General features: G+C 47.1%; 2 long non-coding RNA genes and 1 pseudogene across 3 annotated transcripts; all 3 read left to right on the plus strand.

Moving 5' to 3' along the window:
* Positions 1 to 26155: 26155 nt before the first annotated feature.
* LOC121833998 lies at positions 26156 to 46085 on the plus strand. Its single transcript, XR_006076972.1, has 3 exons — positions 26156 to 26547; positions 43571 to 43775; positions 45871 to 46085. It is a non-coding gene; the product is annotated as an uncharacterized LOC121833998 (long non-coding RNA).
* An 820-nt stretch (positions 46086 to 46905) lies between these two features.
* Positions 46906 to 53154, plus strand: LOC121834000. 2 transcript variants are annotated; one of them, XR_006076974.1, is made up of 3 exons: positions 46906 to 47108; positions 47194 to 47295; positions 52924 to 53154. It is a non-coding gene; the product is annotated as an uncharacterized LOC121834000 (long non-coding RNA). The 2 variants fall into 2 exon arrangements; XR_006076973.1 differs by having other exon boundaries at positions 46906 to 47295.
* Positions 53155 to 54918: 1764 nt separating this feature from the next.
* Positions 54919 to 56770, plus strand: LOC121833999 (annotated as a pseudogene).
* The last annotated feature ends 15319 nt before the right edge of the window (positions 56771 to 72089 follow it).

A 72089-nucleotide genomic window follows, 5' to 3' on the forward strand; every position in this document is an offset into this window, starting at 1 on the left:
TCTACGATATACCACTATTCTGTGGGAGCTCGTATGTAAAGCCAACAGGCCGCTGCATTAATGATTGTGCAAGGGAGCACGCGGCAACTATCTAACAGACGCCGTGCATTGTGATCGACGCCCGTGCACCTCAAAGTTGTCAAACACAATCATCCTGGGGCTGGAAGTGACAATGTTGTATTTTAGGTATTTAGGCATCTGTGTTTTCTAATAAACGTTCTGTTGCGAGCGCGCCCCGTGTTGTCGTCCACTTCTTCACCTGTCCCCGTTCCTTTGGCGCTCATTTCCAACCTAACACCTTTGAGGACTGGGTGATCCCACAGGACAAGCCACCGCCTACGGTGCGGCTCCAATGGAATCAGCTCTGCAGCATTTACGAGGACGGCGGACCAGCGGGGCTCTTGTCCCGATGGCCATCGGTGACTGCGAACTCCCTTCAGTAATTGCTACAAAACGCTTTGCAACGTTTTGTAGCACTGCATTGTGAAACAGCCGTCAGCCACTCTCAGGTGCAACTTTGTGTATTTTTTTTTTTTTGCCACTGAAGATGCTTTAAAGCAAGAACAGTCATGTATGACATTAAATAAAGAAGTTTTCTCAGCTCAACTTTGTTCCCTTTCACTGGAGCAACACCAGATGCCTTGATTAAGTACAACTGCTGCAGAGTCAGTATTTCGGAGATTAAATGTCCTTGCGACGTCAGAACTTCACTAAAAAAGAAATGGACAATGGAGTATGAAACAGCAAATTCTTTGTACAAGTGTAAAGGCAGATGGGTGTAACAAAGGTGTCTTCAGCTTCACTCCATGTTTACAGTGACGTTTCTCCAGTTGAGCTTTCGGATCCCTCTGACCCCGCTTACTTTACAGATCTAGTGAGTGGTCTGAAATTTTTTTTCAGCTACTTTTATATTCTAGAACTGCAGAGATGTCCTTCCGTGAAAAGCTCTGGACCAAACCAAATCATCATGATTAATCATGAAACTGGCACGGAATTTAACAAGGAAGCATGTCTACCCCACAAAACTAGAAAAGATGAATGTGCTTCATGCTGTGCAAATATTATCCCCACAAGTATTTTCAGCCTTAGAACACCTTCAAAAAAAATCAAACAGTGATCCTGCTCTTTATGTTTTCAAAGAAAAAATAAAGAGCAGGATCACCGCCCTACCACACGTTTCATGAAGACAATGAAGGAATGGTTTGACATTCATGACACGACCTACACAGGGAGTGCACAAAAAAGACCCATCTCAATGAAGGACGACCCTCGACTGGTGTGGCTTGAAAACGAGCTTTCATGCTATGTGTGAAGAGCATCCAGGAAACACTCGTGGCTTCAGGAATGAATGCTTTCACAAATGAGACCTTCCAAGCCTTGCTTTTTAGCACGAAGTCAGCTGTCGAGACAACAAAGTTCCTTTTAGCAAAAGGTGCCAACTTCGTCCCGACAAGGAAGTCAAACAGCAACCACCTCAAAGCACTTTTTGGGAGAATAAGATTTATGTGTGGTGGCTGTGACAAGTTAGTGGCGCCCCCTCCAGTCCGCCCGTCTGCGGCCGCCTGGCTCGGCGGGCAACATTGTTCACCGCGCCAATGAACGCCGTTGAGCGCACGTGCTCCGGCCAATCATCGTCCACCCTCACAACCAGGCTGCGTGTCGTCTCTCCTCGGCGGGTGCTTCGGCCCCCTTTGTCCACGTTCGAGAAAGATCGTGACACTGGCGACGAGGAACCGTGGCACTGGAGGCCACCAACGTGCACGGTTCGGCCCACGCCGCCGAGAGAGTCGCAACACCGCGCCCCGCTCCTGTCGCCATGCCGCTCTACGGGAGGCTCGAGCCGTTCGAGGGAGATGGGTCCGCCTGGCCAGTCTACGAAGAACAGGTCCAAGTGTTCTTCCGGGCGAACGACACGCTTGAGGCGAAACAGCGGGACATCTTCTTGGCCAGCTGCGGGACCCGTGTCTTTAGCCTCCTGCTCGACCTCCTCAAGCCGGCCACGCCGCACGTCAAAACGCTGGGTGAGCTGCTCGCTACGCTGCGCTCGCACTTCAGCCCGGCGCCGTCCACGCTCATGGAGCGGTTCCGCTTCAACAACCGGAGCCGCCCGGACGGGGAGACCCTCAGACAGTTCGTCGCTGCGCTACGAGGGTTAGCGAGCACCTGCGCTTTCGGCGACCAGTTGGACTCGCTACTCCGGGACCGGTTCGTCTGCGGCATCAACAACCCTGCCATGCAGACGCGACTCCTGGAGCTCCCCGACCCCTCGCTGGACGACGCGGTGAAGGCAGCGCTGGCGATGGATGGATGGATGGATGGATGAATACGGCTGAGCCCTTTGGATCGGGCGGTAGCTTACGCCACCTAGCCATTTTGTTTTACCATTTAAGCTTAGAATATTTAAATGTGAAATCTATATTCACTCCGCAGTGCAAAGAAAGTGAGGCTATGAAACCCCCTTGCCATCAGTGAATAAGTAAATACCTAGTTTTCTCTCGATTTCTGCCACCATTCACTTAATCTTTGCTTGGTAATCTCTACAGTCTTGAAATCCACTCTCCCTTCGCTGTCTCTAAAACCCAATGACTTTATTAAATCTATGTTGTCTTCGGTAGGCATAGGGTGAAGCCCTTTACAGTAGAGTATCAAGTGCTCAGCCGTCTCGTCCTCCTCTCCACAAGCAGTGCACACTGTATCAATTTCCTGGTACTTCACTCTGTATGTTCTGGTTCGCAGAACACCCGTTCTTGCCTCAGCATGGAAGCAGCAGCGAAGAACGCCAGCGAGATAGCGCGTGCGGCCGGCTCACCGTCGACGGAAGCGGCGGTGAACAAGATGGCGACAAGGAGCGGTGCCTGCAGCCGCTGCGGTGCTGCCCACTCCCCCTCACAGTGCCAGTTCGTCCAAGCACAACGCTTCACGTGCGGGATAACTGGGCACCTCGCACGTGTCTGCCGAGGGGGGAGGACGAGCGGTGGCCAGCAGCAGCAGCAGCAGCAGCAGCCTGGTTCAAGCCCGGGTTCCAGCCAAGCCCGCGGCCAGGGTGGTCGTCGCAAAAGAACGCGGCGGGGACGAGCGGCACAAGGTCCGGGTACCTCCTCAGCCAGGGTCCACGTCGTGGCCGAGGACCCGCAGATTTTCGACGTGTGGCAGACGAGTAAGCCTCCATCGTCTGTGCCACCTTACTTGGTGTCAGTCGAAATCTGCAGCCACCCCATCACCATGGAGCTGAACACAGGGGCCAGCGTGTCGGTCATGCCCGGGAAGCTGTTCAAGCGGACCTTCCCCGGCGTGTCCATCGAGGCGTCTGACGTCATGCTGCGCAGCTACTCCGGTCAGCTTTCCCAGGTCCAGGGTCGGGCCCAAGTCAGCGTTCGCCTTGGCGACAGGGAGGCAATCCTTCCCCTTTACTTAACCAAGGGGTCGTCGCCAACGCTGCTGGGCCGGAACTGGATTCACTCGCTGGGTGTTCGGCTGCCGGAGCACCAAGAAGCTGCGCTGCACGTGGTGGAGGACGTCCCGAGCCTCCTGACCGACTTCCAGTCCCTGTTCCAGCCGGGGGTGGGCACTTTCGCCGGCACGACGGTCGGCATCCACGTACCTGAGAGAGCCCGGCCTCGGTTTTTCAAGCCGCGTCCGATGCCGTTTGCCCTGAAGGACGGGGTCACCCAGGAGCTGCAACTGCTGCAGCGAGAGGGAATCCTGGTGCCTGTCAAGTCTTCCGAGTGGGCTGCACCGATCGTTCCAGTCGTCAAGCAAGACGGCCGCGTCAGGATCTGCGGGGACTTCAAGGTCACCATGAACCCCGTCGCTACCGTCGAGAAGTGCCCGCTGCCTCGGGTAGAAGATCTCTGGTCGGCTCTGTCCGGGGGACAGAAGTTCTCCAAGCTCGACCTTCGAGATGCCTACCAGCAGCTGGTGCTAAAGGATGCCGCCCGGAAGTATGTCACCATTTCAACAACCATGGGACTCTGCCAGTACACGCGCCTACCGTTCGGCGTGGCCTCAGCCCCAGCCATCTTCCAGAGAGAGATGGACAACCTCTTCAGGGGCATGAGGCACGTGGCGGTGTACTTGGACGACATCCTGGTTACCGGTACCGACGACGAGGACCACCTGCAGAACCTGCGCAAAGTCCTGACACTACTACAGGACGCCGGTCTCAAGCTGAGGCTGGACAAGTGCGTGTTCCTGACCCCCAGCGTGGAGTACCTGGGACACATCATCTCCCAGGCTGGCCTGGCCCCGGCACCCCGCAAGATTGAGGCCGTGCTCAAGGCGCCGAAGCCCAAGAGCAAGAAGGAGCTTCAGAGCTACCTCGGCCTCATCAACTTCTACAGGAGGTTCCTGCCCAACCTGTCGACGCATCTGGAGCCGCTGCATTGCATGCTTCGTGATGGGCAGCAGTGGGCCTGGAAGAAGGAGCAGGACTTGGCCTTCCAGCGCAGCAAGGAGCTGGTCGTTAAGGCTCCAGTGCTGGTGCACTTCGATCCGGCCAAGCCTGTTGTCCTCACCGTAGATGCGTCACCGTACGGGGTAGGAGCCGTCCTGTCGCACCGGGGTCAGGATGGGCAGGAACGCCCTGTGGCGTTTGCTTCTCGTCGTCTCCATGCGGAGACGACGAGAAGCAAACGCTCATTCACACTGGAAGCGGATCCGCGTTCGCAAAAGGGTTGCGAACGCGGTTGTATAAAGATCCAGTACAATTACACGCGCACTTCATGTCATTGAGTGCGCGTGCAATTGTACTGGATCTTTATACAACCGCAATCGCAACCGCTTTGCAACCGCGGATCCGCTTCCAGTGTGAATGAGCGGTAAGAGCTGCGCTCCAAAAAAAAGACTGGAGCATTAACGAGGAAAGAAAAAGGTAAACAAAGATAAGGCGTTCAAAGAGTGATTGCTCAACCCCTGTTGTTAACATACTCGACTTTACGAAATTCTTTTTCCTTTTTTTTTTTTTGTTCACTTTATTTTGGGGCTAGTCATGCACCGACAGCGGTGTCTGGTGAAAAGAGCGCACGCGACCGTTCCAACAGTGGGCACTCCCTGCCCTCCCCACGCGCACGGGTGCCCTTCCCCTTTCTTTTGCCAGCCTCCATTTTTTTTGTTTTAATTGGTCCTTCTTTTTTATCTTTTATACAATTACTTTTTCACTGCGTATCCCTTGCGTGTATGCAGGCTTGGCGGCCTGCCAGTCCCGCAACCCCAGCTATGTGCTCCTTGCCGGCGCAATCCGACCCAGAGAGAAGCGAAGGACAGCCGCGCTTGGCCGTTCTTCGTCTTCGTTCGCTACATCGAGTGTCCCCGCCATGGGAGTTATGGACGTTCGATACAGAAAAACAATGATTTTCTAGGGGTTGTTTGGACTGTTTCATTTAAACAATACGAAGTTCACGGGCGTGATATAACCGGGCTCGACTGTACGTTTGGTCCACTCCATTGATATCTGAAGAATTTTGGACTGTGAGAGTCAATCTATAACACTTCTAAGAATAAAAAAATATATAAAAAATAAAAAAAATTTGCGGATAAAAGAACAAGTTCCCCGAGTTTTCCCTGACTATTCAAAATCCCTGAGAATTCCCGGTTGGTAGACACACCAGCATACTTGTGTACTGCCAACGCTACGCTTCCATTTGCTCACTGCAAAAGTTTGATCGAATGGGAGGATTGTCCGCTGCAGCCGCTGTGGACAACGAAAGTGATGGCGTTGTCTATCGCAACCCAATCTGGAAATATTTCTTAAAAATCCCACCGGTGACTAATGCACGATGCATGAAGCACAGGGCAATCCTCAAAACTTTAACGGGCACAACGACCACCTTAGCATTCCATCTAAAGAATCACCCAGATGCACTTCAGGCCTACAAGAAAGAGCGTCTAGCAAGCGGAACTACCATCAAGCTCAAGTGCGGGAGTATGCCGAGTCAGCTGTCGGTAGCCGATACCTTGAAGCCAAAAATGAAACCAACCCCGCAGGGGGCACCTGTGAGAACAGGTGTTTGGAGAGTAGCGTGGTGAGTAGCACCACGCTACTCTCCAAGTGCTACTCACTTGGTGAGTAGCACCAAGTGAGTAGCACCACCACAGACCCCAGCCACTTTGGCGACACCACAGACCCTGAGTAAAAAGTGGCTAAGACCCACCCACGTCTGGCTGTGCGTGGCGAGCCCATGTCCAGGGAAAAGGGCATCCTGGTGGTTGAGCTGTGCCCGGGGTAGGTTTGGACCCTTCGGGGCCCCGCGGGCGAGGCAACACACGACTTTGGCCCCTGCTTCCTGTAGACGGGTGTCCTGGCTTGGCCAGACCAGGATGATTCAGTCAGTCGCCACATCGTCTACTATCCCCTCTTATCTTTCTCTTTTTTCTGCTCTTCTTTCTTTCATATTCACCATCTTTGGCGGCAAGGGCTAACCTTGGGTGGCGATAGACCCCTTGTCTGGACCCGCACTAGGTTATAGTGTCTTGACCTAGTAAAAAAAATTATATGAATTTTTTTCTGATATGTTTATTGGACACCTTTTTCATATCAGAACTTATTATTTCATATCAGTTTCCTATGCCGCATATCAGTTACACTAGGCTAGGTGGCGCTAGGTACCGCCCAATTCATGTGCTGCAAAAATATATTTATTTACACACGCCACCATGTAGATACATTACGCATACCACTAGCATCAGTTGAACAAATACATTGAGGGCATATACACATACACGGCACAACAAACATGAATACAACAGCACACCCAATAACTACTTCGGAGCTCTGCGTTTCCGCCTTTTATACAGGTCGTTTTGTAAGTACGGAGTTTTTCGGTGACCTCCTACGCAATAAATAATATTTTCAGCGTGTTGGATTTTTTTCAGTAATGTCGTACCTCTGAGAGTATTTAGAACGGCTCAGGGGACGAATCTCCTAATAAAAAGTAAACGCTCATGCCGTAATTATTTGAAAGCCAGTAAATCAAGCCGCTCCACTGCGGTTCCAAGTCACGTGTTTGCTTTCCCGCGCGGCACGTCGTATACTGAAGAAACTTATATGAATTTATTTCTTATATGTTTATTGGACACATTCATATCAGTTGGCAAATGTTGCATATCAGCTCTTATATGTCGCATATCAGTTTTTGGGTATTTCATATCAGTTCTTATATCGCATATCAGTTTTTGAATATTTCATATCAGTTGGCATATGTTGCATATCAGTTCTTATATGTCGCATATCAGTTTTTGGGTATTTCATATTAGTTCTTATATCGCATATCAGTTTTTGGATATTTCATATCAGTTTCATATGTCGCATATCAGTTTTGAGATATTTCATATCAGTTCTTATATAGATTCATATACTTTTTTTCAGTAGGGATGGTAGCACTGATAGCGTAATGTCGTCAGCAAATCCTTTATTGCTATGGCGCATTACCTATCCCCATGTTGGGCTCCGTGGTGGGTGGTGTGCTACAGACGCCGAACGCCTCCCCATTTCTCATGGGTTCCAAACGAAACCAAAAACCTGATCGGGCCCTGAAAAGGGTCCGGACCGAAGTACACGTTATGAAAGCATTTACACCTGTGGAGAAGTTTCCTTGATTTCTTGTTATGCATTCTGAAATGGAAAAACCCTTATCCAAGCTATCCCCTTTCCTGGTTTCGAAGACTCTTGAATCTGTGATCGGAAAGAATTTTAAAGCAAACAAAATGCCATCTGGAGATCTCGTTGAAGTTGTGACCTCTCAACAATGCGCAGACCTGCTGGCACTCAACTTGGTTTCTGACTACAGGGTTACTGTATCACCCCACCGCACTTTGAACACTATTAAAGGCGTAATATCAGAAGATGACCTTCTAGAATCCCCCGAAGAGGAAATTGTCGATGGCCTTCGTGACCAAGGAGTCATAGCTACAAAGCGAATTTCTTTTCGCCGGGACGGTCAGGAGATTAAGACAAAGCATGTCATTCTGATTTTTGAGCTGAGAGCGCTCCCAGAATCGATCAAAGCTGTAAAGTACGGCCGTATGTGCCAAACCCTCAGCGTTGCTTTCACTGCCAGAGGTATGGCCATAGTGCACTGAGCTTCCGTGGAAAGACAACATGTGCCAAGTGTGGCAAAAATTATCACCCTTCAGAGAATTGCTCAAATCTACCTTGCTGCATCAACTGTGGTGAACCTCACCCTGCTTATTCCCGTTCTTGCAGAAAATGGAAACAAGAAAAAGAAATTATAACACTCAAAGTGAAAGAGAACATCTCATTCCCCGAAGCCAGGAAGAGATTCTCCTTCCTGCAAAAGGGGCCATACTCTTTGATGGCACGTGCAGGGGTGTGCCATCAAAGTCTCTCTGTAGAAACCCAGGTCTGTCCTAATGACCTGGTAATTCCACCACCTCCCCCTGCCTCACAAAGATTCGGTCCACGACTCACGTTTGTCGTTGGAACCGAAGACACCACAGGGGCCTCCAGATGGTGCAGAGGCGAGGGATGCCTCTGTGCTAATGGAGGGGAGACAAGAGGAGAGACGGCAACAGCAGCCTCAGAGAGAAGGCATTGGTGCCTCCTCCATTCCAAAGGACGGGCCATCGAACGATGTGCCTGCCTTGGTTACTCGGACCCCTCCCAGGAAGAAGGAGGGTGTGTTTTGTTTTAAGACGCCAGGAGAGGCCTCAACATCTAAGGAGGTCCCCGTACCAGCTGCTCCCTCAGCCGTTCAGCCTGAGGAGGAGCGGATGGAACTTAGTGAACCTCCTCCCCCTCGTTCAGTCCCACCTGATGACACCAGGCTTAAAAAGTCTTCCGAGAAAAAGCTCAATCCGCGAGCAACCGCACCCAAACCGCCCCAGGGCACCTAGAGCAGGTTTCTTTTTTTTGTTTTGTTGTTACTTTAAATCATTTTTAACATGAACACATATAGTTTTATACAGTGGAACTGTAGAAGTCTCCTGCAAAATATTGATGACATTCATTTCTTTCTAGATGGGCTAAAGCCCATTGCTGTGTGCTTGCAGGAGGCATATGTTAACAACACCCATACAAATGTTTTTAATCGTCACCGCATTTTTAGAAAGGATCGGGACTCAGACCACTCTTCTGGTGGTGTTGCCATTGTTGTACGGAGTGGCATAGCATGTGTGGAAGTTCCTCCCGTACATCACTAAAAGCAGTTGCGGTGCGTGTTCTTACCGATCGTCTCATTACGGTTGTGTCCTTGTATTTACCACCTCATTGTCAACTGCATCTTCATGAACTTCAAGGATTCGTTCAGCAACTCCCAACGCCTTTTTTAATTTGTGGTGATTGTAATGCTCACAGTCCCATGTGGGGCAGTAAGCACCTTGACTCTCGTGGCGCTGTTGTAGAAAGATTTCTACTCTCGTCAGACATATGTCTTTTAAATAAGAAAGAACCAACATTTTATAGTTCCACTCATAATTGCTTCACATCCATTGACCTCTCCATTTCATCACCATCAATACTTCCCTGTTTTTTTTGGAAGGTTTTAGACAACCCTTTTGGGAGTGATCATTTCCCGGTTGTAATCGAAAGCCTCGTTCCTCTGCCGACTATCTTAAAACAAACCCCTAGGTGGAAACTGGACAAAGCCGACTGGACACTCTTTAAACTTGATGCCGTGCTTGATCCGTCAGTTCTAGCAAATTCGTCACCTGAAGAAGCGACAGTGTATGTTACGGGGCAAATCGTAAGTGCCGCCCAAGACGCCATTCCTCGCACCTCTGAAAATTTACCCAAGAGGTGTAGGCCTTGGTGGAATGAAGACTGTGCTACCACAAGGGAAAAGCAGCATAGGGCATGGGATCCCTTTCGGAGGTACCCTACTTCTTCAAATAGGAAAGCATTTAAAAGACTAAAAGCGAAGGCCCGATGGACTAGGAGGAAAGCTAAGTGGAAGTCCTGGACCAAGTACATTTCCTCCCTTAATAGTTTTGTCTCGGAGAAGGAAGTTTGGGATAGGTACAAAAAAATCAAAGGGGACTACCGTTGCTTTGTTATTCCTCTATTTAGCTCCCCTGCTAATTCGCTGAAAGATGTTGCTAATGTGCTTGGAGAGCACTTTGAGAATGTTTCCAGCTCCCGAAATTATCGCATGGAATTTAAACGTTTTAAAGCAAGTGCTGAGTGTCACCGTATACCCATGTCCGGTTGTAGCTCTGAGCCATACAACACTCCTTTCACAATGCAAGAACTAGAGGTTGCTCTGGGCTCCAAGAAGAGGTCGGCTCCAGGCCCTGATGGAATCCACCATGAAATGCTTCGTCAGTTGTCTTGTGAATCGCTGGTTTTTTCAACTATCTGTGGGAAGCAGCTTACTTTCCTCAAATCTGGAAACAGGCGCATGTAATTCCTTTGCTGAAAGCTGGGAAGGACCCTTCGGACCCACGTAGTTACCGTCCAATCGCGTAAACGAGTTGCCTTGGCAAAACCTTCGAACGCCTCATTAATAGGCGGTTAATATATATTTTGGAGCATAACCACTTCTTTGCTAATAACCAATGTGGCTTTCGAGAAGGGCGGTCTACTTTGGACCACATACTTTGTCTGGAAACGACCATACGTGAAGCTTTCGTAAATAGGCAACATTGTGTATCTGTTTTCTTCGACCTGGAGAAAGCATATGATACGACATGGCGGTATGGTATCCTTCATGATTTATATGCCTCTGGTGTGCGTGGTCGCATGTTGCGGTGTACAAGCAGTTTTCTCACAGGTCGCTCCTTTCAAGTTCGACTTGGCACCACCCAGCATATCCAGGAAATTGGTGTTCCGCAAGGAGGTGTACTGAGTGTATCCTTGTTTGCCGTAAAGATAAACTCGTTGTCAAAGGTAATTCCACCTTCCGTTTCATACTCCCTCTACGTGGATGATATTCACATCTCGGCCTCTTCTTGTAATTTGTCTAGCTGTGAGCGGCAACTGCAGCTTACCATCAACAGAATTAGTCAGTGGGCTGACGAAATGGGTTTAAGTTTTCAGCTGATAAGACTCTCTGCGTGCCATTTTCTCTGCGTCGGGGGCTGTTTCTAGATCCAGAACTGACGCTAAACAGGGTTCCTATTAGTGTAAAAACAGAGCATAAATTTTTGGGCATAACGTTTGATAAAAAGTTAAACTTTGTTTCCCACCTGAAGGACCTGAAGAAGAAGTGCTTTAAATCAGCTACTATTCTTAAAGTCTTAGCGCACAAGTCATGGGGATCCGACAGAATATGTCTGCTACGCCTGTACAACTCCCTTATCCGGTCACGTCTGGACTATGGTGCTATAGTTTACGACTCAGCGAGGCCTTCTGCACTGAAAATGTTAGATCCTGTGCATCATCTCGGTTTAAGGCTCACTACAGGTGCCTTCCGCCCATCGCCAATTCCTAGCTTGTACGCTGAATTTAATCAGATGTCACTTAGGCACAGACAATGTTATCTTGCTGTGACTTATGCTTCCAGAATTTTGTCCTATCCAAATCACCCAACTTATGGTGCCTTGCAACATTCTCGGTTTGGTTGTCTTTTCGAACATAAGCCCACGGTTGTACCGCCTTTAAGTCTTCACCTTGAGGACATTTGTACATCTCTTGACCTCACCCTTGACGAGACCGACCTTTTGCAGAAGGGTGAAAATAAAGCTCCGTGGAGTATGTTGCCCGTCTTTTGCGATTGGTATTTTACTAGATTTGATAAACATAACGTCCCCCCAGTGGTGATTCAGCAAGAATTTCTTGGGGTGCAGAAGAAGTATGGTAACTACTCCCAATTTTATACCGATGGTGCCAAATCATTGCATTTTGTAGGATCAGCAGTTTACTCTGAAGGATTCAGTAAACTTCAGCGTCTCAAGGAATGTGCAAGTATTTACACGGCAGAGCTCTATGCAGTGTTGATGGCCTTGGAATATACCCTCATCAGCAAGACGATAAAATCTATTTCATTCGCGGACTCTCAAAGTGTGCTCACCACACTTTGCTCAATAAAGGGAAGTAAAAATAGACTGGCACAACTTGTCCGATCTAAGGTACAATGTGGTCTGCGGCTTGGCCGAGTCATAACATTCTGCTGGGTGTCTAGCCATGTGGGGATCCTAGGTAATGAAAGAGCAGACGAATTGGCCACGAGCTCTAAACACCTACTGCCAACCACCTCACGGATTCCATTTCAAGACATGAAGCCCTCGGTAAAATCATCAGTTTTCCAGCTATGGCAATCGGAGTGGAGTCTGGAATGCGAAAATAAACTTCACAGGATTAAACCAGCTCTTGGTATGTGGGAGAGTGCATCCCACAAAACCCGCCGCCTTGAAGTTCTTTTGTGTCGTCTTAGAATTGGACATTCCTTCCTCACCCACAAACATCTGCTCAGGGGGAAGCCCCACCCCTGTGTGATGAATGTGGGGAGCGTTTAACAATTTTACACATTTTGTGGCTGTGCCCAGGGCTTGAGCAAGAACGACGTACACATTTCCCAGAGTTTTTTTCACACCAGATTCTTTTCACCCTAGCGCTGCTAATTGGGGGGACTCCTATAGTACCAATTGATTGTGTCATAAATTACTTAAGAAAGACCGGCTTCCTACTGGAGTTGTAATTTTAACTCTATGACTTTTAACCTTGTCAATGAACCTCTTTTCGATAATTCCAGGGTGTCGAACCGGAACCGAATCGAACCGAAAACCAGAATCGAACCGGTATTTTTTCCGGAACTGAACCCGAACCGTTATATTGTTATTGCGATGAACCCGAACCGGAACTGAACCGGAAAAAAAATAACGGTTACCGGCTCATGTCAAAACGGTTCGGCCACGCGCTGTTGACAATGAATGTGCTATCAATGCCATTTGTTTTTTAAGTGCCGTCAACTGACACACACCTCGCTTACATATTTTTCTTCTCCACTCAGTCTTAGGAATATAAACGCTGCATCCATGAATCTTGACATAGGAACCAGTATTGCGCTGGTCGCGGCTTGCACAGAAGAAAAAGAATTGGAAGGCTGTGCAAAAAAAAAAAATCGCGTCACGGGATTTCATTTTCCTACAATCTCGTAAATCCTAAATGCTGCTGTGTGCTCATTTCATAACACGTTTCTAGAACGCGCGAGTTCTTGAAGCTTGCTTTCATCGGCATGAGAAAAGAAATGGCTGTGGAGTTTGATAATAATGCATCCGGTTTCGTATAGGCACTTAGAAGCTAACATATTTGTGAGACAGCGAACTCTTCTATTTTAATATTTATCCTATTACGTCCTTCTGGCGTTGCGTTCGGTGAAGTGTTTTTCATATTCCGTATCTTGTTTAATGAAAACTTCTTTAAGGGTCTAATTTGAGTTACCGAAGGCTAGTTCAAATAAAGAAAGCTGTATTTTCTCCCCACTGTTCCTTCAATTGCTTACACGCCGAGGTGGCGGGATAGTTAGCGAGTTCTACTTGTCAGTGGGTTTGTAAGGAGGTCGCGAATTTTACAGCTACTGCGTCGAACCCAATTAGATGAAGTCCGAATGCGTAAACGTCGGTGAGGTAACCTTTGAGCGCACATAAAGAAACCATTCCTGGTAGAAATCCCTGAGCCTTACACTGCGATGTATCCCGTTTCGTATGTGCTGATTTCAGATGTTTTATTTGTAATTTATTTTGATGTTGCAATTTGTCATTTATAATTTTCGAACCGGTTCGCGAACCGGTTTAGCACCCCGAACCGGTTCGCGAACCGGTTGGCGGATCGAATTAATCGAACCGGAACAAAATAAATTTACCTGAACCTGAACCGTAACCGAACCCGTATTTTTTTCGGTTCGACACACTGGATAATTCGTATAAAAAAGTCCTGAGTATGTCCCAACTAAACAAGCTTGGCGCAGTATGGCCATAGTAACTTTGCGCCATAAAGCCCGTAATCAACAACAACAAAAATGAAACTAAAGGCACCAAGAGCAGAGCACATGACGAAGATGATTGGTAACTTCACCGGTCACGGAATGCACCCATACACTGTCGGTGAAGAGGGAGGTTTCATAGACATGGTAGCATTTGCAATGCCAGACTACAGCGTGCCGTCGCGGATGACTTTCTCACGAGCAGTTATACCGGACCTCTACGAGTCAGAAAACGGGAAGCGAAGAGAAAGTTGCAGGAAATTTTCAGCAGAGGTGCGGAGTGTTATTCCATTACAACGGATGGCTGGATATCGTGCGCCAAAGACAGATACGTCTGTGTGACTGTTTACATGATGGACTAAGACTTCTTACAACGTGTGCGTTTTGGCGTGTACGAAAATTATCAATTTTCACACGGCCAACAGCCTGGTACCGTTGATTGAGAGCGTCATCGAGGAGTGGGAGCTTCCAGCATCAGGTGCCTCGCCGGTGCTGCTATATTTTTTACACAAGTGAATCCGAACCACAGCAAAACTCCCCTTCGCCCAGGGTACCGTCCTAGGTCATACTGTTCTGCTGCGGCCGTGGATCCATTGTAATCATGGCTTTACTTGTACGGGGACCACGATCGCCAATGCTAGGCTCTGGTGCTTACCCTGTCTCCGCCTTGTCGGATGTCATCTTTTCGTGCACCGTGTATTTTTAGCTTTCAACAGATACCTCTAAAGAAGTCTTGAGTACTATCGCAATACTTGTATCATCACAATACTTTAACTTGCCCTTTTTTTGTAACTTTCAACGGTAAAGTCGTACATTTCTTTTAAGTACCGTATTTTCCGGTCTATAAGTCGCACTGTTGTATAAGTCGCACTTCCGTATATCGAGCCATTTTTACAAAAAAGTTTATATATCAGCCACACCTTTGTATAAGTCGCACCTCTTTGCATGGTTTGCGCTTTTCTTTTTAAGCTGATTGGTACAGCCTGACCGGAATTTCGCACTGGTAATCAGCTGGTTCATACGTACTGTAACGTTTGACGCCTGGTGATGTTCAGATTAGCGAGAAATGCCTAGAGCAGGGCACTCTCTGGCAGCGGCAGTCAGGACATTCGGAACTGAAGGACGCAAAATGAGCTGGCCAGCTTTACTCAAGCATACGCATGCCGAGCGAACGAAAGTTTAACGTGCCAGAAACCTGCCAACAAAGCTTGGGCGGCCCACTAAGCCTAGCCACGGAGACAATACGAACGTATTACCACTTACCTTGAAGTGTTATTGGAGTGAGGCAAAATACAAAACCATGACTGAATTAGGCTAAGTCAACCAAACTTTTATTATCACTGCCACACTGTCTACTCAGTAAAGCCATTGAATTCCTTGCTTTCCGAGTCACTTTGGAAGAGTGCGGCGATCACTGGATCTTACGCGATGGGCTCTTAGTCGTCGTCAGGCCCGCTGCTGTAGTCGCTTTCAGCGGCACCACTCTCAGGTGCAGATTCAATGAGACCGGCTTTTCTGAAACTGGTGGCTACAGTTCCTACGGAGACGGAGTTCCACGCTTCACTGACCCACTCAGCCACTTCGCCCAATGATGCGTGCCTCATGCGCCCAGTTTTCGTGAAACTTTGGTCGCTGCTTGTCATCCAGGTTTCCCACAAACGCCGCAGGATAGCTTTGAAGCAGCAGTTCACGGAAATGTTTAGTGTCTGCAGCATCTTCGTCATGCCGCCAGGATTTATGACCGGGATGCAGTTCTTCGCTTTGATGTTGGTCTGGACCAAATCGGTCATGTGCGCCCTCATGCTGTCCATAACTAGAAGGCCCTCATTCGTGTGAAAGAATCCGTCCGGTCGCCGTGATTTCTCCAGCCAGAGCCCCATCATCTCTATCCATCCAGCCTTTCTCGTTGCATTGGATGACGACTCCAGGCGGAAAACTATCTTTAGGCATAGTCTTTCTCTTAAAAACAATCATGGCCGGCAATTTGGTGCCATCAGCGCAGAAGCCAACACGACGGTAAAATCCGATTTCTCGTGGCCGATTGTTCTTACACTGACCGTCTTTTCGCTCTTCTTGGCCACGGTCCTGCCCATCAGGATATCAAAAGTCAGAGGGACTTCGTCTATGTTGACAATGTGGTTAGGCCTAACATCATGGGCTTGAATTTGTTCCTTGACGAATGCCTGGAAACTCGCCATCTTTTCCTTGAAATCATCTGGAAGTTTCTGGCAGACTGTTGTGCGGGCTCTGATGGCTAGCTGGTGCCATCTCATGAAGCGGAAGCACCAAGACGGCCCGCCGACAAAGTCAGCCACGTTCATATCTTTTGCCAATGTTTGTGCCTTCAGCCGTAGCAGTGTATGACCACGTGGAAAAAAATTTATCTCAAACACTTATTTGTGTCATGGTATTGTAATTTATCTTGAGGGTGCAGCCAAATTTTGGATTGCTTTTGCAACAATATTGGGGAAAACATTTATTTATTGAAAGATTGACAGACGAAGACTAATATTTGTAGGGACCCAGATTATGTTTCTTCACATCTTTCCGGTGTTTTGACGGTTGTTTCAAACAAAAATGAGAAGGAAGGCAAGATAATCACTGCGTCGACTTTATTGCTCTTTTTGTTCATTCAGTTTTGTTCAGCCCATGAGAAAGTTTTGCCTCGGTTGTATGGAAAAGGTTGAACTCCATTTGTGTCCGCAGACAATCAATCACCAATTTTAATTGTAACTTTTGATTAAGCCAAGCATTTCTTTTCAAATATTTCACGAAACAAAATGAAAAATTAAAGTACCATACCGCCCGAAACAAACATATATTATTCTTGTTCTATAGATTTGTTACAATCGGCCCACAAAGCCTACATAGCATCTCACACATAGCAGATTTTAGTGAGATCCGTATTAAAAGTCTGTACTTGAATCATTGCCAAGCTGACAGGCAGTGAAAGCTATGTACCCTCTGTCTCTAGATCAGTCAGTCACCTGCCGCTCAGTGCCTGATCCATTCTATGCCCGTAACTACCTGGAGAGTATGACAACGTTGTATGCGTGCGACCTTTTATTCATTGTTCCTACAAGCATGTAGCTTCTACTGCCCTGTCAGCCTAGCAGTGAACATACTACAGTCATTTGCTTGAGAGCTTGGCACTTCATTTTTAAGGGTGGGACTAAATTAGTTGTACCAGTGCTTTGGACGTGCATTTTGTGCATGCTGTTCGTTGCCCACGAAGCTTTACTATTACCTATGGAATTTTTGTAATCTCATTCACATTTTGGCATGAGTATATCATGTCTGTCAAGAGTGTCCCGCCACTAGAATCAACATATTCCTCTCAAGACGATGCATCTGAAAGGCAAAGTGGAAGTACCTGAGGGATAACTAAGCCAAGGAGGTAGCCAAGGCGGCAGGAACAGAGTGCAGTGGTTGTGGAACCTCAGACATCTACAAGTTAAAGTGGTACACTTTTCATATTTCCCATTGGTTACCGTATCTCGCATAGTCATGCAGTTTACTTAGTATGCAACTACAACATTCTTTCTGTCAATTATGCGGGTGAGAGGCTACAGGAACGTAAGCAAAGCCAGTCCAGCACTCAAATTGGATGTAAGATAGCACGGAGTGTATTTCAACGTCTCCTCGTCACTATGTTAGTGGGTTTATAGTCACGTTTCCAGGTGTCTTTCATAAGTGGTCATGTCCGATGAAACTTCTAATGAATTCTAGGCGTGCCTCCATCACACAGCCAGGCATCTGGATGCACCACAGGTGCAACCAAGCCAACTGATGACCAAGATCCTGTGGTGACTATTTGCCCGTCTTTACTTTCTTTTTGGTCTTTCAGATTAATGAGCATAGGCTGTAGCTTACAAAAGCTGTTTGTTTTCGTTTTTGTGTGTGTTCCTCTATGCAGCGCTTCCACCTTGTGGCACTTCCTTTGGCTTCAGAGCTGCATCATTTCATAATGCCAACAGCACCACCTTGCTTCCCCCCTTTCCCCCTTGATGCATTTTTAATGACCCTTATCTCTTAAATACTGAGCACACTGGCTAACCACCTAGATGAGGGGTCAGCCCCTGGCACAGTGTAAACCCTCTACCCATGTGCAGTCGCTGGGCCGAACAGATTTTTTTTGGTTTGTGTATTTTGTACAAGGAAAGCCATCATAGCTTTCCGACGTTAATTTGGTTTGACATTACTGGTTGATATTTCACTTCAAACTCAAACCTGGGATTCTCACGGATGAAAAAAGCTTTAGAGCTTTATCTCAAGTATTCCGACAGTGCAGCATACTTCATTTCAGAATAACTTTGAACAAGGTTAGAGCTGCATCTCTCACAAGGCAATCGAAGTAACAGAGCGAGGTAAGCGACGGCCCTCTGCAAGAAGATTGCAACCTCAAACAGTATGCTCTTGCATGCCTCGCTCCGACAGTCATCGGCTGGCCCCAGGCCATTCATTTAACTGTTTTGCAAAGTGGTATGTTGAAACGGATTGTAGCGAATCAAATCACTCACTTTTCTTGTTGCAAAGACACCGCTAACAAAAACTCTTCAAACTCACAGTATTACGTGATTTGAGGAAGGACTCAAACAACATCTGCATTTTTCAGGAATAAGATCAGACAGACATATGGCAAATTCAAGATATTTATCCAGTGGAGCTCGCCCATCTTTAAGTAGCCTATGAGATGGAGGACTCGTTCGCCGTGTTTTTTCATGATGAGTAAGAGGACTCATTCAGTTCATTTTTACATTGGCTTTCCATGTTGGTATTTTCGAATCTAAAGAGTACGCTGATGCTCGCTGTGTAAACAGAGGTTTTTGAGGATAAAACACACATAGTCACACATCCTTTTGCAAATGACGGATCAAAGAGCTCTACACCTCTGCGTGACTTTTAATTAGTACATTCAACTTTCCTGTTTGCATCTTGGCAAGCAAAATTGACAACTAATATGTGTATTGAGAAGGGGCTCAAGTGTTCTGTAGGCTAGATTTTAGAAATCAGTGCAGTGCTAAAGCATTTAAGCCTAAATAACCTTTTCTTCATAACTGCAGATCATTTTTAGTGTGTACCAGCATATCCCACAGACACACACACACACTTGTTCCCCATCTGGCCCAACCCCACATTAACTTCGCGTCTCCTCGGCCAGCTGCTTCAAAGGGTTGCTCAGCCCTGATCTAGACTGCTTGGCTTTTATTGACAGTGGCAAATGCATTTCCAGGACTCAGCTGCTTTCTTGGCTGCACAGCGTGGACCAGAGACAGAAAGTACACATCCACCAAGCCCAACGCCTGCAGATGAGAAGGAAGCGACCGAGCCCCCTGCTGCTCCCCGGCATGTGCCTCGGCCTGCTGGTGTTCGGCCAGTAAAGCGAAAGAGGTCCATGGATGGTGGAAACATACCAGTGGAGCAGGTCCTGAGAGCAGCCACTCCTAACCCGAGATTTTCAGACTGCCCTCCAAAGCAGACGGACAAGATACCAGAGTCCCTGGCACAGATTTCTTTGTTCATGCAGCGAATGGTTGCTGACAGGTGCCGGCATTTCATCTGTCAGATAAGGGACCTAGCACATGATGAGGTAGTTGGCTGCACAGTGTAGAACAGAGAGTACACATCCACCAAGCCCAACCCCTGCAGATGTGAAGGAAGTGACCGAGTTGCCTGCTGCGCCCCGACGTGTGCCTCGGCCTGCTGGTGTTCGGCCAGTAAAGCGAAAGAGGTCCATGGATGGTGGAAACATACCAGTGGAGCAGGTCCTGAGAGCAGCCACTGCTAACCCGAGGTTTTCAGACTGTCCTCCAGAGCACACGGACAAGATAGCAGAGTCCCTGGCACACAACCGTTCGTTCATGCAGTGAATGGTTGTTGACAGGCGCCGGCATTTCATCCGTCAGATAAGGGACCTAGCACATGATGAGGTAGTTGGCTGCACAGCGTAGAACAGAGAGTGCACATCCACCAAGCCCAACCCCTGCAGATGTGAAGGAAGTGACCCAGCCCCCTGCTGCGCCCCGGCATGTGCCTCGGCCTGCTGGTGTTTAGCCAGTTAAGCGAAAGAGGTCCATGGATAGTGGAAACAGAACAGTAGAGCAGGTCCTGAGAGCAGCCGCTGCTAACCCGAGGTTCTCAGACTGCCCTCTAGAGCACACGGACAAGAGAGCAGAGTCCCTAGCACACAACCGTTTGTTCAGGCAGTGAATGGTTGTTGACAGGCGCCGGCATTTCATCCGTCAGATAAGGGACCTAGCACATGATGAGGTAGTAGTTGGCTGCACAGCGTGGACCAGAGAGTACACATCCACCAAGCCCAACCTTTGCAGATGAGAAGGAAGTGACCGAGCCCACTGCTGCTCCCCGACATGTGCCTCGGCCTGCTGGTGTTCGGCCAGTAAAGTGAAAGAGGTCCATGGATGGTGGAAACACACCAGTGGAGCAGGTCCTGAGAGCAGCCACTCCTAACCCGAGATTTGCAGACTGCCCTCCAAAGCAGACGGACAAGATACCAGAGTCCCTGGCACAGATTTCTTTGTTCATGCAGCGAATGGTTGCTGACAGGTGCCGGCATTTCATCTGTCAGATAAAGGACCTAGCACATGATGATGTAGTTGGCTGCACAGTGTAGAACAGAGAGTACACATCCACCAAGCCCAACCCCTGCAGATGTGAAGGAAGTGACCGAGTTGCCTGCTGCGCCCCGACGTGTGCCCCGGCCTGCTGGTGTTCGGCCAGTAAAGCGAAAGAGGTCCATGGATGGTGGAAACATACCAGTGGAGCAGGTCCTGAGAGCAGCCACTGCTAACCCGAGATTTTCAGACTGCCCTCCAAAGCAGACGGACAAGATACCAGAGTCCCTGGCACAGATTTCTTTGTTCATGTAGCGAATGGTTGCTGACAGGTGCCGGCATTTCATCTGTCAGATAAGGGACCTAGCACATGATGAGGTAGTTGGCTGCACAGTGTAGAACAGAGAGTACCCATCCACCAAGCCCAACCCCTGCAGATGTGAAGGAAGTGACCGAGTTGCCTGCTGCGCCCCGACGTGTGCCTCGGCCTGCTGGTGTTCGGCCAGTAAAGCGAAAGAGGTCCATGGATGGTGGAAACATACCAGTGGAGCAGGTCCTGAGAGCAGCCACTGCTAACCCGAGGTTTTCAGACTGTCCTCCAGAGCACACGGACAAGATAGCAGAGTCCCTGGCACACGACCGTTCGTTCATGCAGTGAATGGTTGTTGACAGGCGCCGGCATTTCATCCGTCAGATAAGGGACCTAGCACATGATGAGGTAGTAGTTGGCTGCACAGCATGGACCAGAGAGTACACATCCACCAAGCCCAACCCCTGCAGATGTGAAGGAAGTGACCGAGTTGCCTGCTGCGCCCCGAAATGTGCCTCGGCCTGCTGGTGTTTGGCCAGTTAAGCGAAAGAGGTTCATGGATAGTGGAAACACACCAGTAGAGCAGGTCCTGAGAGCAGCCGCTACTAACCCGAGGTTCTCAGACTGCCCTCTAGAGCACACGGACATGATAGCAGAGTCCCTGGCACACAACCGTTCGTTCATGCAGTGAATGGTTGTTGACAGGCGCCGGCATTTCATCCGTCAGATAAGGGACCTAGGACATGATGAGGTAGTAGTTGGCTGCACAGCGTGGACCAGAGAGTACACATCCACCAAGCCCAACCTTTGCAGATGAGAAGGAAGTGACCGAGCCCACTGCTGCTCCCCGACATGTGCCTCGGCCTGCTGGTGTTCGGCCAGTAAAGTGAAAGAGGTCCATGGATGGTGGAAACACCAGTGGAGCAGGTCCTGAGAGCAGCCGCTGCTAACCCAAGATTTTCAGACTGCCCTCCAAAGCACACGGACAAGATACCAGAGTACCTGGCACACATTTGTTTGTTCATGCAGCGAATGGTTGTTGACAGGTGCGGGCATTTCATCTGTCAGATAAGGGACCTAGGACATGATGAGGTAGTAGTTGGCTGCACAGCGTGGACCAGAGAGTACACATCCACCAAGCCCAACCCCTGCAGATGCGAAGGAAGTGACCGAGCCCCCTGCTGCGCCCCGACATGTGCCTCGGCCACTGTTGGTGTTCGGCCAGTAAAGCGAAAGAGGTCCATGGATGGTGGAAACATACCAGTGGAGCAGGTCCTGAGAGCAGCCACTGCTAACCTGAGGTTTTCAGACTGCCATCCAGAACACACGGACAAGATAGCAGAGTCCGTGGCACAAATTTGTTTGTTCATGCAGCGGATGGTTGTTCACAAGCGCTGGCCTTTCATCCGTCAGATAAGGGATTTAGCACATGATGAGCTAGTAGTTGGCTGCACAGCATGGACTAGACAGTACACATCCACCAAGCCCAACCCCTGCAGATGTGAAGGAAGTGACCCAGCCCCCTGCTGCACCCCGACATGTGCCTCGGCCTGCTGGTGTTCGGTCGGTAAAGCGAAAGAGGTCCATGGATGGTGGAAACACACAAGTAGAGCAGGTCCTGAGAGCAGCCGCTGCTAACCCAAGGTTCTCAGACTGCCCTCCAGAGCACACGGACAAGATAGCAGAGTCCCTGGCACACAACCATTCGTTCATGCAGCGAATGATTGTTCACAGGTGCCGGCATTTCATCCGTCAGGTAAGGGACCTAGCACATGATGAGGTAGTAGTTGGCTGCACAGCGTGGACCAGAGATTACACATCCAGCAAGCCCAACCTCTGCGGATGTGAAGGAAGTGACCGAGCCCCCTGTTGCGCCGCGACATGTGCCTCGGCCTGCTGGTGTTCGGTCGGTAAAGCGAAAGAGGTCCATGGATGGTGGAAACACCAGTGGAGCAGGTCCTGAGGGCTGCCGCTGCTAACCAGAGGATTTCAGACTGCCCTCCAGAGCACACGGAAGAGATAGCACAGTCCCTGGCACACATTCGTTTGTTCATGCAGCGAATGGGCAATCACTGACACCTGCATTTCATCCGTCAGATAACGGACCTAGCACACACTGAGGTAGTAGAGAAACGACAGCCGTAGGAGGACAGGGAAAGGGAGGACATATAGAGGCAAGAGAGGGAGAAGCTGCATGAGGCCGAGATAAAGAGACACGAAAGAGAAAAGCAGGAGGTGCAGGGAAAGGAGATGGAGGTCAGGCTGAGAGTAGTGGGATTCAGCTCGTCAAGTAGACTTTACGGTAGAACCAGAGACTTATGACTTCACTAATGACTGAGCATAGTGGGTGCTGCCACATTCCGTTCCACCATAAGTCCCAGCATGGCAGATGCTGTGCACCATCACAGGCAATGACGCGCTGTAATCGCGTCGTGTGAATGTGTGCTACGCGCGACGCCGCACGAAAACGGCAGGTCACGTGACATGGTCTCAGCGCCGGATTGGCATCACCTGCTGATGGAGTCGGCCGTGCTCCAAATTGTGGTCGCACGGAGTATAGGACATGAAGATCAGAGATGGTTGTGTGCTCTGTTGGAAGGTGGAACATGGTCTTCCTCATCCTATCTGCATTCTTTCTATTCGCACCTTTATCTGTAACTGCCATAAACTCACTCTCATTAAACTGCCTGATCCACGTGACTTGCCATCATGGCTACCTTTTCACTAATTGCTGCTTTCTTCCGAGGCTTCACGTGCTTTCACTGTGCTTCTTGGTTTGGCCCGTTGCTGGAAAGCGTTAGGGGTCTCCTTGATCATCATTGTCTCGAGCCAGATGGCTTGCTTGCTTTTCTAAATGCATGTCTTGGTTGTGGGATCTGCTGGCGCTTGCGAATAAGTTAGGTTATGGTATGTGTTTGTTATTACGGTTTTATGGTCGAAGCCTATGATGCTGGTTCGAGACGAACATGATGTCAAGAGGTTTGGATTTTGCTGGTGCTGTAAAGGTCTGCCAGTCTCCATGTGGTCGAACTGGAGTGTGTTGGTCAAGTGGGAACTGGTACGTTGGAAATTTGCATTTCAGCTTAAAACAAATGCGAGAAATTCTTCTTGCCTCCCTTTTATACCTTTAGTTCAATCAAATGGCCCAGTGCCCCACATGAACGTTTTCTTCTCAATGGCATAAAGACGGCCTAAATGCCTCCGCTCTAGGTCCGTAAAACATTTAGCGCCTTTATTTATGAACTTTGTTTGAGGAAAGTGGTTTTTCTTTTTATGTTCTAAAAAAACACGTCCATCACCTAGGTGTCAGATTTTTAAACGTTTTCTTAAAAATGCCTTTAATCTGTCAGGTCCACACTGTAGTATAACGATGGAAGAAAAACAGGAGTGAGCTTTCTTATCTAGGAAAACAAACACACGCATAGTCAAAAACCATTCCACACAAGTTTTAAGGGGGGACACCATTCAGAAAACATTTCTGCAAAAAAAGTTGATTTTGAAAAATGTCATAATTACATTCACCAACATCAAGAGATTATTCCCAGAAAGTTTCATTAGCCTACACTGCATAGTTAATTTCTTATAAATTATTTTCGGGCCACCGATGCTAAAGGAAAGCTAGAGGTTGGAGCATTTTGAACACATTTTTCTCTATTCCACTTTTTGGCATAAACTTCACTTTAGGAAAACTATCGTTCTGTTATTATGTAACTTGGATTCATTTTTTTTTATTTTTTGGGGGTGAAATTTTAAGGGGAGATAGCTATGAGCTAGTATTTTTTTTTTGTCATTTTGATGCTCAAGAACTAAAATTTTTGACAAAGAATGGAAATCTAAAAAAACAGGATTTGTGTTTATGTGGCTTTCTTGTCATCAAAGATGGTATAATATAGAAATATAGGTCCATAGCTATCTGCTCTGAACTGTCCTAAAACAATATAACACATGGAAACGACAAATTTATAAATAATTTCAAAACGATAGCTGTTCTTGGGGCAAGTTCCGGCATGAATTGGCAACATTGAACAAAATAGGTGGACGATCCAGGATTGATCTGTTTATCTGCCGAAATAAGATCCAATTCATTCATTTCTTTGCGTCGTCAGTTGCATATTGCACCGTTGCACTCGTCGCTGCCATTCTTCTGCAGTTTGCGACATGGACGGCATCTTGCTGGGGGATATCCAGAGGAAGCGGTTCAGCGTACGCCACCTGCAATTCGCATCTGGCGTGCGTATGTGTATGTTTAGTGTAGGGGAAGGCACCACAGCGTCGTTGCTCAGGCAGGTGCAACGGTGGCGACTGAAGTTGAAGTTTCCAGTTTTGTACATTGGAGGACACGACCTGGTGAACAGCCAGCCACCGGACGTGATCGTAGGCAACATCCTGGTACGTTGGGTATTTTTGACCTCATATTCGTGTTAGTGGCCACACACCACGAAATTCAGACACTGCAACTTGTTCACTTATTCAGAGGTCCTTGTGGAGCACCTGCGGAGCATTGCGAGCACCATTTTCGTGTTCAAGGTGCTGCGAAGGTGCTGGGTCAACCAGAAAGCTGAGGGCCACAGACTACTGATGAACCGTGTGGTGGCTGCCGCCACACTGACTGCGCCGGCAGAGGGCAAGGCGCCCGACGGCAGCGCCACGCGCCGGCAGGGCGCAGCTTGGGGGGGAGGCGCAGGGGCATTCAGGGTCGAGACGAGGAATAAAGAAGACGTAAGAAATCCTTCCTTGTTGTTACGTGTTTTTCCGGGGTGGACCGCACGGACGAGAGCACGGGGCTTCCAGGCTGTGGGCATGGAAACCTAGAACCGCCACCTCGCAAGAAACGTGAGGCGGATGGCTGACGTCTTCCTCATCAACCCGAATGTAACCTGTGCCTTTTATCCGTAGTCTAGTAGAATTGGGCAGGGGCCACTGGCCTCTCTGTGGTGTCTGCAGTCTAAATAGATATCTGTCACAGAATTCGACTATTTTTTTTTTAATCTTTTGTTAAACTTTTTGCAAGGGAGCGCATTTGGTCGTCGGAAGCTCCAATGCCCCGCACGTTGAGCGGCAGGGTTCGGGCCCCGTCCACTTTTTGTTTTATGACCCCTGGCCCCCTCGTCGGTTGAGCGGGAGAGTTCGGGCCTCGTCCGCTTTCTGTCTTATGGCCCCTTGCCCCCCCCCCCTCCCCCCCCTCCCCCCCCTCCCCCTCCCCTCCCCCCCCCCCCCCCCCCCCCCCCCCCCCCGTCCCGAAGACGTTTCTCGCAGGGTTGTTAGTTGGAGGCAATGGGCCGACTCGCTTCCCGGAATGTTCGGAATAGCTTCCAGATGTCCGAGCGGGGGTGCGCTTTATGGTTCGCTGGGGTAGGCTCACTGTGGGGCTGGCCGATGTGACGTGTGTTTTTTTTTATATGTATTTTGTTGTTGCCGCTGCAGAGAAACAATTATTTTTTGGGCAAGGAAGAGTGGTGTCTGCCGCTGGAATTTGGGAAAGTGAGGACCTCGGCTTGATTCCGAGCCGAGTGGCTGAGTCAAGGCAGTGTGTGCGAAGACTTGGCCGGAGGGTGAACGCAACGCGAAGTCTGGGCGGGACTGCAGTAGCGACGGAAGGCTGAGCGCGGGAGGAGTTTGGGCTCCCTGGTCCAAGCGCTGCTTTAGGCGCCCAAGTGTGTGTGCGTTCATGGGTGAGTGAGTGCCTGTGCCGAGGAGCCACGCCGACAGCACCCAAGCGCACATCGACCTCCCGAGTTCGGTCGGCATCGCAAGAGGCCGCATCAACCCCATCACCCACCGGACTCAGGTTCGCACCACTCACCCCCATATTACTTTGTATAGTTTATCCCTCCTTTAGTTTTTTTTTTTTTTAATTTGAGGGCAAGTGCTTAGATTCCAGAAAAATTTCTTTCCGACCGAGCGCTGTGTTTTCATGTACAGATATTATCATACAAGATAAGTCGCGCCTCAGCGCTTACTCTGTGGGGCGGTCCGTTGTGTCTTGCTGTCGGAAGTTTTGTTTGTTTTGTTTTATGGATTGTCTATCGGATTTTCAGTAAACCATCTTGTGGTTGAAAAGAAAAGAGTCTGTGTTGTTCCTTCTCCCCTCACCGTGTGTCCGTCACCAGGGCGTGGACCTATCGTCCGATCAGCTGTCCTATCACAATTATAAATTTGTTTGCATAGGATATAATTTGGATTTTTTATTGTTAATTTTCATCGAACCTGTGACAATATCCTTGTCATGAAGTGTCCTATTCATAAGGATTGAGTTTCACGCAAGAAGGTGGACGCAAATATGTGCAAGAGCGTGAGTTCCTTGATCAGGAAGCATTCGTAACACCAAAAATTCAGAATTACCAATTATCACAATCATCTATGCACCGACTATTCCTTGCGGTAACAAAGAAGTTGCTTAGCTTGTGGCTTGGCGATCCCTTGCATGTGCGTCTCGGTTCCGCAGACCGAAGACAGTTGTCCAAATTGAACCTCTCTGGTTACAAAAGTGCCAAAAGATTTTGCTCGCAAACCAAGAAGCACAACGGAGGTTGACCGCAGGAAAGCGATGGAGTTCAGACTTTTATTACCTTACACTGGGCCGGCAGTGTTGAAGTCTGTCCTTCACCCTGGCCTTTACATGAACTTCCTCCCTTTGCACTGTGATACATTTCTTGTGTCAAGTCCCAGCTTAAGTCATCAATATGTTTATCATGCGGAGCCTCTTCACCACCACTTCGTAAGGACTTTTGCAAAGCTGTATGGAGATGAAAAGGTGTCATACAATGTTCACTGTGTGTCGCATCTCGCAGCTGATGTACGAAATCAAGGACCATTAGATGCATTTAGCACATTTCCTTTTGAGAACAATCTGCAGCACTTGAAGGGACTTCCCCAGAGCCATGCTCAGCTCTACAACCGCTTAAAGGAGCAGGGGGGTCAAGTGGACGCAGCCAGGATGTCTCTAGACAGTGTCCAGCTAACAAATAAGCATGCAGATGGACCTATTCCACCAGCTTGTAGGCCGCCCCAGTACAAGCGTGCAAACAGAGAATAGCTCCAAAAAGGACAGTTAAGGCAGCAGAGAGGAGTATGTGGGATGCAGGTATGCAAACTAGGGATGCCGCGAACTTTTTTCGAATCGAAGTTTCGATGATCGAATCAAGCGGTTCGAAAGGTTCGAAAGATTTCGATTTTTCGAATTGTCTATATCGTAAAATTCGACGGAGGTCGAATTTTCGAACTTGTTAAGCTAAGAAGTTCGACGCTTTTCGAACCGTCGAACTTATTACGCTAAAAAATTCGATCTTTTTCGAACTTTCGAACTTATTGCGCTGCAAGGTTCGATGCTTGTCGAACTTTCGAACTTGACTGACCAAAAAAATCGATGAATTTCGAACTTTCGAACTTATTTATCAAGAGAATTCGAAAAGGTTCGAACTTTCGGATTCTGAAAAGTCAGAAGTTCGACGAACTTCGAACTTTTAGGGTAAAAGTTCGACGTTCGTCGAACTTCGAAAGACCGGCGGACGGTTTCATTTGATTTCAAGTAGTGGGGTACATTCGTAATTTTTTTTTCTCGAACTTTTACACGCGGTGCTGCGTTCCTTACGAAAGACAATGTCGTTTATTTCAATGTTCTGGCATGCTTAGGTTTAAAGAAATAAATCCCCGAAGGGGCTAGGAAGGACGACGGGTTTTTGACGATTATCGTTTGTGCCAGATTTGAAGCACGCTGCAGCCGGAGCTATTTATGGTAGATATGTTATACTTTTTTTAAGAATGATCTATGTATAGCCTAGGTAAGTGCCGTCTTAAGATGTGATTATTGTTATTCAACGTGAGTTTCGAAGAAATGTCCAAACATGTATCTGCATGCAATTATAACCTAAACTTGATATTTATTTTCGTCTAAGTTGTTTGAGGTATCGCATTTAAATTAACACCACAGACAGTACATATCATTGCCATCTGCAGAATACGAAATAATATATTTATTGTTTTTTCACGTTAAGGAATAAATTAACTCATGGGAGAAGATTTCTAATAGTGTTCAAGTTCAGCACGTCACTAAAAGAAAACTTTTTTTTTTCGCTTCACGTTCCTGGGACGTGTTTCTTTTAGCCTGTACAGATTTTGGTAAAAGAGACTTGTTTCGAAGTTCTGAATTTCTGAATATGCAAGAATAGAACACTTCCGACGAATTCTTGATAGTTTTTTTTTTTTCTCCTGCTTTTTATTCCCGCATTTATTCTTTTTTTTTTTTTTTTTGTTACTATTGGCACAGGTGTTTAGGTCGAAAAGACAGCTTTGAACTTCCGAACCACTAAGCATGTGACGAGCAGTGCCTTCTGACAACGAGTTTCTAACAATGACCATCCACGCAACCTTTTATGCAGTGAAGAGCGACAGTAGCCATACATATGCATAAATAATTTCAGATCAAAATAAGCTCGACCACGCACTCTTTCCCCGTATTGTTTTCTTTAACAGTTCGAAATACCTGCAAGGGGAAAAAGGAGGCTGAAGCCCCCCCCCCCCCCCCCCCCCCCCCCCCCCGCTACCCTCTTTCCCCCCGTTTTTTCCTCTTCCGACGCCACTTGTATGGTAGAACGCTCCTCGACCTCGAGTTGTGTCGGCTTTTGTGCTTTTTGCGAGGCGATTCCTCCGTCCCAGAAAATAAACCTCCAGGACAATTATAAACTTCACCGGATCGGATTACTACCAGCGTGCAAGGGGTGGCGAGGTAGTTTGCCAGGTCGCTTCAAGGTTTTTCTGAGCCTCAACCTCCTGCTCGTTCTGGCCGTTTCGAACTGGATGAGTCTCGTAAAACAGTGTGTTCGTGCAATCACTACTGCGTGATGCAGGTTAAAGACCCCCCCCCCCCCCCCCCCCCCCCGGGCTGGCGGTCACAATTCTGCACTGGCAAATATTCTAGCACGTCCGGGACGCTCACCAACTTCCCAGAATCTAGATATCACACCCTAACTTTTCTAAACTTGATTTCATGAAAGCCAGTGAGTCGTGAAAACGTTATTTGAAACTGAAACTGTGGAAAAACTTGAAAATCGGACTTCGAACTTTGAAAACTTGGACTAAAAAAAAAAATCAAAATCTTCAGTTTTTTTTTTTTTTTTATTTAGCGTTAAAAGAGAATCGAAACCTTCGAACTTTTCAAACTTTATGCAAAAAGAAATTCGAAATCTTCGAATTGTTCGAACTTCGTGTCTATAAAAATTCGAAGTGTTCGAAGTTTTCGAATTTTTTTTTTTACACAGAATTTCGAGATCTTCGAATTTATCGAACCTGAAGTAAAAAATATTCGAAATATTCGAATTCGAAATTTTGGAAACCGTGAAAGCTTCGAAATTTTCGAATTCGAAACTCCGCTGTGGTCAAAAGTTGCGAATTTTTTTAAATCGAACCTCGGTCGGTATGAAAATATCGAAATTTTTCGAAATCGAACCTCAGTTCGCTTCGCAAATATCGAAACCTTTCGAAATCGAACCTAGGGTGGTTCGCGACATCCCTAATGCAAACTAAATTGTCCTTAGGAATGTACAGGCAAATACTATGTAAGCCAATACTGGCAACTCCCGCAGATCGAGGGCGAAAAGCAATCGCAGCGCCCCTGGCGAGCTCGGAGTATTCGCTAGCAGACGAATTCTCCACAATGCATTGGTTTTGCCTATCTCCGTGCAAGGTGAGCAACGAAAAAAAAATGGTCACGGGTATTCGCTGCTTTGAATGTTAAAAAGTAGGTTCCACCTCATGAGTCAAGGATATTTTCTTCGCGAGGGGAAGATGTTACAGCTTGTAGGGTGCAATTTTCGGGCTCTCCCGAACAAAACATTCCGACAGAAGACTCGGAACTTATGTCTGCCAGGCAAGACACGAATGTACCTTCGCCGTCTTTCTTTGCAAGGGGTAATGTAAAAAACGTCTAAGAACATTGCTACGTTTCAACTTTACTGTGCATATCGATCAGTTTTTTTGTTGTTTTTTTGTTGTTGCAATTTCAATTTCTCACGATTGTATTGCTTACAACCGTTTCGTCGAATAGGCGAGCTGGCTACACCCCGATCGTCTCTGGATGAAGAAGCAAAAGGCAATTTCGAACCACGTACCTTACTGCGATGTCAGTATGCTCTGGGAAAAGATGATTGTGCAATCTGACGCTATTACTGAAACTAATAAAAGCGGAGTTACAAAAAAGAACACCCGGTGGACGGTCGTGCACCTCCTTCCATTTTTCAAAGTCTACTTTCTTTTTATGTTTGAGGCGACGGTACGCCGTCGTTGTCTTTCTTCCTCCTGCGTTTATGTTTTATTTTGCTTTTTTTCTTTCTTGTGCGTACTTGACGTTCGAACCATCGCGTATTTTGCTTTGCCTTGTTTGGCTTAGTTTTTACTTTCTTTCCTTCGCTTCGTCGCTTACTGCCACCGGTTCGTCTGCTACGCTATGCCTGAACATTTGGAGGGCCGTCTGCAACTTTGTTGTTATTGTTGTTTTTCCCCTGTCGTCTATGATAACCTCCTATGTTCGCCTTCGATTGAGTTTCTGATCCGAAATCTTCATATGTACTTTTTGATACTTAATAAATATATTAAGGAGTGTAAGCTCGTTATCCATTTCTATTTGGATTTTATTTGAGTACGCGGTCACGTCTGCTATGAGTCATAGTTGGTTGATCAACCGGCCGCCTTCGGGCATACACCAGTGCATACTTGGAGATGGCAGGCATGCCGTGTGCCTGCCATCTCCACTGCGAAAACAAGTTTTTCTGATGTGGTGGAAAATGCTTCTTCCTCTTCCCGAAGACAAAGCAAACGTGAGTAATTAAATTACTTCAAATTAAACTGGAACAGCTATCCAAGTCTGGCTTCAAAATCGCCACTCACGCCTCAACAAACGAATATTTCACCAAACGAAAGTTCAGCTGAAAACGCACTTGAGGCCGCTGATCGACACTCAAAACAAAGGCACGGTGTGCAAGGATTGCCTAGACATGTACGCCAACAAGTATACTGGAATGTACTTTTGAACTGCTGCGCCAAGCGAGCAAACAAACAACCTCTCAAAGTCACTGGGAAAAGAAAAGCGAAAGCAAAAAAGGTCACACACTGCTAGCACGTACCAGATTGCAGCTCTTTTGTTCTTAGTCCCTACCAACGCCGCGAAAGCAAATAAACAAACGTGTGATGTGCACCTGAAAAAAAAAAAAAAAAAATGAAGCTCTTTTTTTTTTTTTTTTAGTAGTTTTGTCGTGTTGCTTCCGCTTTGTTTGTTCTGGACTCAACACCGAGGGCAAGCACCACCTGCTAATTTTCAACCGACGACCCGTGCGATCGTCGTCGTTGAAGGAAATCTTTGCTGGGTAATTTGTATTTTTGTATCGTCTCCTAACTTCTTCGTTGCAATCGCCGGCCGCTGTGCGCGACTGTTCTCCATTTTTTATTTTCGTCTGGGATGGGACCCCATCTTTTCTGCAGAGTTCGGAAAGTGTTTGCACGGTCATTTTTCTCGTTACTTTTTGTTTTTTTAATGCTGCAGAGGATGGTGTACTTGCTCTGGTAATTTTAACATATTGTTTGCGCACGTTTTAATAATCACCTATTCAGGTAAGAAATTGTGACAACACAGTTTGTAACGGATAAACAGTAACTTCTTAAGACATAGTTTGAGTGGCTAAACGCCTTTTTTCCGCTTCCCAGGTGCACTTCAAACGCGTGTGATCCCCCCGAGAGGCGTACGAGACCTCTAAATAAACTGCTCTATCTTCGTTTATGCGCGCGTTGTTATTTATTTGTCGTTGTAGTTGCAATCAGCGGATTCTGCTTTGCAAAGGGTTGACTGTAATGAGTTCTTTCAGCTGTTAGGGTGAAGAAACGGGGCACGCAAAGCTCGAGGACGTCGCGGAGCCTATACTTCTCTATTGCGTTGTCCGCTTCCGTAGACTCCGAGTCCGCTAGAGGCGCCACTGTCACGTTCGCCGCATTTCCCATAGGTTTTCAGAGGAGTTACCAGAATTGGCGAAGCTATATCGTATTTGGTACAGGTTTTTCAAGTCGGATATCGAGAGCATGTATGACAATTCCAGGGGAAGCACATTGCTGTTCGAGGCAAGGTCAAGAGTGTTGCATTGCAGGACATACAGAGCTAGATACCAAGAAGTAGACATGTCATGCACAGCGTGTGGGGAGAAGGATGAAACAGCTGAGAACTTTATTGTAAAGGGCTTCGCCCTGCAGTTGCTTAAGGTGCGGCTGATTTTAAGGCACTGGGTTTTAAGGATAGCGAGGAAAAGGTATACTTTGGGAGTGTAGAGAAAATGAAACAGAGGTTGTCTGATTAGTGGTACAAGTCGAGGGATGGCTGAACTTTCCTCCTTTCCTCTTCCTGGTGACCTCTATGGTGGAAGGCACGTGCCATCGGTTGAGGAGGGGCGCTGCAATCACACGGAACCTAAGTTTTGGAATGGTTATCCTAAAAAGGCTTCTCCTTGAATCTCGAGGTGCATAGTAATAATTAACATCTAAAATTAAGAACAATGGCTAGATGGTGCGAGCCACCATCTTATTTTAAGGGGTTCAGCCATATCCATCCATCCATCCCTCCTGTGATGAAGAAATCCATCTGTCCCTCTCAGCTGCAGATGGATTTCAGGTGCGTTGTAAAAGATGCCTTCCTTTATAAGTGCCGAAGAGGGCGTTTTCGTAGTACTGTCGCACATTCGCCTGCACCAGACTGCTGCACTTAACGCAAATAAGTGGGATTGTGCTGACGCACGACGAAGTCAAGTTCACCAATCTCATCAACGGCAGTTCGTATGCACTGCCCGAACCTTTAGCCGTGCACCTCCCGGCTTTCGGGAAAATCTTTCTCGCAAGCGGTGCAGCGCCGAAGCTTAGGCTTGTGCCTCGAACATACGTGGATGCCAACGAAATAGTTGGGTTCTTCGGTTGCATAGGACCAACTTGAATTCATAAGTGAATTTTTTCAGAATAAGGCATCTTTTGGCAAATATTTAAGACAATTTAAATTTATATTTTAGATCCGAGATTTTACATGCAGAGCATGTTATGCTTGTACACTCCTAACACAAACTTTAACGCCCTCCTGTTGCAACTCATGTTTTTGCATTGCGCCCGGAATTTGTTTGAAAAACAAGAAGTCAAAATTGTGATTTTGAGCGGGAATTTAAAAAAAAATAATTATCCTCGAGTTTTTCCTTACCTTTTTTGCAATTCATCCTTGACAGCCCGTAGTTCTATATTTACAGACATGTTGCATTATTTTGTAATAAATTAAAAAATAAGCATGTAAATAGTTCTATGTTTCAGTTAATTACCATTGGGGCTTCAGCAGTGGTACGCGAGCACCGAATGCCCTGGTGGACGTTTGTGGTATCACTTCACTAACGCCCAGGCATCAGATATTGTTGATTCAAATAGATATTCCCAATCTGTTGTTCATGGGGAACCAATCTGGCTATTTAGGCTACTCCATCTTTATGATTTGTAGAACAAATTGAGCGTGCCAGATGGGCGTTTTTTATGCATGTCATGCAGCACAGATATTGAATTAGAGAGCTATCACGAAACGAATTTGCATAACTACGAAGAGCCCCATGTCTACTAACTGTGCAAATTTTGGCCCTTTAAACCCAACACTGTCGAGACCAGTAATAATGAAGTTGGTTATAAGGAAACAGCAGCTACAGCGAAGTTGTTACGATTTCCCATTCCCTTTTTCAATATATTTAACTCTGTTTTTAGCGAAGGAAATTGATCGGCTCCCGCGGATATAATGAATAAAAAATGGTACGGTAATGAAAAAACATTATACTGAAGAGAAATTTTACAATAAATAAAAAAAGTTTCTAAGTCTCAGACGGCCGCACCTTGCTGCTGCGGCAGAGCCACCACCCAGAACGGGCCACAGACGACGCTGCAAAGGCCACCGGCAGCAGCCTCTACATCGTCGTCCGCTCCCCCTTCCTTATCAGTGAAGCGGCTTTTCCGCACCGCCCGCCTTGAAGCCGTCGTGGCAGGCCGATAGGGGCATTCGGAGCGCTATAGCAACAATGCACCGGCAGAGATGATGGAGAGAGCCTATATTGGAGAGAGACCAACTCCAACCATTGGGAGCACTTGGCTGCATTAAGTATGGCTGCATTCGGTCATCACATGGCCGGTGTGGAGAGAAAACTGGGCATAGAGGTGGACGCATTTGCAGAAGGGGAACACTTTTGGGTTATGACTCCTTGCAGGCTGTAACTTCAAAGGTTCAAAGGTTCAAAGGTGTTTATTGGCTAAAACAACCATACGACCGAAAGCCTGAGGCAATCAAAAGGCAGAAGCCCGTGCATACATATGCTGATTTCCTCCTCGGCCATACGTTAACAGATGAAATGGAGATGTTGGAATGTAATTTACAAAAGGGTGAGAATACTTAGTCTAATGAAGAGAGTAGGTGTCATGGTGATTCCGCACCAGATCTTTAAATTCGTCTACGCTTGGGGCCTGGCGAGCAGCATCTGGTAAGTGATTCCACAGGGTAGGCGCTTGGACAAAGAGGGAGGTAGAGGCACTAATGGTGCGGGCAAAGCGCTGTTCAAGTTTCGAGGGGTCTCGCCTAGACCTCCTCAAGTAACCATCGGGGATGGGACAGACACCATGTAGGTACCTGTAGAGGAGGACCCGTCTGAAGAACAGTCGACGTTTATCAAGTCTGGACCACCGGAGGGATTGCAGCCGCCTTTCATAGGGTAGCTTGCTTGCCCTCTTGTCCTGCAAGTAGAGTGCTGTCTTTGTGGCCTTTCTTTGCGTCGACTCTAGTCTCCTCTGTAGGTCAACCTGGCGGGGGCTCCAGACAGAGGAGCAATACTCCAAAACCGGCAGTACAAGAGCCGTGTACAGTGTACAAAAGGCATGGCTTGGCATCTCTCTTGTTGTCCTGGTTATGAAGCCTCTCAGTTTGCTCGCCCTTTTACAGACGTAGTCAACGTGCCTTCTAAAGGACAGGGTCTTGTCAAACCAAACACCAAGAATCTTAGTGTCTGTGACCTCTTGTATGCGCTTCCGTTGTGCATTGTAGACGACGTCGACGGGTTTCTTTTTTCTTGATATTTTAAGGTACACAGTTTTGTCTGGGTTGAGGAGCAGTCCGTTAACTTCTGACCACCTGCAGATCTTGTGCAGATCGGACTGCAGGATTTGGCGGTCGTGAGAGGAGTGGATTATGCGGTACAGTATGTGATTTATTTATTATTTATTTATTAATACTGCTCACCTCGTGGAGGCGATAGCAGGAGTAAAACTGTACATATTTGAAAAAAAGAAAAAAGTGCCGTTATACACAGTTCAAAATCTCGGCAGCGCCTTGCTGCAACGCGACACAGACAAGCAAAGTGACTCGCTCATCCAATCCCATCGGAAAACACTCGCGAATATAGAATGCATAATATACAATCAAGATGCAACTCACACGTACAACAACTATTTACTTTTCTAACCGATTTGGGAGAGGAATGAAGACAAGGTTGAACTATTCACAACGTCGGCTGGCAGGGAATTCCATTCTCTAACAGTGCGTGGAAAAAATGAATAATAAAATACATCGTTTTTAGCAGAAAATTCCCTTATTGACAGTTGATGGGTGATCATCTGCATACCGAAGAGTGTTAGATTGTATGTCGACCGCAAGGTCGTTGATGTAGAGGGTGAAGAGGAGTGGCCCTATAACAGAGCCCTGAGGTACACCCACTCTGACATTGTGCCATTGGCTAAAGGCACCGTGGAAGTTAACTCGCTGACGGCGATTACCCAGGAAGTTCGATACCCATTTAAGGGTTGCTCCGGATATCCCAAAGCCTGGGAGCTTGGTAAGGATGTGGTCATGGTTCACACTGTTGAAGGCCTTCGAGAAGTCTATGGACAGAACATCTGCTTCCTTTGAGCTGTCCAGGGCACTGCTCAGGTCGTGGTGCAGGAGAGAGAGCAGAGTTTCGCAACTCCGCCCCTTCCTAAAGCCATGTTGAGAGCTGCATAAAAGGTTGTTGACTTCTAGGTGCGTGGATATTTTACTACAAATTAAGGTTTCAAATATTTTGCAGAGGATGCAGGTGAGGCTTATTGGCCGGTAACTTTCGAGAGAGTTCAGTGGTTTCCCCGTTCCTTTGTGGACAGGGGTCACATGCGCTAGCTTCCAGACATCAGGGATGAGTGCCCTGGAAAAGGAGTAGTTGTACAGGTCTGCCAATGGGGACGAGAGTGCCGCAGCACAGGCCTTCAGCAGGAAGGGGGGAATGCCATCTGGGCCAGGGGAGGCGCCAGGTTTCAGCTGGGAGATGGCAGCCGCAACGTCCTCGGTGGTAACGGGTGACGGGACGAACATAGGAATTGACTCTGTGCGGTTGTGCTTCTCAGCAGGGGGACTTTCAACTTGGGGAGGAGGGCAGGAGTTGTTAAACGCCGGCACAGCATCGCTGAAGTGTCGGCCAAAGGAGTTGGCGATGACCTGAGCATTGTCAGTGCATGTACCTCCTATTTGAAACTGGGTAGCAACAGTGTTACGTCGTAATGATCCGTAGAACTGCCAGAAACGTCTGGGGCATGTTCTTGCCTGGCTTGCCATGTCGCAGAGGTAATTCCGATAGGATACTCTTATCTCCCTTTTCAGCTGTCTCAAGAGATCCTTGTATGCCGCCCAATGAGTGGCATCCTGTGTTTTTGAGGCCCTTTTGAAGAAGCGCCTAGTCTTGCTTGATAGCTGCTTGATGAGTCCAGTTATCCATGGTTTGCCTTTCTTGTGTTTGGAAGAGATCATAGTATGCGTAGAGTCTCTGCATGCAGCCCAGAACATATCATAGAATAGGTCCCATGGGTTGTAGTCTGTCAGAAAGTCCGTGCAGAGAAACCAAGGAGCCAGGGCAACAGAGCATTCCAGTGAGTCACGTCCGTCCTTGTTAAACAAGATTGCCTGCTTTGAGATTATTTGTTTTCTTGTGCAGCTGAAGTTCCAGGAGGAGGAGATTCCAATGTGGTCAGAGTTAGATAGCGGGGGAGTGTCAGACACAGATAGTAATTGGGCAGGGCTCCGGCAGAGAAATAGGTCTAGGGTGTGACCCAAAACTTGCCACGGACGTGCGTTGGAAAGCGGACAATCTGTGTGAGGTTTGCATACTGCATCCAGTCCAGGAACTTGGCCTCTGTCTCATTTGTTGGCATCGGATCAACAGAATTCCAGTTGATGTGGAGGTTGAAGTCCCCAGTTAACAGAATGTTCATGTGTCCTTCTTTACGGGAGCTGATCCGATCGAAAACTGCGCACAGCTCAGCGAAGACATCATGACCTGTATTGGGGGCCCTCTACAGTGAACCGAGAAGCAGTTTTCCGCCTCGGCAGTTAAGTTCGGTCCAAACCAGCTCGGAGTTGGGAGCCTCTAAGTCCGCACGGCGCACAGGGGAGAATTTACGTTTTACGGCGACCAGGACGCCGCCTCCACGTCCACTTCGGTCTCTTCTGAACACGGCGAACTCGGGGCCAAATATTTCATGGTCCGAAACAGAGTCACTAAGCCACGTTTCGCACACGCACAATGCATCGGGTGAATTACAGGCCAGGTCGGATTTGAGTTCAGGTACCTTGTTCAGGAGACTTCTTGCGTTGTAGCACTGCACGCGGAAGGGCCCAGGGTTGCAGTGGATATCGCCGGAGAGTATCAATAGTCCAAGTGGCATAATTTTCGTGGTACTGACGGAGTGGCTGGTTTTAGGCCTAGTGGGCCGAGGAAGCAGGCGTTTACCGTCCCGGACTGTTGATTCGGGCGAGACCCGCTGTTCCGCAGCAATCACTTCGGAGACATTCATTCTTTGGCTTTGACAGAGAACGACGAAAAAGCACAACATGGTGAAAAGAGCAGGAGTCCAGCTCAGCTGCCCTGATCTGCGACCGGCTGACGCCATGACACTTCTTCTTTCTTGTTCTTGTTCTTGTTCTGCAAACGCAGCCCACAAACCAGATGATTGAGCAGTTGCCCCTCTCTCAAATCTAGGCTTTCTACACCAACGAAAGACGAGCTTGAGCGCAAACTCGGTGCCATGCGTGCTTCTTTGTTTGCTTCATGTTCAGTGTTGGTATCGCTGGTCGGCGTGGGCGCTCTTGCGCGGAAGTCTAACTTCGCTGAAGCACCGATTCGGCGAGTCATCGCCACTGAACGATGAAGAGTCCCGGCACCGCCGGCACCTCAATGGGGAAGTCGAAGGCAATCTCCTTGAAACAAAAGGTGCCAATCTGATCGAAGTGCGGATAAACGTAAAGAATGCCGTGCACCGCCGGTATCCTAGGGCGGTGGCCGTCGCAGCTGTCAACACGGTCCGTACGTAGCTCGCAAGATCTTTTCTCGATGGGAGGTTCTCGCAGTTGGCGAGAAGCAGCTCCGATCTTGAAGAGCGCGCGTGCAAGGAAGCCTCGACCGCTTTCTGCAGGCACGATAACCCGTAACAACCCTTTCTTTCTTTTTTTTTTTTTTTTTTTTTGTGGGGGGGGGGGGGGGTTTAGGAGTACAGATATAACGAAGAAGCGGATATAGCAAAGTGATTTCCAGTCCCGTTGATTTCGTCAAACTGATCTCGACAGTATCAAAAAGAAGTATGCCCGAGGAAGATCTTCCCCTAAATGCACGACTCAGGATAGACATGCCCAGTTAAGTATTGCAAAGATTAAATTCCAAAGGCGTTCCTTTGAAAGGCAGCTATAATTTTTTCCTTTCTTCACTTCAAGCACCTGGCACATGGCTCATCTCGGCGAGCCGTCGCCAAGAGCTACTGTCACAGCCTCTCATTTGCCAGCCAGGGTGTGCAGGAGACAAGTCAAGGACTGCGAGAAGTCCTAACACCATCGTACATGCATGCCCGAACTGAAGAGGTGTGAAGAGAAATTACAGATGCTTTTAATGACCCCCGAAAATTTCCAAAACTCTGCACGTGCGACTGACGGTAAACACAATGCACTGGAAGCTTGTGGATCGGCAACCATCAACTACAAATAAACGCACAGCATCATCCTTTTGGCAGTGGGTAATGCTCATTACAAATTTTTTATGGTTGACATTGGCGAATTTGGCTCTTGCAATGACAGTGTCCAGACAGTACCTCATTGGCCAGAAAATGTCAGGTACTCTCCAGCTTCCTTGTCATCCACGAAAAATACCTTTCGTGTTTCTAGTTCGAGACGAGACATTTCCCCTTATGGAGAAGTTCACGAGAACTTATCCGAGCCGAACCCCGACACTCCTGGAACATTGTTTCAGCTAAAGGCTGTCGAGGGCTTGACGCATTTCTGAAAATGCATTTGGCATTTTAGTTGCACGGTGGAGGCTTTTCCAACAAACAATTCAGGCAAACCTCAAGGCAGTGGATAACCTTCCGTGCTCTAGAGTATTGCTTCACAACTCTATGAGAACATGCAACAACGCCAGGTGCGCCCCGTGAACGAATCCGACGACAACTTTCCAGACGGGCAGTCGGAGACAAGTGCTCGTAACTCGGGCCTTCGAAACCTAAGGCCATTGAACGGCAAACGTGAGTCTCCAAAAGCTAATGATGTTTGTCTAGCTTTTAAACCCATTTCTGGTTGGCGGCTCTGGAAGCGCAGTGGCAGCATAAGACGGTGACCTGTGGATCTCGCCGCAACACGCTTTGAGAAGTTTAATGCACACATTATTCTTTCTTTCAAGCTCTCTTTACCACTAACATAAATGTGAGTCCCTTCACTCCATGTTGTAACCAGCCCAAAAAATGTGATAAAAATGTTTCCGCACTGGGGCACGACGGGGACCTTTCTTCATCCCTTCAGACATGGCTAGAGCCCTGCATAACCACGGATTATCCGCGGATATCCGCAGTAAACGGGCGGATGCGGATAAAAATTAGACAAATTTTGGCGAATTGCGGATCGGATGTCAGGGGCTGCGGATGCGGATATCCACAGATCCGGATCTAAATTTTTACCCGGTGGCATTCAGTTCGTCGGCTGACGTTTCATCAACAGACCATTTCGTCGACATGCGACGTTTGACTGGAAGGCTTCCCGTGTTTGTTTCATCGTAAAACATGAGACGTTTCATCGCACACAGCCGTGCTATTTTCGTAACAAACTTTTTGCGTCTTGCCAAGAGGGAGGGGGGCACGGTTTTGTTAAGCACGCCTTAATGAATCACGCGCTAGCTTTTAGCGGCTTAGTGAAGAAGTGCGTTGTAGACAAAACATCACAGGGACATGGGCCCACAAAACGTACAGCGTGTCCATAAAATGTATGTCCATGAAAAGTTGTCCACGAAACGTGTTTCCACAAAACGCGTTTCGAAGAAACGATAGGAATCCTAAGAAAGATGTGATTCTGACTGAAAATCCCTTCAGTTAGCGTTCCATCTCGTCAAAAATGCTATTTATAGAAAAAGTAAAGAATACATGGTGGCAATCGTCTCCAGAAAGCTAGTACACTGGCAGGGAAAGAGCGGAAAACTTTCTTTTGGAAAAGAAAACCTCAAACGTAAAAGTCAAAAGAAAGTAGAAGAGACCTCCCCCTCTCCACAAAGAGTAGTGTGGTCATGATTACAAAAACAAAACAAGTGCCCCGACGGCGAGCGCGACCCTGTGGTGCCACGGTTTGTAAACTTTCGGAATCAACAGCCCACGCATATAGGAAGCCCATGAACTGCCTGTGTGTTTCTTTTTTGTATGCTTAGAGTCCTAGCCAAAAAGTCTGGTAGTTAATATTCGTCCAACTGCGCCGTAGCCAGACGACTATGAACCTCTCTTACTTTTTAATTGTTTGACGGAACGACAGGACGAGCGCTGACTAACGACCGATTCCAAAACACGTGCGGGAAGGTATTTATCGGACAGACGGGGCAGTGCCTCAACATTTGCCTGCGGGTGCACCGGAGTTCTTTAACAGAAACAGGAAGCTCCCACTTGGCGTTACACTGCAGGGACTGCGCCTGTACACCGTTACCTGACAAGGCCATTGTTTTGTATAAACACAGGGACCAAAAAGCTTGATTGTCGAAGCTCATAGAATAAAGGAGGAGGGGCCAGCCTGCGTGAGTCAGGCTTCCTTGAATTTGCTCGACAGTGAGGTCGAATGTTTAGATCGGGGATGACGCACATAGAATTGTGTAACAGATAGCACCCAATCTTGTGAGGCGCATGCGCATTTCCATCGTGATTGGAGAGTCGTGTTGTTGTACGTTTCCTTCGTGATTTCCTGATAATAAACTTTTCAGTTGTTAGTCAGCGCTCGTCCTGTCCAGTTCCTTCCTCTATCCCTGTAAAATTCGCGCTGTTTCATTATGAATACATACCAATTCGCCCAACTATCCTGTTTGACAATCACATAACTCAGATAATTTTTTTTTCGACGCACAGTGTCTCGGGAAGGCTGATCGCTTTTAATATAATTACAATGAAACTGATAATGATAAAATGACATCCCCTTTGAATGGTCACACAAAAATTTCTTTGTACAAAGATAAGCAAACAGCTTAAAAAGTGCTATTTGAATTTTTTTTTCATTCACGCTTGGTGTTTTGTTATACAATGAATACTTGGATTGTGAGTCGGATGTGGTTCCACATTTTGTGGATCTGGTTCGGATACGGGTACAAAGTATGCGGATGCGGGTTGGATACAATAATGTAAAAAGTTTGAGGATGCGGTTCGGATGCGGATCCAAAGTCTGCAGATGCAGATCGGATGCGCATAATCAAACTGTTATCCGAGCAGGGCTCTAGACATGGCATACACATTTGTGTATTCGACTTTGCAAATTTATTTACTCTTTAGATGTGGGCCTGTACCGCTGGAGACAGGTTGTACACGATCGTGTACACCTTATGGAGCGGGTTGGTGGCGCCATCTGCCGTGGCTGCCTTTAACTACAATTAATAACACCGTTGCAAGATGGATGCCTCCTTGTTCTACAGCGACGCGGGTGGCGAGTGGCTCCGAAAAACAAATCTTTGCTTAATTGGATGTTTTCTGACGAGACTTGCTGCATGCCTAAGCATTCCAAAGATGCTAATGAATGTAACACAGTAGCTTGAAATGTTAGGATGCAGTAATTGCTTCTCTAACGGATTAGTGAATTTCACAAACACATGTGTCAAAAATTGGACGTTTAGTGATTTATACAGTGTAAGGTCGGTCTGCCAGGATCAGGCGACACTGGTTTACACTGTAGATGAGCAATTTCGCCAGTGCAGTACGACTGCTAACCTGGGGTCTTTAACGTGCGCCACGCAGTAGTGATACACGACCGCACGCCGGTACGATGCTCATCCAGATCGAAACGGGCAGGGGTGGGGCTCGAACCCAGGATCCCTGGGTTCTGCAGCGCGATCTTTCGCTCCACGCGCGTCGAGCTGGGTATGCGCTTTAGCCCACTCGGCCACCGATCCCCCCACGTACAGCGTGCCGCTATGGCCACATTGTGCAAAAATGTGCTTCGAAGAAAACATTAGTGCTATAGTGCCGTTAGCATTCTTGCAAGGAGCTTTTCATTGGAAATTCATATATTCTAGTGACAATGTGTTGCTTCTTCCCAATTCAGACATCCGAAATCATGCGAGAAATCGCACGAGGGTCGGCAGTGCCACAGCACAGAGGTTGCTAATGCAAATTTCCGATGGAAATGCATCCGATGTCGGCCTCTCTGTTAAGGAGGACAGAGAGCCTCATCGATCTGCGAGTACAGGCGCTTTAAATATTTGGATGACTATGTTAACTGCTTAGCTAAGTTAAAGAGAATGCCTTTTGTCACTTAGGTCAACCCCCTGGAACACGAGGCAGGCCTTCAGGGCTGCAACAGCCGGCTCCTGCTCCAGAGGAAAATGATGAAGCGGAGGAAGCGCGTAATCAAAAGGTGCAGACTGTTTGGACAAGCAGCGATTTCGAGCCCCCTGACACAACATTGGATGACAACCACATGACTTTAGAGGAGGTGGCTGAGCCATGGGAATACTTTCGAAGGTATTTTCTGAACTCACCATTCGTATAGTTTGCGGGGTGCATGAACATTTACGGACTGCACACCTCGGGAAACAAATCTCGGAAACACTCCGGAGGATGTTAAAGCATTCTTCGGGATGATGATGATCATGGGGACGCCCAAGTTTCCCCGCATACGTATGTACTGGCAGCCGGCAACGCAGATCCCCAGCGTATCGGAGGCGATGGGGGTCAACAGATTTTTCAAGCTCCGGTCAGCTTTGCACGGCACGGAGACATCTTCGCCCCGGGCTCTAACTGATAAGTTTTGGAAGGTGCACCCCGTGCTGGATGCTGTCAGACAGAGGTATCTGGAACTTACTACATTCGAGAACAACAGCATTGATGAGCAGATGATCCCTTTCATAAGTAGAGTTGCGGCCAAGCGATTTCTGCAAAAACAAACCTAACCCTGGAGGTGTCAGTGTTTGTCCGCTGCAGCTCACATACTATGGCAAAGTGACTTCAAGCTGTATCAGGGAAAAGAAATGGGGAAATCGCTCGAGCACAAGCACCTCAAAATTGGTGGCTCCATTGTGATGAGGCTCATGAAACACTTGCCAAAGTTCAGGAACTTTAAGTGTTTCTTTGACAACTACTACACATTACTTCCACTACTCCGAGAACTCAATGCCGTCAGTATCTGGGCCGTCAGTGCTATCCGCGCATACAGGCTGCAGGGATGTGCACTGAAAAGTGAAAACGAAATAAGGCGAGAAGGACGATAGAGCCTCGATGCAAAAGGCGAGAGAAAGGGCGATGTAACCATCGTCAGATGGCAAGGCAAAAATTGTGAACGTTGCTACAGCATTTGTGGTCCACAACACACACCTCGTTGAGAGCCACTGCTATAGAGTAAGATTATACAACACGACTGACACGACTGTCTATCTCGAGAGCTTTGACTACATTTGTCTTCGGCTATGAGCGTGGCGGCAATATGGCAGGAAATGTGGGTAATCCTCTGCCACTGCTGTCAACACCAATATTCTCTCTCCTACAAACTCCCGTTCCGTCGTCCCAGGGTAGGAGACATTGTGCGGCAGCCTCAGCAGCTTCCCCACTAAGGGAAGTTGCACAGAATGTGCACTATGCTGCAAACGTTTGAACCAACAAATGGGCATGCGAAGTGGTTTGTGTTAAGCAAGCTTTTTCTGCATAGAATCTGCAAGAAACCAACCAAACATTCCAACTTTGTTCCACGTATCCATGAATTCAGTTTAAGTGTGTTCAGTTTCATGGGAGTTTGTTGTAATTGATTTTCACTAGCCAGAAGTATTGTACTTTCCTAACGTTCAACCATGGGATATATTTGCAGCAACCATAACTGCGAAAATAAACAAGAATGACAAAGCACTGCAGTCCATCATCGGAAGATGATTACCGGGATGGGAGGTCGGGCGACCGTCAAGGAAAGAGGGAGGGACGGCTCTCCCCTCCCCTCTTTCGTTCTTGACATTCCAAACAGAAAGGTGGCACCATCTCTCGTCCGGAGCACCAAACACGACCGAAAGTTATCTGCTAACCTTTTCGTCATTGCCCTCGGTGAAGATGTTCTAAATTTTTACAGGAACGAGTCAACTACACCGAGAGATTTCACAAGAATGTGTCTCCCTATACAATACACGTTCGATGAAAATGTGGGTATATGCAGGTGTCGATTTTTGCAGCGCATTTTGCATCAACGCCATGGCTCAATGCCACCCAATGACTCGAATTGTTTCGCTATTACTCTGCTTCACTTTATACAAGCAACTTCAAACTTTTCAGGTTATTTTTGTTGTGCATCTACCTCCCGCTTACCAGGTTTCCTTTAAAACACTAAAGCCAGCGTCAGTTATCAAAATATAAATTTATGACTTTTTTTTACTTTGGTTTCTCGGCTAGTCCCCATAACACAGGCTTACTTCAGAAACAAAAGAATAATTGCGCAGTACAATAACATAAAAAAATTAAATGCAAATGAAAGTTTCACGAAAGTATTCATTGGTTCTGAATTCGTAATTTGCATGCTAGATGTGCATGGTACAAAGCATAATGGATCCGTTTTTGTCCCTTGTACTTTTTGTATACACAGGTCTGACTAAATATCACAGTATGGGAACAGACCAATCACGAATCAAGGCGTTGTATGCCAGTCATGAGTCTGTTCTCCGTTGACAACATGGCAGCTCCTCCAGTGGCTCCTTGCTCAGAAGCACTCATCATCGAAATTGAGCGGTGTCCATGGCTATGGAACGCAAGCCGTATGGACTACAGGGACACTGGGAAGCGCAAAAATTCCTGGAAGGCAATTGGAATCGCTTAGTATGACCTCTTAACAGAACTATATAATTTGCGCCTCAACCCAGGGCACCTCTGGACGGCCTGCCTTCGTCGCACGCTTGTTGCCTTCTGTCTAACTTTCACTATGCATGAACGTTCCCGTTCACGGTCAGCTGCACGCGCCTGGGCGTACACTCGAAGCTCGCAAGACGCCAAAGTGTTATCAAAGATTTGTTTTGGGTCACGCCGGAGGCGATAGTGCCAATAGACTTCCCTGCCATTCGCAAAGAAACGTTTGCGAAGTTCTGCATGCCAAATCAAGGAAGGCCGTCGCATACCTCAGCGATTAATTTACATCACCTGGGATTCTTTGAACGTGAAACTGAAATCTCGGTTACCTGGCACCTTCTCTCCAGCTAGGATTCCAACCCACCAACTGGGGATTCGATTCTTTGGGCCGGCGGTTTGCCTCGGAGCCACAGATGCGGCCTCCCTGCAGCTGTCTGTGACCATTCACGTCCGAGTGGGCAGCGCACACCCACCCACAACCCACTGCTCGCACCTCTCGTTTGCGTACCTCGCATAACCATTTCCCAAAGTCATGGCACGAAATGGGAAGCCATTATTAATCGAGCGATCAGTAATGAAGAGATCAAACAGGCAGAACATAAAAAGACTACATTTCAGGATGCTGAAGGAGGTTTGTAAAGTTTGGGTTGAATACTGGCAAGCAAACCTGGTGCATGTCTGTTGCACCTATTGGCTGTCCTAATTGAAGTTGTGTTATAAATCTAGTTCCATCATGATTTCTGTTCTAAAACTTGTATTCATAAGCGATACTTTAGTTATTTATGCCACATTTACTTCATTCACTTCAGGCAGCGACTCTAACGCCTGCTGTCAGGCTTGGCTGGCCATGAGGGCCAAGTATGCGAGAGAATCGAAGAAACAAAGAGGCCGGAGCGGTGCTGGCCGCGATGGTCTTGCCGTGCCAACATGGCACCTCTTCAAGTAACTGGCCTTCCTTAAGGGCCAGATTCAGCACCGACGGTGATATGCTACATCACTTACTGCTAAGAACAAGCACAGTTGATATCGGGTCTGAGTTTAAAACATTTTTACTCTCTTCCATCAGCACCAAAGTGCTCCCTGTTGCGGGGGGAGTGGCGTCCACTTCTGCAGCGGCAGCAGACGTTGAAAAATGAGGCGTGAGCCCAGAGGCAAGTTTGCTTACACGGTAAGAAAATCTAGAACCGATTTGGGATCACCTGCTTTCTCCTACAGAGTCTTGTGGTAAAGTAAAATGAAGGTCAAGGACATTGTGAAAGAATGCCTGACTGTTGTTACGAAAGGAAGCATCTTGATTCCTCCCACACACTAAGCTAGATGCCATGTTGACAGATGTTTGCCCCACGTTATTCTATGTGCGGAGGAAGTGTTCTCGAGGTCACTTGATTTCTTTCGCGTCAAGATTTACCTCATGTGCTCGAGCCATCGGCGACAAAAAAGAATAGCGTCTGAAACTCACTTTTTATTTCATTTTCGTAGCTACCGGTCTTTATTCGGAGTGCAGACAAGCTGGCTAAGTTGACGTCAACCAGTTGGTGGCCAAAATTACCTTCAGGGCTCCTATTTTGGTCATGGGTGAGAGCGAGATCATTCTCGGCTGTTGACTATTATCGTTTATTATCAACTAACGAAACAAAATTAAATCCGTTTTGCAGTCTACGGTCAGGCAATATTTCAGTGACAACTTCTTGCCAACACACAAATGAGAAGAGAGGTGGCTTCTGACGTGCCTGTCCCATATCGCCCATCTACTGGTCAATATTGGGATTTGTATGGCTGCAAAACAATTTGAGATTTGCTAAGGAACCACAAGTTTGGCAATTGCTTCCAATGTCGAATTGCAAACGGTAGTTTCAGCCAGGAACGGATTCAGAGGGGAGGTCCGGATGTCCTGACCCCCCTCTTGATTTCTGCATGTGTAAAAATTTAGGGCGTGTGCATGTGTAAAACTTTCCCTTACCGCCTTATCTTTATGTTTTCTAATAACAGTGCACAAATTAAATTCAGGTTTGCACCCACAGTCAAGGCAGTGCATTGACAAATGATCGTCAAGCTGTCCGCTCACTTTTTGGTTGTGTTCGCGCAATCTGTCATTTAGACATCTTCCCGTCTGTCCCACATACTTTTTACCGCACGTCAGCGAGATCTGATAGACGACTCTCGCTGCGCATTCTACAAACAAGCTGCGATGCTTCTTCACGCAGCCAACCGGTGGTTTGCGGTGAGGGTCCGTCATTTTGCACAACTTGGCAAGTTTTTCCGGTGCAGAAAGAACCACCCGAGCATTTACGTGGTTTGCTATCTTTTTGATATTGCGTGCGGTTTTGTGCATGTAAGGCACAACCGCCAGACTTTGTTTCTTTTGAGCCACATCTTGGTCTGGACTCGCTACTACTCGTAGCTTCTTTACAACTTTTTCTGCAGCCGACACCAGGAGCGTCCCTGGAAAACCGGCAGCCACCAAGCGTTCTGACTGCTCCTTCAGACTTTAAGGCATTGCATGATGACACAACCTTCTGATGGAGTTCACAAAGCACAAATTTACAATTCCTCTCTTAACAAGTTTCAAATGAGATGAATTGAACGGCAACAGGGGCTTATCTGCTCTTGGTTGGTATTTCCAACACACGTGTTGTTCCAAAAGTGTGAGCCTGATATCTAGAAACTGTATGACGTTGTCCACAAGTACCTCGTGCGTAAGCTTGAGAGGATCAAGGATGGTACTAAAAACTGTTAAAAGGCTGTTCACCACCAAGGAAAAGTGAGAAACATCATGGTGAAGAAAAACTAAATAATTGTCGACGAATCTAAAAACCTTGCTACCATTAAAGTCATTCAGGCATTCCGAGAGAACTCTGTCATGATGGGCTAAAAATATATCACGTAAAACTGGAGCTAAACACTAGCAAATACACACCCCTCGCTTCTGAATATACACTCCCCTGTTCCACTCAACAAAGGTCGAGTTTAGATCAAATGTAAGCAATTCGAGAAAGTCATCTACAGTCATTCCTGCTGCGTTCTGAAAGGCCACCACCCCGTGTTTATCGATGCTTTCCTCTACGCAGGTCAGTAGTTTGTCGTGCGGAAGGGAATAGTATAAATTCTTTATGTCTAGTGAGCAGGCTAGAAAACGTGACGGTCATTTGTCGATGCACTTCCATGACTGTGGGTGCAAACCTGAATTTAATTTGTGCACTGTTATTAGAAAACAGAGATAATACAGTAAGCAAAATTATAGAGGCAGACCTGATAAAAAAACTACGGAGATCGATGTGTCAGCGTGGCGTCGATCGATTTGGGCGACAAAGAGACACAGTTCTTGAGATCAGTGGCGTGGCATGGGATTGGTTGAAGGGCGCGATGATGCAGAGTATTTATACCCTTGATTTTCTAACGAACCAGTTGAAGTTGGTGCATTGTGTTGTCTCATTCCACAAATTACAAATGGGACCTAGTTAATAAACAGTCCTGTAATTCTTTACTACAGACTATCCAGAAAAGCGGTTGCATTGTGTGACCCTCGTGCGTGAATAGAAATGTGTTTTACACATATCTATTTGTTTCGGCCACAATTACGTTAAAGGACACATGCAAAGGAAAAAAAAACATTTTTTTTAAACGGCTTAGATGGAAAAAGGACGCCATAAAACGATTTTACAACGAAGAAAAAAAATTTTTAGAGCTATATTTACGGCGCAAAACGAATTTGTAGTTGGCGCCCGCGGGCACCGCGGAAAAGTGGTCTGTATTTATCACGTGACTGGTCTTTATTTATCACGTGGTGCTTGCGCTCTTTCGGAACCTTCCTATGGCCTCTAAAAGTAACTTATTCATCTTTGTTTGAAGTATAACAAAAAACCAAGACGAATAAGTAACTTTTAGAGCCCAAAGGAAACTCCTGAAAAAGTGCAAGCAGACGTGATAGACCTGTGCGCCGGTCAGACGACGGCGGCGGCGCCCCGAAGCAGACGAACTTGTGCGGCGGCGGCGACGGCGGCGTGGAGAAACGCGTTGAAGCGGCGTTCGCACAACGCTCAGCGTGCGGCGGCGACGCAGCGCGGCGGCGCGCGGGCCTACCACGTGACCAGCGGCGGCTCCCGCGAGCGCCAACTACAAATTCGTATAGCGCCGTAAATATAGCTCTAAAAATTTTGTTTCTTCGTTGTAAAATCGTTTTATGACATCCTTTTTCCATCTAAGCTGTCTAAAAAAATTTTTTTTTTCCCTTTGCATGTGTCCTTTAATGGCTCAGGTATTTTTTATATTCTTTTGCAAAAAATAGTGCTTTGAAGCAAGCATAACTTTTATACATTTTGACTCAAGACTGGGAAGGGATGGAAAAACACAAGGTCTTGTGTTTGTCCATCCATTCTCTTCCCAGTCTCGAGATTTTTACCGTAGAATACCATGCATCCGCCCATTTCACATTAAGCGCCCATTACCGAATTTGCAAGATCTGAGAAAATATGCGCACATTTATATGTAAAATTGATGACTGGACAAGCACTCATCCACCATTTTTTTGCGATTATCTCCAAAATTTGATTGGGCGCTTGCCCGGTATTTTACGGTAGTCAAAATGTTAAACCAACACCAGCTCGTTTGCACCCTTACCTTTTGTTCAATAACTTTTATTGTGTATTAATTATAAACATGGAAGTTCCGTTATGAACCCTGTTTTGACAGATTTTTAGAAAACTAATTCATACGCTCCTAAACCATAGTATGCATTTTGGAGGGATGTGGCCATGAAGTAATTGAACGTGTCTTTATATTATTAAAGTCGTAACCAATGACGCTATTTAGTCGCTGCTGAAGGTTTTTTGGATAGTTGTATTACACTCAACACAAACAGGCTCATTTTGTTCGTAGGCCACTAATTCGCTGTTGGAAATTATAGTATTAAAAAACTTAAATATGCCAATCTGCACCGATGACTTTTTGCAGCATGCTATGCGATATTCAGTTACAATATTTTGGAGTACTTACAGTTTTATGTCGTCACCCATATCCTTTTCCAGTTTCATACTAGTTGCGACTTCACAAAAGTGAAGTCAAAGAAAAATTGCACTTTTGAATGTTGTTTAAATTTTACTAGCGCATGAGTGGAAGGCAGTAAAAGAGTTACAATGATATACGTAAAACTCTCCCATTACCTCGCAACTTTTCGCTTTCCCCCGTTAGTCGGGCCACTAACAACCGAGTACACTTTTTTGACACTCACCTGCCGGGTTCTGACTCATGAGCCCTACTTCGTTTGGACGGGGCCGTACTTGAATCACAACTCTGAATTCGTGTCAAATAAAACTATTATTATTATGTCCGTGCCTGCCGACAATATCGAGGAACTCGCCAATTCTGCAGTGTTGCCAAAACCTTGCCTCAAAGCTTTAAGAGGCAGCCAAAGGAACGACCTCCTGCACGTCTCGGAAGGAGCCCCCATGTCCAGTGAAAAGAGATGGGTCACGTCGATTTATTTTATCAGAACATCCGTGGCTAACGTACAAAAATTGAACGCTTTTGTACGGACGTGGAGTCCGGCGCCGCAATTGGCGGCAACATCCCGCAGAGCCCTCGAGCTCCGAATCACTACAGCTGCCGACTCCAGTCCCTGGCACATGGACGACGGCGACACAGCGACACAGGACCAGCTTTGGAGCCGCTGGTGCATTGGCGGCAAAGTGATAGCCTCCTCCTTGGCTACACCACTGGATGCAAGGGAGGTGGCACGTGCACCTACCATAATGACGAGATGTTTCAGTGACATACTCTTAAGTTGCGATCACACTGCTAATCTTGATTGGTCAAGAGACGGTCTTCAGGGACACTGTCTGAGGCTTTTCCTTCCATGATGGTCATATTGGTCACTCCAAGAACTGACTGCAGACATGTTCGAAGCCCACACATTTATCGAACGAACATCCTTCGAAGATGCTCGAGACGTTTCCGCAGGTACTTCCGTAGTGAACATTGCGCTTTTGTAGGATGCACGAACAGGTCGACTTTGCGATTCCAACCCGTAAAGTCAATGCTGTTTATTCCTTCGTAACGTTTGATTGTAATTATTGTCATTTGTTCGTACCATCCTGATGAGGTTCCCGGTTTCAAGCTTGGAGGTGATCGAATGTCACAGAATGTGGAAGGCCATCCGCAACCGCTATGTTAAGAGACGAGAGCGGCGAAAGGCAAGAGTAAAGCTGGCGAGGAGGATGTCCAGCCTCCCACGTGGGTTCTTTTCAAGTTCCTGGGGTTCCCCGATGGTCAAATCTGTGCAGATGGTAGGCACAGAATGTTTTGGACAACAAAGGGCACTGCAGATTGTGCCGTATTTTGTATGCATTGTAACGATGACGTGGCAGAACCCTGGTTTGTCCCAAGACAAAAGGAGCCTCACACAACACCATGTCTACAAACTGGAGTGAAGGAGCCCCCACTTCCGTGCCAGGAGGCAGGTGTTCATAAAGAGTGCAGCTTTCCAGACAGACTCTAATGCCCGAGTCACGGCAAAGCGACTAACGGAAACAACCGACACCGTCGCGCCTCAAACACGAGCACCATGCACGCGAGGGTATCTTTGGCCGGCTTGCGATGACCCGTGCTTACTTTGAGAGCACCGGACAACTAAATGACTGCCAAAGGTATCGCTTGTCGCTGTTGTTTATTTTTGTTTGTCACTCTAACGGGACTTAGGCATGATGAGCTGAAAGCTATTTCAAATTTTCTACCTACGAGAAATATTGCACAAAACTGCATAGCTTTTATTCTGTCACTTGGTGTTTTTCTCAATATGCAGAGATCCTTGCGGAAATGTATTGCCCTGGAGAGACCGCAACCCCCGCAGAAAATAGACAGCCTGGGATGCCTGCTGATGCCGAGATGGAAGACATACTGGAGCATGAAGACATACATTTTATTTAACAACAGCCTTCGATAAGCATGTTTGCAAGTGGCTCCTGTGTAATTACCCTTTTCTCACTCTCCTCTTTCATTTAAGCGATTGGCTATTCTTGGAGGCAGGTCCAAAGATTCGCCGGTTTGTCATGTCCTTTATAATTAGGATTCCATATTTTTTCGGGTTTATCGGAGCACCGGTAAACCCTGCAAAATTGACCTGCGGTCCAGTTCTGTCAGTGTCGCAGAAAACCGAAAACCCCCAAATCGGAGCAGTTTTTGAATGAAGAATCCTAAGCTTCACTCAAAGAAATAGTTCTGTGCTGCTTTATTTTACGGTGTTAGAACACACTCCCCAATTAACTGTTTACGTCCCTGGTATCTTTGGAACACCCCTTATCTAGTTCCTTTTTTTTTTTATTGGTACGGAATGTTTCCGAGGTATTCGGGTCCCATGCATTTCCCCAGAGGTTGGGGCAATCCATGCCGATGTGTCGTTCCCCAAACATAAGCCCCAACAAGCAGCCATATTTTGTCTGACACCCAAGATTAACACCAGAAAATTTGGAACAATTTGTGGGAAAAGAAAGACCCTAGAAAACTCTGATGTGAAAACAAAAAAGCCCCCTAAAAAAGGAATTCTATTTATAGTGACGCAGTCTCCAGCAATATGCTAAACACACTCCGAGCGCACTGGAAAGACAGAGGCTAGGATACTCTCACTTAAGGAAATTCTATGGTGCCCAGAAGTGATAAATCTCTTCAGCCCTAGTGCACTGATTCAACTAGTTTCATTATCGCATTTCATTCTATGTGGAACAATGTGAAGCTGTCCACAAGGCATGTTGCACCCCTGCCAGTCACTGTCTTGGCCACGTGTTTCCAATGGGCCCCTCATATCGCTGAAGACTGTCCATTCTACAATACCCGGAGTTTCTAGAGCTGTGATGCTGCCTCTGCCCTTTCTTATTGCTACTGTCAAGTGAACCGAGCAATCGACGCTTCGGCTCAAAGTTCAGATTTTTGTTTTTTAATGTTTTTGCAATCTGTATGCCTTCTAGTTTCATATAAAAAAGAATTGTTACAAAATTCGGCCTAGAAGTTACAAAAAAAACAGAAAAACTTGAACGCCTCAAGCGCTGTTTACACTCTTGCGACCGAGAGAGACCAGACCGGTTTTTAAGCCTTTTGCGACTTCTTAGGACCGGATGCGATGCAGCGGAGCTGGTCCTAAGAGATTGCAAGAGGCTTGAAAACCGGTCTGGTCTCTCTCGGTCTTACTCGGTCGCAAGAGTGTGAACGGGCCTTTACCGCGACTCACAAAAATGGAGAAGTTTGTCACTTACGAGGTTTTTCGAGCTCGCGTCTCTCCCAAAGTTTGCGTCAGCCATTGTTGCCGTCACTTCGACCAGGAGGAATAAGCCTTCATTTCCGTTGACTCCTACCACAGTTTCGTACTAGCGGTAGAAATAATAATAAAAAAAACATTTTCCCGCGTCCCGACAAGCCTTCAGGAACTACGGGACATAAATGTGGTACTGCTATTTGCTAACACCCTAACGAACCATGCAGTGAAGCTAGCGCATCTTTGCCAATTGTATCGCGTCGCACGCTATCTGAAACGAGAACTATGGTTTCTGCGACTATTGAGCGTTTTTCACGATCGATGGCGACGAGAAAGGCCACCTTCGACTCCGGAAGAGTCGGCCACTGCGCCCGTTCAAGGGAAGGCGAAAGCAAACGCACAAAAGGGACAAATGCGATGGACCCACCCAGGGACCTACCGCTCGAGCAGAATGGCGACGCGCCCAACGCGCCTTCGAGCACCGCAAGCGCCGAGCAACAGAGCGCTTCGGAGTTCCTCAACGACTTGTCGTACTCCGAAAGTGCTTCGGGAAAGAAGCAGATGACATTTTGCAATGAAACCATTGAGAAAGGAAGCGGCGGAAACGCCGTTATCTGCGAAAGTCAAACCCTTACGCAACTTGTGAGCGGCGCGACGTGGGGGACATGCGGCAAGAGCAAAATTTCCGTTGTGGAAGTTGAAAACAAACGCAACGGCCTTGCATCTTTGCTGGAACTCAAATGCACGAGCGTTGCATGCCCTCCCGAAGTTCTTTCAGCTGCATATAAACCACATCGTGCGACCGCCGCCGGCCGTGAAATGCGCGACCCTAAACAAAGCAGTGGAAGCGCCCACGACACCTTTGCATTCAACATGAAAGTAGTGTCAGTCACGACCAGCTGGTTAGATTTTGTGGCATCCTCGGTCTCCCCAAACCGCTCCATCAAGAAACGTTCCACAACATCTCGAAAAAAGTCCACGCTGCTGCCACCAAAGCCGTCTCTGACAACCTTGCAGAAGCAAGGCGAGCAACTGCGTCTGAAGCGGGTCAGAGCGACATCGCCGTGATGTTTGACGGGACGTGGCAGAAACGGGGACATAAGAGCCACAATGGCATTGGCACTGCCATTTCTGTGGACACAGGCCTCTGCCTGGATTTCGAGGTGCTGTAGGACTACTGCCAGGGCTGCAGTGTGGCAGGCATTTCATTCTCTTGTGTGCGAGAAGAACGTAGACTGCTCATCACATGCAATAAAAACTGCAGCACCTCTACGTATCTGGAATAGGACACAGACATACAACACGGACTTGCAGTTTACAACATCCCTCAGCGACGGAGACAGCAATGCGTACGCGGTAGTGTCAAATGCAGAGGTGTATGGGTCTACTGCGGTGACGAAGGAGGACTGTATGAACCATGTTGCCAAGCGTCTTGGAACAGCCCTGAGGAAGCTAAAGACGCCTCTACCACGTGGGGAGAAGCTTGGCGACAAGACCATTCTACAGCTGCAGCAGTACTACCAAAGTGCCATCACCAGCAACCGAGGGAGTGTGCGAGGGATGTACTGTGCAATCTGGGCATCCTTTTTTCCCTCATGCTCGACTGACAGAGCCAGCAGCCACAAGTTCTGCCATGAAGGGGAGGAGTCTTGGTGCAAGCATAAGAGGGCAATAGCTCTGCAACCACCAGCTCCGGCCCACACACCCTTCCTCACCAAAGCACAAGGGAAGGCAGTGCTTTCCATTTACCAGTGGTTGACAGACATCAAGCTCCTTGCTCGCTGTCCGCAGGGAAGATGAAGAATGCTACTGAGTCCTTGAACACCGAGATTTGGATGCTGTGCCCTAAGACCCACTTTGCTGCACGGACTACGGTGGAGACTGCCACCGCCATTGCTGCGCTATGGTTCGATAGGGGCCACTCCAGCCTTGAGCAAGTTCTGGAAGGGCTAGGAGTCCTCCCTTCCAAGCAGCTGGTCCGTCTGAGCAGTGCAGCTGACTAGAAGAGGGGAACAAGCCTGTCTCCGAAGCTGACCGCTGAAGCGAGATCCCATCGACGCCATCAGGAGAAGCATGCTCGTGCAAAGGACTCTAAGCACAAAGACCGTGAGGGCGCTACCTATGCTGCGGGAGAATTTTAGTCTGGGGATCCAACGATAGACATTTTGGACTATGTCAGCCTCAAGTTTCGTGCAGTTGGAGTGGCAAGTTTGGTATCTAGCATAACAATAGACTTTGAAATGTGTTTTTCATTTCATTTATTTCTCCTTAAGGGCCCTGTGGGGCAATACATAAGGGGGGGAAGCTTGTGGGGTAATACAAAACATATAAACATATAAACATATAACATATTCTCTACAGTGTTTTTGCCCGTTTCCTCTAGTTGTCAAATCACAATGAAATTTTACACAGGTGTTTCTAAGGCTGCACAGAGTGTGCAAATCTTGTTAGTTATAACGTAAGTACAACAACTTTTCGTTTTTAAATACTAAACAAAAAGTGAAATTTTAAAAATACTGACAAACTTTTCTAAATTTTATATAAAAAAATATTTTAGGTATTGCTGATTCAAATAGATATTCACACTAGTTATTGGGGAACCAACCTGACTATTTAGGCTGCTTTACCTTTATAATTAGCAGGAAACATTGTGTGCACAATACTGGTACTTTTTATGCATGTCATGCAGCACAGATATTGAACCAGAACAGCTATCAGCGAACGGATTGCGTGAATGAAAAGAGGAGCCCGATTTCTACTAGCTGGGCATATTTCACCCCCTAACCCCAATATTTAATAAAAAAAAAAAGTATTCCTGAAAAGCATATCTTTTTTTTTTTTTTTTTGCTGTGTGGAAGTTCCACACAAGCGAGTTATGTAGCAGTTTGCATTCCCGTTTCTGCGTTCTGTTCAAGCGATTTCCCCTGCAGGATTTAGGTGACCTCGAACCATCGGCAGCATGCTTGGCGCTGCTGGAACTGGAGGAGAGCGGCCAGTTGCCCACACCGGAGCAATTGGTACCACCAGGCACATCAGCCTCTCAAGGAGCGTCACCAACAGATGCTAATCCTATGCATAGAAATGGAGGTGTAGGGCAGAGGGTGTTGACGTCACAGCAGTCGAGGCCCCCTCCTGCCAAACGAGACTGTTTGAGGGCTCGACAAACTCGTACACGAGAGGAGTTTGCAGGATCCCACAGGATAAAGGCAAACACGTGCACAAGGCCACACATGGACATTAGCAGACCTAACATTGCTTTTGCAGCGAGTCTTGGCAATGCCCTTCACATGCTTCTACCCCGCCTGCAAATCGTTGCGGAAGTGCAGTTTTATGAAACACTCCTTGAGCTTCAGGATAGCTTAAATGACGGTTGAAAGAACATCTTTTTTTATATATATAATGAAGATAACATTGTTGCATAATGTCGAGCATGGCGACAATTTATTACTGCATTTATTTGAAAAACAAGGTGTCCTTGAAAGAAATTTAGCTTTTTTTGTTTACCACTGGGACATATGCATCCCACTTGTAGTGATAAATCTGGCATCTCCCTGAGCAGTCGCTCGGACATGCTTATCCCAATTTTACAACTTGCGCCATCTCTTGGAAGCATTAGGAAGCTCTACATTTTAGTTTGAGTCGCTGCAGATAGATTGGGCTGCGTACTTTCCACGTTTTTTGTGCCTCACCGTATCTGTTTACCATAGCTGAACCAAGTAATTTTTACATGGCTCTGCCCTCAAAAACAAAATGCCTGGCGAGTACAAACTGTGCAACTTGCACCCGGTGAACCTGTCAAGAGTATTCTGAGCAGGTTTTGAGCTTCCAAATTACTCACAGATTTTAGTAGTATAGAACGCCAAAGCTGAAGTCTTCTGAGTGACACCATAACTAGATGTAACAGCGCTCTTTAATAAGAGTTTGTGTTCTAATTTATTAACACTTGTTTGCCACATTCTTGTGCAGGAAAACAAAAGAAACTGACAATTGAGGAAGCTCTCGATTTATATCTTAGTCTACCAGATAACGCTGATGACCGTGAAAATGAATGGGAAGAATCCGACCACAAAGCGCCGTCCGACCTTGACGCCGAAGAGAGCATCGAGGAGAAGCAAGTGACCCCAGGGACGCAAAATCAGAAAAGGCAAGCCCCGAAAAGACTTCACGGTCAGCCCCAAGAAGCGTCGCATCTCGACTGAAAAATCAGTCGCTGCAGAAGATGGTGCAGTTGCCGAAGGAGTGTGGCCTTCACAACAAAGCCTTCAGAGGGCAGCATGCCACTGGACGCATTCCAACTTTATTTTTCTGAAGACGTTATCGGTCACATTACAGTCCGGACCAACTTGTATGCAAGTCAAACGAGAAGAACAGACTAGGACCCCTATCACGCCCGAAGAACTGAGAGCATAGGTCAGAATGCTCGTCCTTACGAGTAGAGACCCCATGCACCATCTTCATCTTTATTAGAGTTCGGACAGCCTGTAAAACGTGAAGGAGATCTCGCAAGCGATTTCGTGCGAGAGATTCCAAAAAATAACAAACTGTCCGAATCTAAACGACAACACTCATGACAGCGGGGATGCGGAAGACAATGATCGCTGCTACAAAATGCGTCCACTGATTCATATGATGAAATAAAAGTTTGAAAGCGAGTGCCAACCATCATCCCATCTTGCCGTAGACGAGAGCATGATCCTTTTCAAAGGGAGATCAACACTAGAGCAGTACCGTGTTTGCACGATTCTAAAGCACACTTTCTTTCCAGAAATTTCAGGCTCAAAATGACATGCGCGCTACAATTGGGCCCAATAAAAATTTGAAGTAAAAGTAAGTCTAAAAATATCGGCTAGGTGACGCATGCTACCGCCCGTTACAAAGTGTGCAGCGCTTTCTTTCTTCCCATTTATCAGACAGATAATCACGTATTCAGTCACATAATCACATACCACAATGTTCACTTTCGTATTGGCCAAGCGCCGTGCTGTCTCGTGTCACCGCAAGCTTGAGCCAAGCTGCTGCTGATGCGATCGTTGCAAGATGGAGAAACAGAAGCGATTTCATTACGAGGCATCATTCAAACAGAAAGTGATCATCCTTGCTGGAAAGGAAGGTAATCAAGCAGCGTCACGATCACTGGGCATCCCGGAAACGTGCGTGCAGGATTGGCGCAACTACCCGCCTCTTCGGACGTCATCAAGGCCAATTCTTTCGCACTTGCTACAGGTTACAAGATCCGCCGCTCTTCATTCCAAGCGAGTAGGAGCTGGATCACCAAGTTCATGCGGCAAAAAGGATTTTCGCTGCAACGAAAGACGAGCATTTGTCAGAAGCTCCAGAAACCTTATGAAGCGAAGTTTGTCATGTTCCAATGTTTTATGATCAAGCTTCGACAATATAGGGGCCACATGATAGGACAGATCCGAAACGCAGACCTAACACCCATGTTTTTCGACATGCCTTCGAATTACACGGTCGAACAAGAGGAGCCAAGCAGGTAACAAAAAAACTGATTACGGCGACGTTAGGATGCATGGCAGATGGGCGCAAGATGAACCCTTTTTTGATTTCTGAAAGGAAGACTTTGCCTACCAATGTTAAGTTCCCAGAAAATGTCATTGTTCAGATGCACCCCAAAAGATGGATGGACACCGACCTTATGATCGACTGGATTGACGCCCTACGGCGAAAGAGGGCTGGAGCCGACTTGAGAGTGCTTTCTATGCTGGTTCTAGACTTGTTCAGATGCCACATCAGCCAGCGTGTCAAGGACAAACTTGCTAAATGCTCCCACACATTGGTGATCATCCTCGGCGGGATGACGTCTCAACTGCAGCCACTGGACGTGTGCTTAAACAAACCAACGAAGGACTATGTGCGTGCAGCGTACAACGAGTGGCTCACTGCATACGAGCACACACTGACGCCAGCAGGGCGTCTGAAGAAAGCAACGCTCGACGACCTGGGCCCGTTTGCTCGAAGCCGGTTAACTCTAACCGCGGTTAAAAGTTAACCGACCTTCCCTACTAGGTACCTACAAGTACCTAGCCAAGTTTGAAGAGGGCTGGATGAGCGATAGCTCCGTGTTTTATTATGGGGCGGTGGCTGGTGTCACCTACTGGCTGTAGCGAATATAAGTGGCTTCTGTGGAAAGGTTCCCGAAATGGGGGGACCCAAAAAATGCGCGCTGCCTGGTTTTCGCGACGCAGCGTGGCATACATTTGAGCTTAAGAAACCATTTTTATTGCTCGTGGTACAAATAATTGGCAAGGTAAAACTAAATTAACCCTTGTTTGGAAATTTTCTAAATATTTGGCTGTATGAAGTGAAGAAAAGCCTCGTTGAAATTTCCTTCCGACTTCGAAAGAGGACGACGAAGTTGAGTCCTAAAAACGATGAGAAAGAAGTGAGCAGTGAAAGGCAGCATGGTTGGCCACCGGCAGCATGGTTGGCCAGCATGTAAGAACTCATAAATTCAAAAACCTGTAACTTGGCTCCACTGAAAATTGACCTATTAAATTACCCGAACATCGAGAAGAACGCTGGAAGTGTAATTCTATGATCCGCGCGCGCTGGCCTTCCACTTATAAAAGATTTGAAGTAAATAATCATAATAAATCGTTGACGAACGCCCGTGCACGGCAACATTTGTTTTAGGCTTTTTGCTTCAGAACAGTTATTACTGCAGACGCCAGCAGGTGCAGCGCGTGTAACTACACTCGTAGCATGCACCTCGGTGCTTTTGAAATTAAGCGAGGTCTATGGGAACGCTCCATGCTTCTGTGTGCTATCAATACCCGGCCGATTGAGTCAAGGCAATCCACTTTCCAAAAACGTTGCCATGCCGACAACTATCGCGTTCATTTAGGCTTAGGAAAGGTCAGAGTCGAAAGTCTATCTAAAAAATGCGGCGAGGTCATTGCTCATGTTTTGCGTTTTAAGTGAGGTAATGCAGCGCGAAAACCTCCTGCACCATTCATTGCTGACTAACGCGCCCGCTACTGCAGCTACTGCGACGTATTAGTTCCAAAGCGAGCGGAGCTCACTCACCGGGGCACCGCCATGTTTCCCCGCCGTCCTTACTCTGCCGGTCACGTGACCCAAAATTCCCCGTCGTAGGGAAATCCGGTTAACCGCGGTTAGTTAACCAGCTTCGAGCAAACGGGCCCTGGAGCAATGGGTACACGACGCCTGGAAAGCACTCCTGCGGGCGATGGTCGTACGTTCCTTTCAAAAGTGTGACCTTTTCAACGCCATTGACGGAACCGAGGGCGAGATTTTGAAACTTACGTCGGACTCCGACGACGACTAGTGTGGCTGTTTTGTTAGTGCGTGTGGGTGGGTTTCATGTGTGTCTTTCACGGATGTGGTGTTCAGCACTCATTATTTTACCTGTGCGGTACAATCGGCATCAAATTATTCTTAAAACTATTCAGAGCTAAATTTACCTGCACGTTACAGTCGGGGGCGTGCTAGAATCGTGCAAACACGGTACATGCCAATGAAGCCAAAAATAAAGCGGGACTTCAAAGTCTGGTGCCTGGCGGACTCAAATGCTAGCTACCTTGTAGGTTTCAGTTGTACCAAGGAGAAAACTAAGATCGTCCAAAAAACAGAACTCTCTGGGAGCATATTGTGCTGTCTGTCTGAAGGAATTGTACCCCCTGGTAGTCAGCGTTTTTTTGTTTTGTTTTTTTGTTTTTTTAGTTATACAAGTTTGCTTTAGCAGCTACGTGACGGCACAGACCTACCCAATGAGGTCAAGGTTGACAAGATGAACAAAGGTGGCTACATCTGGCACAAGAAAAATGATGTCACGGCCTACCAATGGCGGGACAGTAAGAATGTTTCCCTAAATCCAACCACCACGAACCAGACGGAGGAGCAGGTGGATGTAGAGAGGATGACGGCAACTCGACAAAAACTACCCGTGAAGTATCCCATTGTTGTGGAAGACTACAATGCGTGGATAGGGGAAGTAGATCGTTTCGATCAAAAGCATAACGCTTACCCTCTAGAGCAGGGGTGGCCAGGTTGACCCGGCCTAAGAGCCGCAAACAAAACCACGAAACTTTCAAGAGCCGCATGGAAGAAGAAAGGCAACAAAGGGAGGGAGGGGGGGGGGGGGGGACTTTTGTCCACAGCAAAAAACGAAATTCAAACTATTTTCTATCTATCCAAGTCAAAAGCAGTCCAACTGTACGAGTAAGGTAGCAGTAGCACAAGACTACCAAATGGCTACCTGTCTCGATTTAAAACGCGTTCCATTTCTCTTTTTGGGGAAGTGCTCGTGTGACCGGGAGGGAGGCGGGGAAGTGTGTGTGTGTGTGTGTGGGGGGGGGGGGGCAGTGGAGGAAAGCCGCGAGCCGCGCTTTAACAGGCGAAGAGCCGCATGCGGCTCGTGAGCGGCAGCTTGGCCACCCCTGCTCTAGAGAGAAGGTCGAAGAGGTGGTGGAGCCGCACTTCTACTTCATCCGAGATGCGGCTATTGTCAACGCCATCATTCAGCACAGCTCCGGGGAAAGCAGTTTGTACCTGCAGTTTCATGTCCTTCTTGGGTGACATTTCATCAAGCACAAGATTTTTTGGTAAAGCAGGCGCAGCCATTTCCTCCCCAATCGAGGAAAGAAAGATGGGCACACGATGACAGTGCATCTGGAGGTGTGCGATACAATCAAATGACCCACTCCAGGCATAGGTGCGCTGAAGACAACCGTGAACTACCATGCGCACACACCACAAAGTGCGACGTTGGCACGTGCGTAGCATGTTTCATGCCCTATTGTAACAATTTCCAACTGTTCTAACTGTGCCTAACTGCGTCTAAATACCCAACAGTGGCAAACTGCCCGCTAAAGTGATTTTTTTTTTTTTTCTATTTTCGAGGTTGAAATAAAATATCCTCAGTTCACACATCTTTGTTTACCCCAAGGGGCCAGCGTCACCATATGTCAGAGGCCATATTTCAAAAACTAAGAGCATGCAATGGGTGATTTCTTCTGTATCCGTGATTTAGGTGAAACAATTTTTAAAATATAAACGCAGCTCCACTGAAATAAAAAGAAACCAGTCTCTGATGGGTTAACACTTGAACTTGAGAGCTCTAGCTTATTTCCCCGGTCTTGTAATATTGTGGTCCTTTTTTGACTGGATACCGTAACATACCGAGCACGCATCAATGTCGCAACAAGTGCCCACCCCGTTTGAAACACTTGAAATATAAGCAAAGGCAATATCGAGTGCCCCCTACTCCCAGAAAACTACCCATGCGTCAGCCGCTTCTCTGAGAAATTGGTACTGTGCGACCAAGCTCGACATGTGAGCGCCAGCACAAAGCTTGCTTGACAAAGCAGCACAGCTGCTTTAGAACTTGGGGCTTCCACCAGACTCCTATACAGGTCCTACACCATTCGACCGGATCAAAACAGAAACCACCCTACAAAGTGACCCTTCGGCTTTTCTGCTCTTAGTCCCAACAAGTTTCTATCCCCATTGTTCATAGCTACCTAGAACTTTTGCATGGTCATACACTCTGCATTTTACAGTACAGTTGCGTGCATAAACTTGTCTTTTCCTTCTCTTATAATCAGACATTTTTAACTATATGTCTGTGTCTTGGTTCTTTTTATACACTCCGCAAGCCACGAACAACATTGCAAGAAAGACCTGGACATCAACTCGCAAGATGATGAAACGGGATTCGTGAAGCGGCTATCTTGCCCAGGATGTCTCAAAAACCGAGTCTTTGAGAGAATGCCGCAGCTATGTCTTCTCTTGAGAGCAGTCTGGACGAAGGAAACAGCTGCATCACTCACCTTGCAGACAAGCATCTAGCCTCCTCCTCCGCAGTACAGTCTCACCTCCTTCCGGACCTTGTCAGTAGGAATAGCAGACGCCATTCCCTCAGTACGCAACCGCACGAATCCAGCCGAGATCTGCAGGACACACCGGAAGAAATGTCCTCGTGAGCTTCTTCATAGTCAACAAGATCATGAAGGAACAAAGCAATGTTTCCCGTCCTAGACAGAACAATCTACCCTTAAATGACCAGCACTACTCGCAAAGCCTGAACTCAAATACAATGGTGGGACTGACAAGTGGTGATTTTGTAGCAGGAAACAACTGGTTTTGGAGAAGAGATTCCCACTTTTGAAGCAGAGAATTTCGAGCCTTCAAGTCAAAAAATTTAAAAACCGCAGTTGTTGGAGTGTTGAGAGACTATTTAAAGTGTCGTACCAACAGAGGACCTGGCCTCTACAGATATTTATTTATTTAATGAACAATCATACGTGGGTAATTTTGCAGACATTTCAATTAACCTATTAGGAGTACCGATGGCGTCTTCGGTCCTTGTTTGACGTAAAAAGATGTTTTTGGCTACTTTGGAGGGTTTGTATCACGGTGACGTAATTGTTGCAAGTTCGACACCAAACAGACACTTTCGTGCTGAACGTGTCTCCTGGTCTCTGTTTTGTAGTAGTTAGGCGTGTGCAAACACATTTTGGGTTCAAAGCAAAATTAAAGTGCAAAGTGGTTTTGGTCGAATATTTTTTTTAATTGAATACTGAATAGTTGCTGTGCCTTTCTCTACTCCTTTCACTACTGTTACATCATGCTTAAACAAAAATTTAGCTGAACCGGCAAAGGTTGTTCCTAAGCTTCTAATTGCCCACTTATGAGCTCTCTTAAATTTAATCTAGCTATATTTATAGACTGTGCCTTCAGAAAGTCCCATACTTACATCGGGATGACAAGTAAATGACAGATTTGACATAAAATTAGACCTTCGTCTTCCAGGGGACCGCTATCGACCGCACGCTGCCGCCAGTGACTCCCGACGCAAAATCATCCTGATGCCGCGAACCTATCGTCGAAATGCGGAACTCGGGAGACTTGGAATGAATCTACTGTAGCTAAATGAATGTGAAGGACACGAGCGCTTATGGAAATGAGATGAACTGAACAGCCGTTAAAAATGCAGACAGAAACACATTTCGTGCAGAAAACGTTTTTAGTAGCCGCGAATAAAAAAATATTCACAGGGAAGATTCCGTTACTATACTTTAAAACTAAGGAAACACGAATGGTCTCATCAAACCGCGACTCAATAAAGGTCGCATCTAACGTGGCGAGGAGAAACAAGAGCCAACAGATGCAGACGACACCCATGCAGCGCTTCCGCTCGGAAAGCCGATCACAGCGCCAGTCCTAGTGCGGCGGCTGCACTGGTTCTGTGCCGCCGCTGCACGACTCCTGCACTCCTCTGAACTCGGACAGAACTAGTTCAGAACTTTCTGGCCGAATCGAACAGACCTAATAACACGCGCGCGGAAATTGCAAACTCGCACCGAAGCATTTCAGACCTCCGTTCGCCGAAAATAAAGAGTTGAGCGCACGATGATGCAGAGCAGACTTTATGACTCGAACGCACTGTAGCCAAAGGCTCAAAAGAGCGCAGCTCGCCGACGTGAACAATTGGACAGAATGCGGTCGCTACTTATAAGTGATCAAGTAGGAAATGAGCCTACAGACAAGCATTTACTGCAAGCAACAAGCGCTGTCAGGATGTCACGATAAGGCACTTCACGAAGAAGCCTGCGGCGAACTACAGTTTTCACTAGAGTTTTCGCGTCATGCAACCGAAGCAAACAGCGCGCGCCTGCGTCTACATGTCGGGTAGCCATACCTTGTGGAAGTGTCGTGTGTCGCCGTTCCACCAGTCCGATATGTCGGTGTCACCGAGCGTCTAGTCCGCCACTTGGAGCTAGAGTCAACCCACAGCTTATAGCACAACTAACTGCGCACCAAAAACGGAACAAAAGCAGAAAAGCGTGATTACCGCCACGGCGAAAAACAGCCAGATAATGGATTGGATTGGCTTTGCAGGTATATCAATCATAATCACAATTAAAGTAAATCGTTATATTTTCGTTACGCTATAAATAGTCTAACCACACAAAAATATTTAAAAATCGTATAAAAACTGTATTTATGTCGTATATAAATTGCGACCGACTAAACTTTCCTTCGACGAGGACTTCGATTTCGGTTTCGGAATGAGAACTTCTGACCTTGGCACGCTTTTCGATTTCGATAGTTCAACAGCAGTTATCACCAGTTGAGACAGATTCTACAAACATTTTATGCCGACGCTGCGAGCTGATAGGACCAACAAGAAAGTGTCAAAAGCACACCATCATGGTGTTCGTCGTGTTCCTGCACGCGTTATGTAGGCGCTGATCCAATCATAAACAGAAAAGGACCAGTGACTTCTGCTTCTGACGCTGCTTGACTGGGCTTATGACCTCGTAGCGTCGGTTGCGTCTGGACTTCAAAGGTCTCCACTGTGCCCCCAGCTGCACGTTTTAAGCACACTGGGACGCCACTAGGCGTTGTGCTGTTATGCTGATCGAATTAAATTATGATTCACTAATATCTCATGACTGCTACTTGCTACGTGGCCGGAGACGAGACAAGACTACAGTGTACTAGAATACTTGGGTAGTGTTGGGACCGGGGGAGGGGCTCGCCTGAAGCGCGTGGTATTGATCGCGACAGGTGTCAACACCGGCACGTTATCCAGAAGGTGTGCGCATGCGCGGCGGCACGCGCGAAAATATGAATCTGTGGTGCTTCTTTGGTGGAGTGCACATAGATTTCTGACAGAGCTACGACCTGCCAGCGGTAATACCGCGGCATCAATTACGCGGTGGCACGATCGTTAGCAACATGATGCTTCAATGTATTGGACGATACAAGCTACATTACCCTCCTTTTACATAAAAACAATTGCGACTTTAAAGGGATACTTCAACGAAATTTGAAATATTCCCGTCGTGTTCAAAAATAGGTTGAATATGATCCACAATATCCGTAAATGACAATCGCACGTTTGTATTTTGATCCTGGTGGCTGTATTTTTCGTTATAAACGGCCCACTCTGGCAAGCGCTCGGAGAAGGCCCAGCTTAGAGCACGTGACATCCAACGCAATCATGACGTAGGTCGTCTCAAGACGAGCAAAGCTACGGCGAGGCTGACGTCGAGAGGATGGCCTAGTCGTTCCAGCCACCGAAGCGGCTGCTTTTGTACGAATTTTGAGTGACGGGTTAATCTTCTATAATCTTCTAGGGGGACAATAGCGACTTCTGCGACACACAAAGGCATTCTTGGGAAGAGGGGAGTTCCTCCTTCCCCCCTTCTCTCGTCGTGGCCGGAGACGAGACAAACTCCGTCACTAGCTGTCAAGGTTCCTAGACGAGCATTACAAACGAGGCGTTAGCGACATCCACCAGGTGCTCTTTGCTAATCGTTTAATTCGTTTTAAAATTCCTTTTCGAGACTTTTTTAACAAGATATTGGTATGTTCCATGTGATACTGCTTTTTTGAACACATATAGACCAAAAAAATGAGCGCCGAAATTTCGTTGTAGTATCCCTTTAAAGAACCGGATTGCAAGTTGTTTCAGCATAGAATCAGCTGCGACTTTCGGTTTGTCGGATGGTGAGCATTTTAAATGAAATGCCCATTTCCTTGGTCGCAAAGGCCGAACATTAGATATTTGAAAGAATTATCTAAAACTCTGAAGCAGGTTTTTTTTTTTTTTTTTTTTTTTTTCTATCATATTATAATGGAACGAAACGGCACATACTAAAGTTCAAAATTGTTTTAGTATGTTTTTAATGTCCCAGGTTAACTTCTCTGTCTTCTTTTCTGCCCATCTTCTTTTTCTTGACTATACACGCCTTGCAGCAGCTGTGCATGGACGCCGCCATAACTGACCTTCAGTTTTTGTTTCCTCTTATTTCGTTTATTTCACTTCATCATTACCATAGCAGGCCAGGTTATTGCCATATTAGATTCAACTGTGTCCTTTTTTTAAAGCGTCGGCCTTTGTGGAGGATCGTCAACTACCGTTTCAGTTGCTCGGCATCTCGGTAAGACAAGAGAAGGTCAGCAATGGCGGTTCTAATTTGGCGCGTGTGTAAAGCGTCTATACGTCGAACCACCCAAGTGACGGTCGCAAAGGGGTGAGAATCTTTTATTTCTTCAAGGCTGCCACGACCATCCGAGGACCACACGACGTTCACTTGTAAGAAATGGATTATAAGCCGTGACAATTTTGATCACGCGTTTGAACATATAACTTAAAGGGCATCCCCGCCGTAATTTTTATAGTCACCGATTTCTATAAAATTTTCATCGTGTATTTGGATTCACTTCCTGAGCATGTGTACGAAATATCTCAGAAAAATATTAATTTTCTTAGAAGACAATGAATTTTGAAATTTACACGTCCACACCCAAATCACGCTGCCGCCCTACTGGCAACACTGAGGAAGAGCGGCACACGGAGGCTGCCATGATGGCACTGACGTTGCCGTGACGTCACATGTTGGTCAGGGTGCTTGCTTTGGAGCTTGTTGGTGCTAGGACTGTCTGATTTTTGCTTATTTTATCGGTTTATACAGCACACGCGAGCGCGCTGATGAAATGCACGTTCACGAAGCCGAAGCTACATGCGCGAATGTTGTCTCAAACGACGCTTTTACAGCGCGAGAATGGAAATTGAGGTTACGAGGCCCTAAAGATCTTCCGTCCCCGCGCTCGTGCCTTCTGTCCATAGGGAGTTTTAGCAGATAGTTATCAGAGGCCCGCTAACCCTCCGGGCGCGCGCTGGAGCATGCTTGGAAGTGGCGGCGCGAAAACGTCGCCACTTCCAAGGCGTCTCTTGAAAACACGGTCTACTAAAACCGTCTATTGTCAGACACCAAGATATAACAAAAAGTGCCTCCAATTAAAAGGCATAACGTCGATCAGTTTTTCTTGGCGTGCTAGCAACAAAAACTGCCTTACCATTCCGCTTCAGAAGCGGCATCTGGTTCCACATGGCGGCGGATCACGAATGCAGCCGCCGCTGGCTTCCCTCGGAGGCGATGCCGGCGGATCGTATGAAAACGGGTATCGTCATCGTCCTCAAAATCTAGCCGCATATCCTCATCGTTGCTCGATTCAGACGAGCTTGATGAGTCCATTTTCATCCGCGGCACGAACGCAAAACAGTGACCTGCTGCCAGGCTGGCCAGGCTCAAACTGCACACGTGCGAGTGTTTATACCATATGTGACGTCACACCAAAATGGCGGACCAGTCGAGTGGCAATTTAGTTTCGGTTTCGGTTTCAGCGTATTTTAACGATTATAAATTATGTAAACAGTTTTTTAATGATTTAACCGCTGCTGTAGGCTAAATTTTTAGTACCCTTTCCGAAAATATGTTTCGATAAAACCGCTCAAATTGACGGCGGAGCTGCCCTTTAAGTCCAAAAACTGAGACAACGTGGGCTGAACAAGCCCGGAGACTAACATTAAAAACGAGCGTGTTGGTGTTTACTCTGCTCGGAGACTAGTTGGGTCTTCTCCCGAAACGAAAAGTTAGCGCCGGCTGACGTGTTCTTTTGAAAAAGGGAAGGGGAAAGAGAAAGTTTGAGTAACTGCAGTAACCACCCGATAGCTGCTCTCCCGATATGAAGCTCGAGGCATGTTACACTCTTAGAAAAAAGGGTCAGTATAGTCCTCCCTAAACGGAGGAACGCTCTTGATACATATGTTCCTTCAGAAAGGGAAAACCTTTCGTCCCTTTAGCAGGGGAGCAAAAGTTTCTCCGTTGACTCCATCTCATTATGGCGGCCACGAATCGAGCAAATCGAGCTCGATAAGGCTTAACGAGAACATTAAGTCTATTGTACAGAGCGAGAGGAGCAGCAAATAAAAACGTAACACGAGCTTTCCGCGAACTGTATTTATTTCCGAAGCCGACTTTCTCCTGCAGATAAAGAAATACGTTTCGAAAGCATGCAGTCACTCAGTCTTCTCATCGTCTGCACTGCGATGTTCAACGGAGACAACCGGCACCCAGTTCGCTTACTTTATGTCTTACCTTTGCTATTCCTCGAGCCACAATTCCTTCGTCAACCGTTGCGTCAACCGCACATCACGGAGGAGTCAAAATCATTCGCCCGCAAAACCAAAAGCCGCTCTAAAAAAAAAAAAAAAAAATCCGAAGCAACCTCTTGGCCTATCTTAGCACGGTAACACGAAATTATGGCGTAGCCGCGTAGCGTAATAGGATGTTAAATCGCTTACAACCAGATGGCAGGGTCAAGCATAGTAATCGCAAGTAGCTAGGTGGCGCTAGGTACCGCCCAATTCATGTTTTACAAAACAATATTTTTATTTTTTATCCCACGATTGCGTTTCCCTTTCTTCGGGAATCTCTAACATATGTAGACACGTTACGCACACTACAAGCATCAGGTGAACATATATTGAGCGCATACACATGCATCGCACATACAAACATCAATACAACAGCCAACGTTACTAGAACACTTAGTTGGGAAACTCGCCGTCGAAACCTGGGCCGCTGGCGTCCACCGAGACCGAGCTAAATACGACAACAGCGCCACTCTTTGTCATTTGTCTGTACTGCTGTCACCTTGAACTTTTACATAGCATATTTTTGCGTAAACACAAAGGGAAAAGACTCTTTTTGTATGAAATTCATTGGAGTTTAGTACAAAATGATGGGCACGTGATGTTTTTAAAATGTTTAGTTTGCAGGGTTTTGCGGCACAATTAATATTGTTTTTATACAACCATGCCTCAGCGGTGCTTTCAGGTAGCGCGTCCCGACCTAGGTGCATTTTAACCTCGGTAGCAAGACGCGGCGCGTCCGCTGGGGAGACGGGGATGGCACCCCTGTAACCAAGGAGGTTAGAAGTACTAGGAGGGGGCACGTTGCAATATTGGTGACGCCTAGTCATAAAAAGTTTAAACGATTTTGTGGCCAGCGTGACCGCAGATCTCTCTGGCGATTGGTGCGCGTGACATGTCACGTGTAAGATGGATGGTTGATTGTAGAAGGACTCCTTGTAGGCTTGCGCGCGCTCCGTCCAGTACGTTTTATCAGGTCAAAGGCTAGACTGCGGTGTATTCTAGTACACTTTTAGAAAAAAGGGTATGGATAGTCCTCCCTTAGGGGAGGAACGGTCTTGTAACCTATGTTCCTTTAGAAAGGGAGAAACTTTCGTCCCTGAAGCAAGGGAGCAAAGTTCCTCCGTCGCTTGCATCTCAATATGGCGGCCCCGAATCGAGCAAATCGAGCCCAATAAGGCTTGACGAGGACGCTACGTCTCTTGTACGGGACGAGAGGAGCAGCAAATAAAAGCATAACACGAGCTTTCCGCGAACTGTGTTTATTTCCGAAGCCAGATTCCCGCCACAGGCGTTTCGAAAGCAGTTACTCAGTCTTCTCGTCGACAGCACTGCGATGTTAAACGGAGACAACCGATACCCAGTTACTTCGCGCACTTTGCGTCTTACCTTAGGTGTTCCTCGAGTCACAATTCCTTCGTCAACCGTACATCACGGAGAAGGGCAAACTCAATCCGCGAACCAAAAGTTCCAAAAGCCGCTCTCGAAAGAACAAACTCGAAGCCGCTGTTTATTGCATAGCGTGAAAGGTTGAATCGTTAGCCAAAAGATGGCGGGGTCGCGGGGTCAGGATCTTTTACTCGGAGAAGCAACTGGAGATAGCAACCAAACAAATTGAGGAATTAATTTCTGGCGATACCACAGCAGAATGGACTTACACAAATTTAATGAGATTATTTGAGCGAGAGCTATCCAAGGTCCGACCTAGAGAAAAAGGAAAAGGAAGGCATAA

This window comes from Ixodes scapularis, unplaced genomic scaffold, assembly GCF_016920785.2.
Source record: "Ixodes scapularis isolate PalLabHiFi unplaced genomic scaffold, ASM1692078v2 ptg000247l_1___fragment_3__unscaffolded, whole genome shotgun sequence".
Classification (NCBI taxonomy): Eukaryota; Metazoa; Arthropoda; class Arachnida; order Ixodida; family Ixodidae; genus Ixodes; species Ixodes scapularis.